The following is a 72,089-nucleotide window of genomic DNA, read 5'->3' as shown; positions in this document are numbered from 1 at the left end:
CATATGCATTCATATCATTGAACATTAGAACATTAGAACAATCTAGACGAGAACAGGCCATTCAGCCCAACAAAGCTCGCCAGTCCTCTCCACTTATTTCCTCCAAGAAAACATCAAGTCGAGTTTTGAAAGTCCCTAACGTCTTACTGTCTACCACACTACTTGGTAGCTTATTCCAAGTGTCTATCGTTCTTTGTGTAAAGAAAAGCTTCCTTATGTTTGTGTGAAATTTACCCTTAACAAGATTCCAACTGTGTCCCCGTGTTCTTGATGAGCTCATTTTAAAATACCAGTCTCGATCCACTGTACTAATTCCCTTCATAATTTTAAACACTTCAATCATGTCACCTCTTAATCTTCTTTTGCTTAAACTGTAAAGGCTCAGCTCTTTTAATCTTTCCTCATAATTCAACCCCTGTAGTCCTGGAATCAGCCTAGTCGCTCTTCTCTGGACCTTTTCTAGTGCTGCTATGTCCTTTTTGTAGCCTGGAGACCAAAACTGCACACAGTACTCAAGATGAGGCCTCACCAGTGTGTTATAAAGATGAGCAGAACCTCCTGTGACTTGTACTCCACACATCAAGGCGCTATATAACCTAACATTCTGATAGCCTTCTTAATGTCTTCTGAACACTGTCTGAAGTTGATAGCTTAGAGTCCACTATGACTCCTAAATCCTTCTCATAAGGTGGACTCTCGATTTTCCGACCGCCCATTGTGTATTCAAACCTAATATTTTTACTTCCTATGTGTAATACTTTACATTTACTGACATTAAATTTCATTTGGCACAAATCTGCCCAAGCCTGTCTGCTATCCAAGTCCTTCTGTGATGATATAACGGATTCCAAATTATCTGCTAATCCACCTATCTTGGTATCATCTGCAAACTTAACCAGCTTGTTACTTATATTCCTATCTAAATCATTTATATATATTAAAAATAGCAGCGCCCTAGCACTGACCCCTGCTGGTCACCACTCTTAACATCGGCCAGTTCTGATGAGGTTCCTCGCACCATCACCCTCTGCTTCCTGTGTCTGAGCCAATTCTGCACCCATCTAAAAACATCACCCTGAACTCCCACTTCTTTTAACTTGATGCCCAACCTCTCATGTGGCACCTTATCAAATGCTTTCTGAAAGTCCAGATAAATAATATCATAAGCTCCACTTTGATCAGATCCTTTTGTTGCCTCCTCATAGAATTCCAACATGTTAGTAAAACACGACCTCCCTCTTCTGACCCCATGCTGACTGTTCCTCATAACTCCTGTCCTTGCCATGTGTTGCTCAATCTTATCCTTAATAATTCCTTCCATTAATTTTCCTGTGATGCTTGTTAAGCTTACTGGCCTATAGTTGCTTGGATCTGCCCTGTCACCCTTTTATATAATGGGATGATATTTGCCATTTTCCAGTCCTTTGGAATCTCTCCAGTGCACAGTGACTTCCTAAAAATATGTGTCAAGGGTTTATATCTGTACTCACTAGCCTCCTTAAGAACACGAGGATAAATATTATCTGGGCCTGGTGATTTGTTTGATTTCATCTTATTTAATCTGAGCAGCTCTTCTCTCTTTACAATTTCCAATCCCTCAGTACCTCCTTAGTAGTCCCTGTTACTGCTCTGAGGTTATCCACTGGCTCACTTGTGAACACCTCAGAATGATGTAAGTTTAGGACATCTGCTATTTCATTGTCTGTATCTTTTAATTCCCCTTTACTATTTCTGATGAACTTGACCTCCTCCTTAACTGTTCTTTTACTACTAAAATACTGAAAGAATCTCTTGGGGTCTTCTTTCTCCTTATCTGCTCTATTCCTCTCCAACTGTCTTTTAGCCTCTCTGATATCCTTCTTAATGTTTGCCCTCATGTTCTCATACGTGCTACGATTCTCTTTGGGTAACAGAAAAATCTGATGAAAAACACGCAAAGAAATACTTGAGTTGAAAATCATCAACATCTAATAATGATAATAATACGGGGGTCAAAAGTAGGTTTAGGGTTATGAATATGCGAGGCCAGCAGTTATCACTTATAATAATCACTTATGAGATTGGAGCTAAGTGCACTGTGCTATTGTGATATTAGTTTGAGTTAATAAAGCTATTGTAATAATCATAACCTGCCTGTCTTTTTCCATACGAACAACAGTAAACCTGCTTTTGCCCACCCTTGTATTGGCTCAGATTTCACTTTATTCCTACTACTTACCCATTTCAATTCAAAGAATACTCCTTCCTGTATAATTATGACCATGAAGCAAGAGCCAAGTCACTCGGAAATGCAGGAATATTTAACTTGTGGATGATTGTGAATGGCGTTGTTAAAGAGTAAGGAGCTCCAGTGACCGCTGTAATACTCATAAAGGGCACCCGAAGGCAAACCCCGTATGTTATAAAGAGCGCTAAAGAAATGCATGGTAACTTATAGCGAGACTGTTGTATAGATCAGGGGTCATCATCTCCAGTCCTGGAGGACCACCGTGGCTGCAGGTTTTCATTCTAACCCTTTTCTTAATGAGTGACCTGTTTTAGCTGCTAATTCATTTCTATTGAATTCATTTGAATTGATTTGCTCTTGAAGACTCAGACCCCATTATTGTTTCTTTTTCCTTAATTAGCAGCCAAACAATAATGAGATACAAAATGAGCCAAAACAGCTGGTGGCCATCACACAATACCTGAAAGTAAAGAAAGATGAAGGGTCTCAGGAATGTTGATCTGCTCAGGTCCCCAAAACATTTTAACAGAGCTGCTCTTAGAAAAGAGAACATCAACAATATCGGAAATGTCTGCTAAGGCACCATGAGAGCAGCAACAAGCCACAAAATTAAAGAACGGGTTTGATTAACAACAAGAACTGGCACCTCATTGAGCAACGGGTTGGAGTGAAATTGGTTGGAGGTTGAGGCCCTGACTCTGTTGGTCTTCTGTCGGCTCCCTCACTGCATATTTCATTTCTGTTTGGGTGCCATTTAAGGAAAGAAATGAAGCAGTTAAGAGGAACGATGAAGAAATTCAGGGGAACAAATCTTAAAAAAGCACTTCAATTAAAATTAATTAGCAGGAAGTTAATTAGCAGCACAAGCAGGGCACTCAATTAAAAAAAAACAGGTTAGAATGAAAACCTGGAGCCACGGTGGTCTGCCCCAAGATGGCGGTGCTTCCGTTTAAAATGGTTTCTGGGAGGAAGAGGCGGATACAGATGGGTTAACCCTGGAAGTGATGTCATAGATGGCGACACATCAATCATCCTTTCTGCAGAGGGGAAAGAAGGAAGAGATACCATTATTGCTTAGTGCCCTCAGGTGGCCCGGGGTAATACTGTCATCATCTAAGCATGCAAGTTGTTCCCCAAGTGCACACGTGTGACACATCATAATATTATTATTGTTATTACTGTTATTACTGTATCCAGCAGAGAGCGCTCTTTCTCCCTGGAATGTGTTTCTTGATGCAGATTCGACTACAACCCAAATACTGGGCAGAAAACAATTACAAAATAGAGAAATATAGTACAAAAGAGATATATGTGTTTGACTTGCTTTAAAAAGTAACATTCATTCCCAGAAATATAATGCATAACCCTGTACACATACATATTTAGGCCGGAGAGAAGCATTGGGACATCACAGCCAAGTGGGAGAATGCTGACAAATCAGATGTCCCAGCCAGCAGCGAGAATGTCGGTGGCGCCTCTGACATCGTGCTGGATCTTCGTCATTATAAACACTCACATAATTACATATTCATAGAATTCCTGTCAGAACTGGCTGGTTATTAATACTTTCATAAACCCTGGGTTTTGTAACCAAATTGGTTAAGCAGACATCTGCACTTCCCAAAACACCCTGCTTATGTCCTTCACGTGTTTTTCTGCCTGTGTCCCTAGCCTGACTTCCAGCTGTCAATTGTCAGTCTCCCCCTCTCAGCTAAATTGCGTAGATTAGTAAAATAAAGTCAGAGAGGCGAGATTGCGTTGGTGTGGACATGTGCAGAGGAGAGATGCTGAGTATATCGGGAGAAGGGTGCTAAGGATAGAGCCGCCAGGGAAGAGGAAGAGAGGAAGGCCTAAGAGAAGGTGGTGAGAGAGGACATGCAGGTGATGAGTGTGACAGAGCAAGATGACGAGGACAGAAAGAGATGGAAGGAGATGATCCACTGTGGCGACCCCTAACAGGAGCAGCTGAAGGAAGAAGAAGAAGAAGTGAAATAAATTTCACAGATAAAAATTGGCACGAATAATCTTCTTATTACAATTACTCGACTAACGCCTTTTATCCAAACTGACTTCTAACATTTCAGACACAATTTCTTTTCTTTTTCCGATTAGAGCACAGGTAGGTGATGTGACATGCTCAGGGTCACAGTGTCAACAGCAGGATCTGAATCCACAACCTCAGGGCCTGAAGTCCAAAGCCTTAACTGCTTCATTAATAATAATATTAGCCCTTGAAATATCGTATACAGAATAGTACTGCGTTAATTCCCAAGGACTTCTGGTACACGTGACTAACCAGCGGCACTTTAACTGACACCCATTGTCTTACGAGATATCCCGAACGAAAATGATCAACCGACAGAGGACTGAATTCAAAGACACCTCGAAATCAAAGTAAAAAAGAAATGATGCGGCAGGCGAATCCATTTAGCCGGAATATCATTGCAGCAACTCCAAATCCTACTCAGTAGTTGTATGGCGAACCCTAACCTATGCCTGACAACGTCCTAATGAGAAGACAGATGGTGTCCTGGAGGGTTTACTCCCAGATCTGGACCAGGACATCACTGAGCTCCTGGACAGTCTGAGGCATCGGATGGAGCGAAACATGATGTCCTACCCAGTGGTGGTCTATTGGATTGAGGTCAGGTGAGCAGACTGCGCTTGGGGGGGAGCAGTCAATGGTATCAGTTGCTTTACCCTCTCGCCACATGATGCCAGGCATTGTCGTGCACCAGGAGGAACCAGCCTGACAATGATTCCAAGGATTTCATCCCAATACCTAATGGCAGTCAAGGTGCCCTTGTCTCTCAATGGATATGCATCCCCAGACTGACCATCACTGACCCACCACCAAACCGGTCATGCTGAACGATGTTACAGGCAGCATAACGTTCTCCAAGGCTTCTCCAGACCCTTTCACATCTGTCACGTGTGCTCAGGGTGAACCTGCTCTCATCTGTGAAAAGCACAGGGTGCCAGTGGTGGATCTGTCAATTCTGGTATTCTATGGCAAATGCCAATCGAGCTCCATGGTGCCCACTAGAGGATGTTGGGCCCTCAGGCCACCCTCATGAAGTCTGTTTCTGATTGTTTGGTCAGAGACATTCACACCAGTGGCCTGTGTGCCTGCTGGAGGTCATTTTGTAGGCTCTGCCAGTGCTCATCCTCAAAGGAGCAGATACCGGTGGGTCCTGCTGATGGGTTAAGGACCTTCTAGAGCCCTGTCCAGCTCTCCTAGAGGAACTACCTGTCTCCTGGAATCTCCTTCATGCCCTTGAGACTGTGCTGGGAGACACAGCAAACCTTCTGGCAATGGCATGTGTTGATGTGCCTGCCATCCTGTAGAAGGTGGACTACCTTTGCCACCTCTGTAGAGTCCAGGTATGGCCTCATGCTACCAGTAGTGACACTGACCGTAGCCAAATGCAAAACGAGTGACAAAACAGACGAGGAGGGAAAAATGTCAGCGGCTTCCCTCCACCTATTAACCCATTCATTCCTGTTTTGGGGGTCGTCTCAGTGTTGCCCCCCATCTAGTGCACCAAAGCAGCTGAAACTGATGAACGAGCCCCTCTGCTACTGAACTGAGCAGATCAACAGTCCACAAGTGTCACTGACTTGATGCTCTACTCTCATTTAAAGGGGTCCTTTCATTTTTCTGAACATTACACAGTGGTACCTCGGTGTACGTCCTTAATCCGTTCCAGATCCTTGGACTTATACCAAACAGGACGTATAACAAACAAATTTTTTCCATAAGAAATAAAGGGAAAATGATTAATCCGTTCCCATGAAACAAAATCCTATTGTTATTGGCATATTAAACATTGATGGGGTTGAATAAAATAATTTAAACACTGCTTAATACTAAAATACATAAATACAAAAGCAATTAGATGAAATAAATGAAAATGTAACCTCACTTTACTTTTTAATAACGTCTTTGTTTTTCACAATCGTAGATACCGTCATTCTCGGCATACGCTACGCAGCAGCTAAGTCCCGGATGCGCATGCCACCGTCATACTTTTCAACAATCAATTCAAATTTACGCGGAAAAACACAAAATCACGTGAAAATTCACCGAGGGTTATAGTGCGGGTTGTTCACTGAATGCTAGCAACTGGCTTAGTGACGCTCATGGGCAGTCGTGGCTTTGTCTCGAGAGAGAGGTAATCAAGGGTAGCGCACACGCGGTGTTCAGCACGCGAGTCGTATTCCAAACAAAGCTCGTACACCAAGCAAAATATTTCACGTCCATACAGGACGTATACCAGTTTGGACTTATTCCAAAGCGGCCGTATACCGAGGTACCACTGTATATAAAATCCAATGTGTGTCCGTCTGCCTACTTTGCACGAGAGAACTACTTAACGGATTTAGATCTTTTTTTTTCTATAATTTGCTTGAACATTCCAGTTGATTTTGTGACTTCTCTCATCACACTAAGAATCAGAGTTTGCTTGCAGGATTGAGATATTTGCGCTAATCTGAGGCAGAGGCTGCGGGCCGAGGGGAGGGGGAAGCGTGATGTCAGGAGTGGGGAGCTGGGCAGTGCCCTCCTCACTGTCCTGTTTCACTTCTACGCGGGCAGAGCCACAGGGGGTGAAGAGTAATGAATAGTTGAAATGGCTTCAGTCACGCCACAAAAGGCACCCTCACTCAACACATTGGCCCGTCCTGCCACAGCAGATTTTGTGCATTTTGCCTTCCATGTGCCTGGCTAGTCGTCTGAACTCGATTTAAAACTTAAAGGAAAGGCAAAGTCTCGACGTTTTGCCAGAAAGCGCTGCTTTTGGTGTTCCAGTCCATTGGGTTTGGGTCCAGTGTAGAGTCCACACTTTCTCTTCATTTGAGCCCAGTCTCATGAAGCTGTAGCTCTAACCACTGCCTGGCTGGTCCATCCCTTGTGAAACGTCATAAGTAAAATAACAATTGCTGCAGGTTTTAGTTCCTCCTCTTACTTACAGAAGGTTTCTGCTTTTGAAGAGCTCAATTACCGTCCTAGCTTTGTTTCTCTGACTGTGTGTGAATTAAATGAGGAACATCATCTGCAGTGAACACGACCAGAAGCCACTTCCTTATTTGGTCAGGTTGGTTTTTGAAAAGTAAGCAAGTAGGCACATCACAGTCCAGCTGGTTTCAGCTTTTTTTGCCAAAACCCAAACAGAGGGTGAGATGTCGCCAGCCCTTCTTTAGTTTAATTTCATGACAGAAATGAAACCTGCTGATGGCTGCATAGATGTTATGTCACGTCTGTAAAGTCACCCTGAAAATGAATGTCCACTCATTTTTTTATTAAGTAGAGGAGTGGCTTGTGGTGCTGATCACCAAACACTGAGCCATTCCAGGAACACTGAGCCCAGAAGAAAGTGGTTCCATCACAAGACCTATTCACACACACTAAGCCCATTAAGAACTGTTAATTCACCTAACATTAGAAAATTCAACCAGATTTGACGAGAAGAGGCCATCCAGCTCAACAAAGTCCATCACTCCTACCTTTCTCCATAACAGCATTAATTCAAGTTTTGAAGGTCCCTAAAGTCCTGCTGTCCACCACACTACTTGGTCACTTATTCCATGTGCCAGTGATTCTCTGTGTGAAGAAGAAAAACTTCATAATGTTTGTGTGAAGTTCACACCTATTTGGTTTTCATTTGATTTTCTACAGCCTCAGAGAAGCATGGAATAAATTCAAAAGGACCTTTATTCATAACAATAACAGCTCCAACCTGTGAGTCGGGGTGGAATTATAATTGTTACAGGAGCCCTGAAGATGCCCCCTATTCACATGTGTATGACTATAAATAACTAAATATACATTGTGAATGCTAGGGGTGCTGTTGCCCCGTGAAACCCACCAGACAGACGTCCAGGACACACTTGTAAAAGCACCAAGAAGAATTTTTAATGTTTTCTTCAAATAAAGTGCACAGAGCACCACACAGTCCACAATTCTCCAATCACAATACAATAATCAATAATCATAATAATCCTCCACTCCCAGCAGCTTTGTCACCCAACCTCCCAACTCCGGCTCCCTTTGCTGGGTTTTCACCAGTACTTTAAATAGTCCATGACCCGGAAGTGTTCCTTCTCTTCTTCTGGGTCAAATGCCACATCATCTTTCCTCAAGTAGCCGGGAAGTACTGCGGGCTTCCTTCCTCGTGACTCCAAAGTTCGTCTGGGTTGTCGTAACAGTAGGCGTCCCCAGGTTCTTTTTGAGCTCCCCCTGGCAGCACCCACAGCACCCAACAGGGCTGGGGAAACAAACTCCATGTCCCAGGATGCCCTGAGGGAATCCGGGGAACTGTTGCCGTCCAGGGGTGCTGCCACCTAGCGTCCCGGAGGATGCAGTGCACTGAAAAGGCTGCCTTCCTCCATTCTTTTCTTTTAGGGACATCCTGGCCGGACTGAACTGCCGGCCGTCCCTCACAACATATATAGTGGTGATCCCTTTGGGATGGGTTCCGATTCCTTGCCTGTTTGGGAGGCCATGGCACTGAGTGCTGTCACACACGTGTGCTTGGGAGGCAGCTAGAAGGACCATAAGAAGGTAATTCCATGCCAGGCTAGGGAGTGGTGAGGTGCAGTTAACCTTTCTCTTTTATCTCTGCGGACCAGTGTGAAATAAGGTGCTATATAGGCGCCCGACCCAGCACAGATTCACACTGAGGCACGTGCAAAAAGACACAGACTTTTATTTTTCTTCACCTATGGGGTACGTCTTCCCCGTGAACCCCACAGGCATAACACAGTCCCAAGCACAGTAACAACAACCACAAATACACTCCCGTTTGGCACCACCACTCCTCCTTTGGCAACCTGATCCCCTTCCTTCCGATTCTGGCCCTGAGTGGTGGTTGCCGGCACTTTTTATAGTCCACCCGGAAGTGCTCCAGGTACTTGATCACCTGCTTCTGATTGCACCTGTAGGTGGGGCTGTAGAGTTGTCCAGGTCGGCTCAGGGACCAATGCAGCACCCCCTGGCAGCCACCCCAGATCCCAACAGGGCTGTAGAGAACTCCATCTCCCATGAAGCCCTGCGGACCATCTTCAGCTAGGGAGGCTGCCACCAAGCGTCCCGGGGGAGGTATTCAGCAGTCCATGATTGCTCCCCCGGAACATATGTAGAAGGGGCGTCCCAGCCGCCCGCCACACCAGACATGGGAAATATTTATTCATTTTCACAGTGGGCACAAAGAATGGCAAGATGTGCTCTACCCTTACCAGAAGACTGATAATGCGTGCCAGCAGCCATACCACAAGCACTTCAGAAGAAGTCATCCACCGGTGTTCAGGCCTGGTCTACACTCACCTAAAGGATTATTAGGAACACCTGTTCAATTTCTCATTAATGTAATTATCTAATCAACCAATCACACGGTAGTTGCTTCAATGCATTTAGGGCTGTGGTCCTGGTCAAGACAATCTCCTGAACTCCAAACTGAATGTCAGAATGGCAAAGAAAGGTGATTGAAGCAATTTGGAGCGTGGCATGGTTGTTGGTGCCAGACGGGCCGGTCTGAGTATTTCACAATCTGCTCAGTTACTGGGATTTTCACGCACAACCATTTCTAGGCTTTACAAAGAATGGTGTGAAAAGGGAAAAACATCCAGTATGCGGCAGTCCTGTGGGCGAAAATGCCTTGTTGATGCTAGAGGTCAGAGGAGAATGGGCCGACTGATTCAAGCTGATAGAAGAGCAACTTTGACTGAAATAACCACTCGTTACAATCAAGGTATGCAGCAAAGCATTTGTGAAGCCACAACACGCACAACCTTGAGGCGGATGGGCTACAACAGCAGAAGACCCCACCGGGTACCACTCATCTCCACTACAAATAGGAAAAAGAGGCTACAATTTGCATGAGCTCACCTAAAATTGGACAGTTGAAGACCGGAAAAATGTTGCCTGGTCTGATGAGTCTCGATTTCTGTTGAGACATTCAAATGGTGGAGTCAGAATTTGGCGTAAACAGAATGAGAACATGGATCCATCATGCCTTGTTACCACTGTGCAGGCTGGTGGTGGTGGTGGTGTGATGGTGTGGGGGATGTTTTCTTGGCACACTTTAGGCCCCTTAGTGCCAATTGGGCATCGTTTAAATGCCACGGGCTACCTGAGCATTGTTTCTGACCATGTCCATCCCTTCATGACCACCATGTACCCATCCTCTGATGGCTACTTCCAGCAGGATAATGCACCATGTCACAAAGCTCGAATCATTTCAAATTGGTTTCTTGAACATGACAATGAGTTCACTGTACTAAAATGGCCCCCACAGTCACCAGATCTCAACCCAATAGAGCATCTTTGGGATGTGGTGGAACGGGAGCTTCGTGCCCTGGATGTGCATCCCACAAATCTCCATCAACTGCAAGATGCTATCCTATCAATATGGGCCAACATTTCTAAAGAATGCTTTCAGCACCTTGTTGAATCAATGCCACGTAGAATTAAGGCAGTTCTGAAGGCGAAAGAGGGTCAAACACCGTATTAGTATGGTGGTCCTAATAATTCTTAAGGTGAGTGTATACTTGGATGGGAGACCAACCAGGAAAAGCTTGGGTTGGTGCGGGTGAGGCCAGCTGGGGGCACTTACACTGTGGTGTGAATGTGGATCCCAATGCCCCAGTGCAGTGACGGGGACACTGTGCTGTAAAAATGGTGTTGTCCTTTGGATGAGACATAAAACCAAGGACCTGACTCTGTGTGTGAAGATCCCTGAGCATCCCTCAAAAAGAGTTGGGTGTGTGCTGATGTTCAGGCTAAGTTGCCCACCACAGCCGGGTCATTGTGGACCTATAATAATTCCCCTGTCTCTAATTAGCTATCTCTTTCACCACTTCACCACCTAACAGCTCATGTGTGGTGACATACTGGTGTAAAAATGGCTGCCCGTTGTATCATTCAGGTGGATGCAGCACATTAGTGGTGGTTGAAGTGGCTCCCCACTCACTGCGTAAAGCACTTTGAGTACCTTGAAAAGTGCTATATAAATGTAAAAAAATTATTATTAAGTTGCAGGTGGGTATATTGGCATCCTGGCAGGGATGGACCAAAGACTCTTACCCGGCCAGGAAGCCAGTAGGATGGAAGGAGAGAGTGAGAGAAATTAGTAAGGAGGTTGCTACGTGGCCACCTCCCTGGTTGACGCTACCTGTATGGACACCCACAAGCAATGCTGGGGACTGGAGTCCATAGGGTAGCTATGGTGGTTTCATTGGGGGCCGTCAGGACGTATTGCTATGATATGCAATCCCTACTTTGTGGAACTTCCATTTGACCTGGAAGTGCTGCTAATGGGCTATGCTCTGGCACTGGAAATACTCCCAGGTCTAAGATAACAGAAGCTGTTCAACCTCATCCAGGTGAGTTGGAGTCGGGTGGAAGAAGACAAAGGTCACCTGGGAGTGTTGTGGAGGACAAGCAGGCAGAAAGTCCAGAATTTAGACTTTATTGCAGAGCACATAAAGCCATCTCAGTTCATGAAATGAGCCCGGTGGGTTGGGTGCGGTTCATTTCTATTTAAGTTCTAATCACCAAACATCCCCACTTCGTACATATTTCTAGTCATCCACTTTACATGTTACTTCATAATAATGACCTTGTGCTGTACCTGTTTTCATAGCAATTACCTTACCTTGTAAACTCCTTTCCCCTAATAATAATCAATCTTTTCATAACAATCATTAGGACTCAAAGTCCTTACTTGCCGCCTGGCCCAGAGATGACCATCATCTGATCATGTTTTACATTCCTCACAATCTCACATTCCTAATATTCTTATATATAAATGTCTACACGTGGAAGTGTGTCTGTCTGTCTGTCTGGCCCGGAAGTGAGAGGTGGAGATGGGGTCAGGGCTCCACCTCTGAGGATACACAAGTGAGGCCAGCATTGTTGGCAAAACTAAACCTCTGAAGAAAGAGTCGCTCGCTTAGCTATTAATATAGAAGCGAGGCGGGTGCATCGGTAAAACAAAACCTCTGAAGAAAGAGTCGCTTGCTTAGCTTCTAATACAGAAGTGAGACGAGTACATTGACAAAACAATACCTCAGAAGAAAGACAAAGTCGCTTAGCCATTAATACAGAAGTGAGGCGAGTACATCGATAAAACAGAACCTCCGAAGAAAGAGTCGCTCGCTTATCCGCTAATATAGAAGTGAGGCGAGTACATCGATAAAACAGAACCTCTGAAGAAAGAGTCACTCGCTTAACTGCTAATACAGAAGTGAGACGAGTACATCGGTAAAATTAAACCTCCGAAGAAAGAGTCGCTCGCTTATCCGCTAATATAGAAGCGAGGCGGGTGCATCGGTAAAACGGAACCTCCGAAGAAAGACAAAGTCGCTTAGCCATTAATACTGAAGTGAGGCGAGTACATCGATAAAACAGAACCTCCGAAGAAAGAGTCGCTCGCTTATCCGCTAATATAGAAGCGAGGCGGGTGCATCGGTAAAACGGAACCTCCGAAGAAAGACAAAGTCGCTTAGCTATTAATACAGAAGTGAGGCGAGTACATCGGTAAAACTAAATCTCAGAAGAAAGAGTCGCTTGCTTAGCTGCTAATAGCTGTAATAAAACTAAATCTCAGAAGAAAGAGTCGCTTGCTTAGCTGCTAATATAGAAGCGAGGCGAGTACATCTTTGAAACGGTATCCCTTTTACATTTCCTCCCGCCGGTAATACATAAGTGAGGCCAGCACATCGGTAAAACGAAACCTCCGAAGAAAGAGTCGCTCGCTTAGCCGCTAATACAGAAGTGAGGTAAGTAAATCGGTTAAACAGTACTTTTTCTCTCGCCACTAATACATAAGTGAGGCCAGCATGTCGGCAAAACAAATCCTCCTGGGAGAGAGATGCCCAGAGGAGTTCCTTTCAATTACCTGACATCTCTACATTTCATTTTTTTTTCTGACGATTTCAGTAGTTTCTAGGACCCGGTGCTTTACACAGCTAGTGATCCAATAAAAATTGGAAGCCTTTTAATTGATCAGTCCTCATCATTAAGTTGGAAGCAGGGTGACCCACATATTAGAAACAATTAGTAATTGATTGTTGCACCAGCATCCAGTAAGACAGTTGTGCTGGTAAGCGCAGCACGCAGCCTCACTGATTAGGGCTAAGCTGCTGGAGCTGAATGCAGATGGCGGCTTTGACAATCAACTCTTAAACTCCTGTATAGCTCAATCTTAGCTAACATAATGCAGCTTGCTTTAAACCTGATTATCTAGAATATTCATAAACTTTCAAATATAATATATGTTTAAAATGTTAATCCACTAGTGTGCAGGTTTACTTGGTTTTCTTCAAGTTTAAGGGCCTTGAAGGTTTGCAGAAACTAGGCCCAGCAGAGCCGCCATGTCCCCAAAACAAAAAGCTTGCTTACTCTGTTCCCTCCAAAAACACAGAGAACATAGAGAATTTATAGAGAACAAGGCAAGTGAAAAGCAAGCTGGCCACGTTAAAAACAAAAGCAGTGGCCTGTAAAATAATAGTGCCTGTCTATGCCACTTAAAAAGATGTCAAGCAACTCCATTTAACAGTCAAAAGTTCTAAAACCAATAGCAAGGCATATTGATCCTTGATCTAAAGATCAACAGGACGAGTGGAGGAAAAGAAAAAGAGTGATTGGAAGTGTGATCGTGTTTATTAAGAAGCCTTTGTGAAGGTAATTCATATTAATAAATCTTGCATTTGTGCCCGGGACTTGAGAACAGTAGGGGGTGTTGCAGCAGCCCAGACCCCAGACACAACTTCACAGACACAAGTCCCATTGCTGAAGAACCTTCAATTACTGTAAAAGAGTGCTGACGTGGACCGGGGATTGAGATGTTTCCCTCTCAGTAAGCACAGGTTAGACAAAAGCATAGAGGAAGAGGAGCTCCCTTCACTTCAACTTTGGTTCCACTAACACATTTCTTTGTTGTAAATCAATCGACAGCTCCAGCTGGTCAAAGCTGCAAAGGTGAAGCGTGTGACGAAGGTGTGGTGAGGAGGACAATTCAATAAAAAGGGAGTGATGATGCAAACGACACAAAAAAACAGTGTGGATGAATACAAGAATAACAAGGAAGAGATGAACGCAGCAAGTGATAACACCTCGGTGGTCCTTCACATAAGTTAGCCCCCTTGTTCAGGCTTAACACTCAGGAAAGCAAATCTCCACTGTTATCTGTGCAGGTTCTGACATCAGAGAGCTCTTGTCAGCTTTAAGCGAACTCTTTGGACTTTGCATACATTGTGCATTGAGCCAAATTCAAATGCCTTGCTCCGTCACTGACCCCATGCCTTGTAAGCTTGCAAAAACCTCAGACATAATGATGTGACATTACAGCCATCCATACCCCAAACTTTTTTTAAATCTTGTTTTTGGATTTTGGATGATGTGACCATTAGGGAGCATCTCAGACCACCAAACCCCAGACACAACTGCAGTATTAAAGTATTCCAGTATTAAATACCTGGGTGTCTACATCAGTGAGGACCTCCCTTGGACTCTTAACACAACACAACTGGTCAAGACGGCTCAAAAGTGACTGTACTTTCTGAGGAGGCTGAGGAAGTTTGGTATGTCGACTAAAATCATCGGCAACTTTTACAGCTGCATTGTTGAGAGCATCTTGACCAGCTGCATCACTGTGTGGTACGACAACACTAATGCCATGGACCGCAAATGCCTGCAGAGAGTGGCAAAGACTGCTAAAGATCACCAGGATCCCACAACTGCAACTGCAGAGTCCGTAGGAGAACTGTCTCGATCCTCAGGGACCCCCAACACGAACTGTTCACACTTCTACCCTCAGGCAGGAGGTACAGACGTATGAAATGCAGGACTTCCAGGCTAAAGAACTCTTTCTTTCCCAAGGCCTTTAGACTCCTAAATAACTGACTGGAGTTTATAACCACGGGCCACCTCATTCTATCGACGTCACACAGCTGTTTTTGACTTGTCCATCACACACCTACCTGCACATTACACTTTATACTTCTATTCTGTTTTTATGCTGCCTCTGTTACTTATTATCTATTTGCTACTTATTATTTACATTTATCTTTATACGTTGGTTTGTTAATTTCATTGTAGAGGGAAACGTGTTTCCTTTCTGTGCACATGAAAATAAACTTGAAACTAATAGAAGTAAGACTCAGTAATAGTCGCAGTTTATTTATATAGCGCCCTTCACAGACAAAAGGTCTCAGAGCGCAATACAATACAAATACAACAGTTAAAACAAAACACAAACAAACCAATAAAAATAATAAAAGAAACATACAAAGACTACTCAGCACTGATTAAAAGCCTATTTAAAAAGAAATGTTTTCAGTTGTTTTTTAAAGGAATCAACAGACTCGGCTGCACGCGGACTATAAGGCAGGCTACTCCATAGTCTTAGTGCCACAGACTGAAAGGCACAATCCCCCCGAGTTTTTAGCCAAGTCTGAGAGACAACTAAAAGGCCCCGTTGCCCACATCTAATTGTCTGACAAGCTGTATACCGTCGGGGCAGGCTGGTTAGGTACTCAAGAGTTCGTCCTTGCAAAGCTCTGAAAGTAATTACCAAAAATGTTTAAAAACACTGGGAGCCAGTGGAGTGTGTGCAGAATGGGAGTGATTGTAATCAGAACACACAATGCAGTGATAACAATGAAGTTATAACAGACAATAACTTTGTATAATGTTAACGTTTACCACCCTGGGTGGAATTGAAGAGTCGCATAGTGTGGGGTCTCCTCAGTCTGTCAGTGGAGCTGGACGGTGACAGCAGTCTGTCTCTGAAGCTGCTCCTCTGTCTGGAGATGATCCTGTTCAGTGGATGCAGTGGATTCTCCATGATTGACAGGAGTCTGCTCAGCGCCCGTCGCTCTGCCACGGATGTCAAACTGTCCAACTTCATTCCTACAATAGAGCCTGCCTTCCTCACCAGTTTGTCCAGGCGTGAGGCGTCCTTCTTCTTTATGCTGCCTCCCCAGCACACCACCTCATAGAAGAGGGCGCTCACCACAACTGTCTGATAGAACATCTGCAGCATCTTATTGCAGATGTTGAAGGACACCAGCCTTCTAATGAAGTATAGTCGGCTCTTTCCTCTCTTACACAGATCATCAGTATTGGCAGTCCAGTCCAATTTGTCATCCAGCTGCACTCCCAGGTATTTATAGGTCTGTACCCTCTGCACAGTCACCTCTGATGATCACAGAGTCCATGAGGGGCCTGGGCCTCCTAAAATCCACCACCAGCTCCTTGGTTTTGCTGGTGTTCAGTTGTAGGTGGTTTGAGTTGCACCATTTAATAAAGTCCTTGATTAGCTTCCTGTACTCCTCCTCCTGCCCACTCCTGATGCAGCCCACCATAGTAGTGTCGTCAGCGAACTTTTGCACGTGGCAGGACTCCGAGTTGTATTGGAAGTCTGATGTATGTTGGCTGAACAGGACCAGAGAAAGTCCAGTCCCCTGTGGCGCTCCTGTGCTGCTGACCACAATGTCAGACCTGCAGTTCACAAGACGCACATACTGAGATCTAAAGGGCCAATCGCCTTTTTATATTACATCTATTGTGATAGACCAGCCTGGCCACAGACAGACAGACTCTGAATGTCCTGAATACACATGCTTTTATTACTTTCAATGTGACAAACAGCATCACAATGCCTAAACTGGCCAACTCAGTCCCTTTTCTCACTCTCTCTCTTTTATCCTTTCTCTCTTCCTCTTCAGCCACCTTCTCCTCCTCCTCAGGCTCCTGTTTTCTCCCTCCCGACTCTGGCTTCGATTGGAATGTGGTGGCCTCCTTTATACAGCACCTGGAAGTGCTCCAGATGTTTCTTGATTAACATCTGGCAGCACTTCCGGGTGTGGCAGAAGTGCTGCATACGGGTTAAGCTCCTCTTCTGGCAGCACTTCCTCTTGTGGAGGAAGTGCTGTCAACCACCGTTCCGGAGCTGTCCAGGTGCCCCCTGGCAGTGGCCATGTCCTCCCACAGGGTTGAACATCTCGGCTCTGTGCCCCCCCTGCAACCCAGGAAGGCTGCCCTCTCCTGTTCTGGGGAAAATACTGCCCCTCTCCAGATCTTTCTCTTCTACCGGCGTCCTGGTGTAGCACTGTCCTCAGACATCTGTCACACTATATATACTGCTCAAAAGAATTAAAGGAACACTTTTTAATCAGAGTATAGCATAAAGTCAATGAAACTTATGGGATGTTAATCTGGTCAGTTAAGTAGCAGAGGGGGTTGTTAATCACTTTCAGCTGCTGTGGTGTTAATGAAATTAACAACAGATGCACTAGAGGGGCAACAATGAGATGACCCCCAAAACAGGAATGGTTTAACAGGTGGAGGCCACTGACATTTTCCCTCCTCATCTTTTCTGACTGTTTCTTCACTAGTTTTGCATTTGGCTACAGTCAGTGTCACTACTGGTGTCACATGAGGCGATACCTGGACCCTACAGAGGTTGCACAGGTAGTCCAACTTCTCCAGGATGGCACATCAATACGTGTCATTGCCAGAAGGTTTGCTGTGTCTCCCTGCACAGTCTCAAGGGCATGGAGGAGATTCTAGGAGACAAGCAGTTACTCTAGGAGAGCTGGAGAGGGCCATAGAAGGTCCATAACCCATCAGCAGGACCAGTATCTGCTCCTTTGGGCAAGGAGGAACAGGATGAGCACTGCCAGAGCCCTACAAAATGACCTCCAGCAGGCCACTGGTGTGAATGTCTCTGACCAAACAACCAGAAAGACTTCATGAGGGTGACCCAAGGGCCCCATGTCCTCTAATGGGCCCTGAGCTCACTGCCCAGCAGCATGCAGCTCGATTGGCATTCGCCATAGAATACCAGAATTGGCAGATGCACCACTGGTGCCCTGTGCTTTTTACAGATGAGAGCAGGTTCACCCTGAGCACGTGACAGAAGTGAAAGGGTCTGGAGAAGCCATGGAGAACATTATGCTGCCTGTAACATCATTCAGCATGAGCAGTTTGGTGGTGGGTTAATGATTGTCTGGGGAGGCATATCCATGGAGGGTCACACAGACCGCTACAGGCTTGACAAAGGCACCTTGGCTGCCATTAGGTATCAGGATGAAATCCTTGGACCCATTGTCAGACCCTATGCTGGTACAGTGGCTCCTGGTGCACGACAATTCCTGGCCTCACGTGGTGAGAGTATGCAGGCAGTTCCTGGAGGATGAAGGAATTGATACCATTGACTGGCCACCACACTTTCCTGACCTAAATCCAATAGAACACCTCTGGGACCTTATGTTTTGGTCCATCCAATGCCACCAGGTTGCACCTCAGACTGTCCAGGAGCTCAGTGATGCCCTGGTCCAGATCTGGGAGGAGATCCCCCACAACACCATCTGTCATCTCATTAGAAGCATGCACCGATGTTGTCAGGCATGTATACAAGAACACAGGGGCCATACAAAGTGCTGCGTACAATTTGGAGTTGCTGCAATTCAATTTGGGCAAAATGGACTAGCCTGCCACATAATGTCTTCACTCTGATTTTTGGGGTGTCTTTGAATTCAGGGCTCTGTAGGTTGATCACTTTCATTTCCATCAAACGATGTGGCATCCTTTCGTTCCTAACACATTACCCAGTCTATATCAGTATAGATATCCAGGAGGATTTCTTTTTCCCATTGAGATCTGATGTGTTTTCAAAGTGTTCCTTTCATTTTTTTGAGCAGTTTATTTTCAGGTTATGTAACACGCCGCAATTGCAAAAGCACTCATTCCAACAAGGGAGCTAACGCCCCCTGCTGGATACAGTGATATGATAATTCCGGCTAGCAGGAGTTAGGAGTCTGGCAGCTGCATTTTGAACTAACTGAAGACGTGAGAGAGAAGATTTGCTCAAACTCATATAAAGTGAAATACAGTAATCAAGTCGTGAGGAAATAAAAGAATACACAATCTTCTCCAATTCTGACTTTGAAACAGCATTTCTTAGTTTAGAAAGATTTCTTAAATGAAAGAAATATGACTGATTTTACATATGAATCAAGCATCAGGGACTGGTCAAAAATAACCCCAAGGTTACATAAACTCGATTTAGTAACAGGAAGATCATTTTATACTAATCTCAGAATAAAGAAAGGAGGAGAAACAACTAGTACCTCAGTCTTCCTGAATTCAACTGCAGGTAAGTAACTACTGAGCCAGCCGTTAACTTGAGACAGACAATCAACCAAAGTGAGCAAAGTATTAATATGTTTAGGTTTAAATGAAAAATAAAGCTGTATATCATGAGATATCCTTAAAAGATTTAACAATCTTTGATAAGGGAAGAATATATAAAGAGAAAAGTCCAGGTCCAAGAACTGAGCCCTGTGGCACTCCACGTGTCAAAGGAGCAGAGTTGGATGAAAAGCCAGCCACACCGACAGAGAAACTCCTATTCGACAAATAATACTTACTGATCTGTGATTACCTGACTCACTTTGTCTTCCTTCTTGAAGACCGGAATCACATTTGCAACTTTCCAGTCCTCAGATACTTCTCCTTTATTAGGTCACGGCCCAATATACCTAATTTTGGGTCAAATAAAGTATAATCTAGGTATTATATGAATAAAATTATTATTATTATTATTAATAATAATAATAATAATAATGTAATGGTCTATAGAGGGCAGCATGGTAGTGCAGTGGTAGCGCTGCTGCCTCGCAGTTAGGAGACTCAGGTTCACTTCCCTGCGTGGAGTTTGCATGTTCTGCCCGTGTCTGCGTGGGTTTCCTCCCACAGTCCAAAGACATGCAGGTTGGGTGCATTGGGGATCCTAAATTGTCCCTAGAGTGGGTCTGTGTGTGTGTGTGTGTGTGCCCTGCGGTGGACTGGCACCCTGCCCAGGGTTTGCACCTGCCTTGCGCCGTGTTGGCTGGGATTAGCTCCAGGAGACCCCTGTGACCCTGTAGTTAGGATATAGCGGGTTGGAGGATGGATGGATAGAAGGGATGGTGAGGAAGCCTTTAATTTATGATTTTACAACTGGCTTGGGTTTTTCTACTTAGAAATCATTTTTACCATTAAATAATATGTAACAATGATTATAAAATTTTGCAATATGACAAAAATATAAAATGATCAAATATTACAAAAAAAATGGTCATTAAAGTTATTTTATATTTATGAATATCAAGTCTCTTATTACATGTTTTCAAAACTGTATTTGCTGTATTTTCATATTACTTCATATTATTCTTTACATCACTTTCTCGCAGGACGTGTAACGCTAATGGCATTGTGGGGCGGCTGAACACACACTAAGGAGATGCCGTCGGATCATCTGCTGTCTTTCTGCTGCTGGCGAGCTGCCTGTTCTGCTTGTCGCATGTCGTTGTTTTAAGAGCTGGGAGCACATGATGCGTGTCTGCCAAAAGCAATCCAACAGCTGCTAGGTTAGATGTCCATGGACTTGTTTTAAATGACGGCTCACTGACTTGTACTTGTCCTTTATTTCCGGCCCCAGGCGTGGTTAAATCTCCTTCTCGCAGGAAAGGATGGATGGTTTATAGATGGTGTCTTTCATTTCCTTCAATACAACTGGTTAAATCCCATCAGGTCCAGGAGTTTCATTACTCTTCAATGTATCGACAGCATGAAGCACATCTGATTTTAAAATCGGGGAACTCGGAGTGGGTTTTTACTTCTTCATGGTGCATTCCATTTGTATATCTGGGTGAAATATTTGTTTAGTTCATTTGCTATTTCCTTCTCTCTAGACCTCAACACTCAAACAGTGGTCAATCATAGATCAAGGCCAAGGGCATAGCACCATTTCTGAAGCTTAGAGTGTTTCTAGTGGCCTCAGTGTGAACTGGAATACTTTGGGAATCCACCAGGGCTCTACTTAGTGTAGAGGGCCTTGTTCAGGGAGTTGAGTTTCAGTTTTACATATCTGTACAAATATAAGGCAGTAGAGTGGTGGCTGTAGGGCTAGAGATCTGCACGGGTAACCAGAAAGTTGCCAGTTCAAATCCTGTAAAGTGACTCTTACTTTGTTGGGCCCTTAACCTGCAATTGCTCCGTCCTGGTTATAATGCTAATCTGCATCCAGCCCTGCATTGTGGGTCCTCCAACCTGCACGGACAACTTGGGGGTTGGTGGCAGAATTGGCACTCCAGCCACCATAAAAAATAAAACTTCCCACTGTTCCATTCCATCTGAACTAGTGGGGTGCTGAGGTGTCACCTGTTGCATGGCTGCACTCGAGTCCTAATCTGGGATCCTGAGTTGGTTTGTCATGTGGTGTGTGCGGCAATGTGCTGTATCAGCGCCTGCTCCTTACCTCTCTCCTTTATACTAATATAAAAAAACAAGCTTGTCAAAGCCCTAAATTTGTTATGAAAATATAAATGAATTATTTTGTACTTATTGTTTCATAGATAATACATTGTGATCTTTCTTGCATTTGTGATTTCTACTTTTTAAATACTTGAAATGATTATTACAACTGTATAATTAATACCCGTTTTGATATTGTTGTATTAAGTAAACCTGAATTTCCATCTATTTATTGTAACCGGGCCGCCCATAATGTACTTTTCTTTAATGCGTTTACATTATAAGGTTGCCTACTGAGAGTAGTTTGTCCCCACAGGGGTGCCATCGAAAGGGGGCGTGGTCTATTTGTCCCAGGATGCGCGCGTAACGGAGTTTTGTAGATGTGAACGAACAGGAAATTAACTTCGAGTACTCTCCATACCAGTGTGTTCTTTATTAACGAATACGTCTAATTCAGCACACGGAAGGTCGGTTATGCCATCTTAAAAAAACAAACACTAAGGCTTTTTGGCTAAACAATCCATAGAGTACACGTACCAGTCAGCACCAGGGCCGAACTGTTCACGTGAATAGTGTATGTGCTTACACCAGAGGGCGCGTGTCCGGCCAACACTTATTTTGTGCGTCACAGGGCGTGTCTTCTGACGTATTTTTTGTGCGCGCACACAGCCGCTACTGTTGATCTAAAGCGCTTTTGATTACAACCTGCACATCCCAAAGTTCGTCTTCCCTTCCTGATTATGTCTTCTGTGGAGGATGAGACGATTGGGACCGCATTCCAGGCAGACCGATCGGGACTTGGTGAGGATGACGTCGACGAGCAGTTCGGCGATGAAGTGGGACAGTGCGGTTATGTGTTTTACAGGTACTGTCGCTTTGCGGCTTATTATTTTAATTTCATATTTATCATGAATGATGTTATTTTGTAATACTTCTTTACAGAGTAGAAGATATATTCATAATGTGGACGGACGCGTACTCACAGCTACGGGCCGGTGATCGATGACTTGTGTCCATCAGTGCTGAGCACACAGTGTGGTCTGTCAGAACCGAGAGCGGTTCAGACCAAAAGGCACAGGTGTTAATCCTTGTCAGAATATTAGGAAATATCAAAATGTGGGAGCAGAAGTCGCCCGCCTGATCATCGCTCTGAATGAGTAGCCCGGGCTGGACAGACTGTGGAGGAGAATAGAAACGCAGTGCGGAGCGGGGAGATGTTCAGGTTAATTGCTAACACCATTCATTCATTCATTTTCCTGGCTCGGACTCCACCAGTGCAAGATCATTTTAAAACCACGAGAGCAAGTTGGTTTATTACTTGCATGCCTGCAGACCAGATGATTTAATATTCTAAATATAGTTCATAATACTTCAGGCTAGTATTGAAACTATATTCTGTATTCGTTTATGCGGTATCTTTTCTAATTGGGTTTGGTTAAATAAAAATTGCTGTCTTTGTGGGTAACTGAATTCCCTCGTTTAATCAATTAAAAACGTAAAAGTAAAGGGTTCCGTGTTCAAATCCTTTGTTCATTTTTGCGGTTCCTTTGAAGACTGAGCGTGACAGTCAGGTATGCTGTTGGTGTAATGGCTGAGGTGCCTTCTCAAGAAGATTGGGAAGTCATACCTGTGGTGTGTTCTTGTTACTTTTGATCACTTCTGTTTATTTGAATGTTATGCCGAGTCTTCACGTAGATCAGTGCTTCCCAAACTCGGTCCTGGGGACCCCCTGTGGCTGCAGGTTTGAGTTCCAACCAGCTTCTGTTTTTTAATTGGACTCTGGGGCCAATTAACTGAACTCTTATTTCCAAGTGCTGTACTTAGAGATCACTATAGCAATTAGAAAACTAAGTTTGGTAAAAAAAAAAAGTACCAAGCAGTTATATAAGAATAATATTTGTTTTCTTTGTAACAATATTTTCATCTTGATTTTATTCTACTTTTCCAGGTGCTCTTAATTGTTTAATCCTCAATCACAGTCCTGGAGGGCCGCAGTGGCTGCAGGTTTTTGTTCTAACCCTGTTGCTTAATTGCCAGTAATTTAATTTCATAGCTTGTTACTGCTTTAACTCTGTCATGTCAAGTCATTCTCATATCCTAAATTTTCTTCCCCTTTCTAAGGATATCAACTAAATGATTTGAAGGCTAAAATGGACGAGCAATTCCTTCCAAGTATTTAATTTAACCCAATATTGCATGATCAATACACACAGGTGTAAATGGTAACAAGCTAAATGGAGAAATGCTGGTCTCTTGTGTCATTTGCATGTTATTGCTAATTAGAAGCAATTAAAAACCAAGAATGCAGCTGTTTAAAACCAAAATACGCAATAAGGGTTCAGATTCTTAATGAGTGAGACAACTGAAGTGAAGCAGAAGTGTTACTTGAGCAATAAGTGCTTCTTATTAAGTGACTGGGTTGGAACAAAAACCTGCAGCCACTGCGGCCCTCCAGGCCTGGGATTGAGGACTCCGCTTTAATCCATTATGTACTAATTAGTGGGTCTGATCCTAAAGTAGTTGCAGCCTTTGATTATTAGGTATAGTTTGCCTGCGTATCTGCTCTCCTCGTTTATTTGTCATTAATAAGATACAACACAATTTAACAATCCAGCTACACATTTCTTTCACTATCTTCAAATCAGGAACTTTGTTAAACAGAACCTTCCAGATTTTCCTCATCTTGCACCCTCATCCACGCTGGAAAAAATATTGTTCAATTTTAAGAAATTAGACTCCATCTCTACAATATATAAAATCATTTTACAATCCCTCCCTTTCAAAGATCCAAGAGGACACTGGGAAAATGACCTCTCAATTAATATATCAGAAAAGGAGTGGAAAGTAGCAATGCAGAGAATTCACTCGAGCTCCATATGCGCAAAGCATACAATTATACAACTCAAAATGATATATCGAGCACATCTGTCTCGACTAAAACTCTCCAAAATGTTTCCAGGGCTGTGATGATCCAACCTGCGAACGTTGCAACCAAGTCCCAGCCTCACTGGGTCACATGTTCTGGGCCGCGTACACCAAATTAACATCATTCTGGACAAACATTTTTAATTACCTCTCAGACAGCCTTGGACTCACAATCCCTCCTAACCCATTAACAGCTGTGTTTGGGGGTCTTCCAGAGGGGCTTAAAGTGGAGAAGGACAAACAAATTGTGATTGCATTCACTACACTGTTGGCACGCAGACTTATTCTGATAAACTGGAAGAACCCAAACTCTCCTCTTTTAAGTCAGTGGGAAACCAATGGTGTTATATTATTTGAAATTGGAAAAAATCAAATACTCAGTTAGAGGATCCGTACAGACTTTTTTCAAAACATGGCAGGATCTCATCAGTAATATTTTAAAATAAGCTCATAAAGCACAGAGAATTTATGAATTTAGGTATTTTTACAAGCCTTAAATTTTACACCGTTTGGCTTGCTCTCTCTCTCAGGGGTGGGGATGGATCTGTTCTTAACATCATTTTTTTTATTTGTAAAAACTTGATTGCTATGTATTGATTGTAATAAAATTAATAAAAAAAAATAATAAAAAAAATACAACACAGAGAAATAGAATGAAATCAACAAAAGAGAGCTAAGCATTTAAATCTATAGAGCAGTGGTTCCCTACCTATTTTTGGCCATGCCCCACCTAGGCCTCTCTGAAATCGTGACGTGCCCCACTATAACATATACCTTATTCTTATTGTTACCTGTTCAAAAAGTGAACTCCTACTCACGTGGAAGAAGCCCATAATAACATTAATTTGGTCTAAACAAGCTTCCAAAGAACATGGAAACAAAAGGGGGAAAGGATCGTTGAAGTACTGACAAAGAAATCGCTAAGATATTGTTAAAAAAATATATACAAGGGTGGGCCATTTATATGGATACACCTTAATAAAATGGGGATGGTTGGTGATATTAACTTCCTGTTTGTGGCACATTAGTATATGTGAGGGGGGAAACTTTAAGATGGGTGGTGACCATGGTGGCCATTTTGAAGTCAATCAATCAATCAATCAACATTTATTTATATAGCACATATTCATACAAAAAAATGTAGCTCAAAGTGCTTTACAAAATGAATAGAAAAATAGAAGACACAATAAAAGATAAACATAAGTCAACATTAATTAACATAGAATTAAGAAGTAAGGTCCGATGGCCAGGGTGGACAGAAAAAACAAAAAAAAACTCCAAAGGCTGGAGAAAAAAATAAAATCTGTAGGGGTTCCAGACCACGAGACCACCCAGTCCCCTCTGGGCAATCTACCTAACATAAGTCAAACAGTCCTCTTTGGATTTAGGGTTCTCATGGAAGGACTTGATGATGATGGTCACGTAGACTTCTGGCTTTCAGTCCATCAATGCTGGGGCATCATGAAGCTTTGAGTAGGTGGTGGTGGCGCAGGCAAAAGAAACAGAAGAGAGAGTTGGGGTCAGTATGGAGTTTAGAGCCACTGTGAATAATTATTATGAAGAATTGAACATACAGAGTATCAGGATTAAGTTAAAGTGAAGTTAGGAGAAGGCCATGTTACAGTAATGTGTTTTCAGCCGTGTTTTAAACTGCTCTACTGTATCAGCCTGGTGAATTCCTATTGGCAGGCTATTCCAGATTATTGGTGCATAACAGCAGAAGGCCGTCCGCCTCACCACTTCTTTTAAGTTTAGCTTTTGGAATTCTAAGGAGACACTCATTTGAAGATCTAAGGTTACGATTTGGAATATAACGCATCAGGCATTCCGATATATAAGATGGAGCAGATTATTTAAGGCTTTATAAACCATAAGCAGTATTTTAAAGTCAATCCTGAATGACACAGGTAACCAGTGTAGTGACATCAAAACTGGAGAAATGTGTTCGGATTTTCTTTTCCCAGTTAGGATTCTAGCAGCTCCATTCTGCACTCGTTGCAAGTGATTTATGTCTTTTTTGGGTGGTCCTGAGAGGAGTGCGTCACAGTAATCTAGTCGACTGAAAACAAAAGCGTGAATTAATTTCTCAGCATCTTTCAATGATATAAGAGGTCTAACTTTACTTATGTTTCTTAAGTGAAAAAATGCTGTCCTAGTGGTCTGATGAATATGCGATTTAAAATTCAGATTACAGTCAACGGTTACCCCTAAATTTTTTACTTCCGTCTTAACTTTTAATCCTAGTGCATCAAGTTTATTTCTGATAACCTCACTGAATCCATTATTGCCAATTACTAAAATTTCAGTTTTCTCTTTATTTAGTTTGAGAAAATTACTATTCATCCATTCAGAAATACCAGTAAGACATTGTGTTAGTGTATCGAGAGAGTCGGAGTCATCAGGTGCCATTGATAAGTACAGCTGTGTGTCATCAGCATAGCTGTGGTAGCTCACGTTGTAACTTGAGATAATCTGACCTAACGGAGGCATGTAGATTGAGAAGATCAGCGGACCCAGGATAGAGCCTTGTGGAACACCATATCGGATATCATGTGTCTTTTGGATCCAACTTTTGTTTTTTCAATAGGAAGAGGGTCATGTGACACATCAAACTTATTGGGAATTTCAAAATGGCCGACTTCCAAATGGCCACCATGGTCACCACCCATCTTGAAAAGTTTCCCCCCTCACATATACTAATGTGCCACAAACAGGAAGTTAATATCACCAACCATCCCCATTTTATTAAGGTGTATCCATATAAATGGCCCACCCTGTATAATATAATAAGTAATATTATATGTTTTCAAAACTGTATTTTCATAAGAGACGTAATATTCATAAATATAAAATAACTTTAATGACTGTTTTTACTGTAATATTTTGATAATTTTATATTTTTGTTGTATTGCAAAATTTTATAATCATTGTTTTATATTATTTTAATGGTAAAAAAGATTTCTAAGTAGAAAAACCCAAGCCGGTTGTAAAATCATAAATTAAAGGGTTCCTTACCATCCCTTCTATCTATCTATCTATCTATCTATCTATCTATCTATCTATCTATCTCTATCTATCTATCTATCTATCTATCATCCGATCCACTATATCCTAGCTACAGGGTCATGGGGGTCTGCTGGAGCCAATCCCAGCCAACACAGGGCGCAAGGCAGGAAACAAACCCTGGGCAGGCGCCAGCTCACTGCAGGGCACACACTAGGGACAATTTAGAATTGCCAATGTACTTAACTTGCATGTCTTTGGACTGTGGGAGGAAACCCACACAGATAAATATATAAATGTCTCTGTAAAAATAGAAATTACAGTATTTGTACATTTTTTCAATAATTTTTAACAGTGATTTTTTTTTTTTTTCATTTTATAAATTGTTTAACGTACCTAAATACTCAAATTGCCCCCCAGTAGAGCTTACGCCCCACGTTGGGAATCACCGATCGACAGTAAAAGCAGAAATATTTCTAAATGTTTTATCAATGTAAAAATAATGCTGTTGTGCTTTTCTGAATGTAGAATAAGAGAAATGACCAGCTAATGAAATGAGCTCGGTGTGATCAGCTGTTGTCACCGATTAGGAATCTGGTTGGAACAAAAACCTGCAGCCACCATGGGGACCGAGTTTGGGGAGCACGGACATAGAGAGCTACCTTTTAAAATGATTTTTGTTTGGTGCACAGTCCTGTACGTTAAGCAAACTGTAAAACCAAGCAGTTTTGATGATGACCTTAAAATCAATAATAGAAAGGCAAAAAACTGAATTATGGTAGCTGTGAGCTCAAGGCGGAACCGACATTATGGGCTGCCACCGGGCTTATATGGCACTTGTGTCAGTCAGTGTTAAATGTGGCCATAGCAAGTGATGCTACAGTTCAGGAGTCGGCCTTTAGTTTATATTGAGCGCAATTAGAAACTGTTCACATGGCATAACATTAAGCTCTGAACGGGGACTTTGTTAACTAATTTGAAATCTTGGCCATTTTACATTATTTTTTTTTTAGTTCATGAAAGAATCATTTACCACATTTTTGTAATTTAAATGAATTTGTAACAGTGGGTCATATTCGTTTTGCAGATGCGCTCACATCACTTATGGATTAGCGGCAGGAGGAAAAGTAAAAGGGATCCCGGTTTGCTGATGCTAGTGGCTAAGCGTCTTTGTCTTTCTTCGGAGGTTACGTTTTGCCGACGTACTCGCCTCGCTTGTGTTATTAGTGGCTAAGCGAGTTGTCTGTTTTCTCGGAGCTGGAGCCCTTACCCCGACGTTTATATACAAGATAAGATAACAGAAGTAATGGGTGGCGCAGTGGGAGCGCTGCTGCATCGCAGTAAGGAGACTCGGGTTCGCTTATCAGGTCCTCCCAGCATGGAGTTTGCATGTTCTCCCCGTGTCTGCGTGGGTTTCCTCCCACAGTCCAAAGACATGTAGGTTGGGTGCATTGGGGAGTGTGTGTGTGTGCCCTGTGGTGGGCTGTCGCCCTGCCTGGGATTTTGTTCTTCCCTTGCGCCCTGTGTTGGCTGGGATTGGCTCCAGTAGACCCTATAGTTGGGATATAGCGGGTTGGATACTGACTGACTGACTAACACAAGTAATAGAATGTAATTGTATGCAATCTGTGCTTTGTAACAGCGCTCTACAATGTCATGTAGTTAATAATGGAGTCCAGATAGGCTCGTGGTGACTCAATAGCTTTACAGACGGGAGAGTCCAACTCAAATGATGTCAAAATGGCCTCAATTGTTGTGCTGCTGTTTTGTTTTGGAGGGTCTGTGACTAACTGGAGTTCAAATTTCTTAACCAACATTTTTGGAAGACGTGCTAGTTGAACCATTAACATACTCCCTTGGGCCCTTAACTTGAAAGTTTGCTCCAATGTCTGACCCTGCGACGTGATCCCCAAAGGAGAAGAGAGAGGTTGGGAGGATGCGCTGATCGCACGTCGCCACACCATACCACACGATGAACCGCCTGGACTGGGACCTGCTAAGGTCATACGACAAGACAGGTTCCCCTTATTGTGACGGTGCAGGTGAGTGCGCGATCAGCCAAGCCCCGCCATTAACCCCAAAGCAGCGCTGTTATGTACGCGCCTGCTCTGAGCCTGCACGCTCTTGGGACTTGAATTATTTATTTAAAATCTGCACCACTTATCACAGGGATTATCAAAGTATATCCGATCTGAAATAAAAAAGATCCGAAATCTCTTTTGCAGTGTCAAAGCAAAATTGTTGGTTGCATGGGACCATAATGGGAGAGCAGGTCTGGAGCTTTGCAAATAAATTCTAATGTCTGCGAAAGTGGAATCATTATGATGTTCACATGATGCAGCTGTGTAGAAACGTGAGTTATTTATCACTCTTTCATGAAAGGCACTATATAAGCCTGTTAGGTTCTTTTCGTAACTGGTGTTCAAGAAATGCCCCCTAAAGAATACCTTGGCGCACGGGTGGGCAGATTCAGTCTTGGAGGGCCGCAGTGGCTGCAGGCTTGAACATCTTGCTGGGCTTAAAGGGGCCGCTTTTAACTGGTTGAGGTCAGATCTAACTGGTCGACACTTCTCAGTGACTTTAAATTCCTCTTTTTCGTCTGCTGCTCCTCTTAAATGTGGTGTTCCTCAGGGATCCATTTTGGGTCCTGTTTAATTCTCTATATACCTTCACCCTATTGGAGCTCTTTTTAGGAAATTTCACATTTCTTTTCACTGCTATGCTGATGATACTTAGGTTTATATTCCCGTCTGCAACTCTGCAATGAAGCAACTGCACGACTGTCTTTCTGAACTAAGATCCTGGATGGCTGATAACTTTCTCGATCTGAATCAAAATACTGCGGTGGGCTGACGCCCTGCCCGGGATTTGTTTCCTGCCTTGTGCCCTGTGTTGGCTGGGATTGGCTCCAGCAGACCGCCGTGACCCTGTAATTAGAATATGGTGGGCTGGATAATGGATGGATGAATCAAAATAAAATGGAGGTGCTTATAGCGGGTCCTTCAGCTAAAGCCCAAATTGGTCTTGGACTTCTCGGCTCTTTCTCTGTCCTTTGCAAACCTCAAGTCCACAATCTTGGTGTTATCTTTGACAGTAACCTCTCTTTTGAGAAACAAGTTAATTCTGTAGTCAAGAGTTGCTTTTTCCAGCTTCGTCTCTTAGGTAAGATCGAGCCTTTTCTATCTTCTAGGGATCTTGAGAAAGCTACTCGTGTTTTTATCTTCTCTCGCCTCGATTTACTGCAGCTCGCTGTATTGTGGGATTAGCAAATCTCTGACACGCAGGTCACAGTTGGTCCAGAATGCTGCCGCTCGCTTTCTGGTTGGCTACAGGATGATATGAAAGCTTGGAGACAATTGCATTGTATTGCTCTTGAACCAGAAGGTATCCATGTAAAAATAAAACTGAAAATGCAAATGGAGTCGTGTTCAGGGTCGGTTTTTATTTTAATATAATAAACATTGTACTTCTTTTGCCCTTCAGTTAATTATAACAGTGGTCTACAAAAAAATATTTTTTCTGTCCCCCCCGGCCATTGGACCTTACTCTAATTCTATGTTAATTAATGTTGACTTATTTTCTTTTCTTACTGTGTCTTTATTTTTCTATTCTTTCTTATGTAAAGCACTTTGAGCTACTGTTTGTATGAAAATGTGCTATAGAAATAAATGTTGTTGTTGTTTGCTACTGAGAACTTCAGAGCAGCTCTTTATTAAGTTCTTTTTACACTTATTTCATATATGAAGTTGGAATTAAGCTAGCACGTCAGGTTTTTGAAATACACATCATTGCCGTTTTGACACTTTTGAATATCAATATAATATATCAACACGATATCTGGAGTTTGTCCCACCGAAATTGTTTTGATGCGTTTATTCTGAAAACAAACCAGAAGATGATACCAGAGACACGTTAAAGCAGATTTGTGTCAGTTTACCTCAATATAAAAGTGAGGTCGTCGTGCTCAGAAATGTTTGAGGCCCTCGCTTTTGCGCTTGTACTGCACACCCGTCTCTCTTTGGTTTGCAAGAACCAACAGTAGTCGCCCGTCATGCTTGGAGTGAATTTTCCCCGATGTCTGTTTTCTATCACCTTTTTATCTTGATGAAATCTTTCGCTGTACTCATCGCTGACATCGCCCAGATTCAGTGGAAAAAAAAAGTTGAGATGAGAATTTCAGTGCCATTCTGGCTCCCATAAGCTGATACGCTTTCAGCAGGTTCTCCACAAGCTCAGAAGAATTCTCTGCTCTGTGACTGCCAAGAAAATTCTGGCCAACCCGCACGAATGAGGGCGCTGATTCAGTGGGCTTCAGTTTCCGTTTGAACTCCTCGTCAAGCATCAATTCACGGATTTCAGGGACAACAAAAAACAACACCTTCCTTAGTTTTGGCTTCACTTTTCTCGAGACCAAACTTATTTCTTAAATGCATTGATGTTTCTGTCCATCGCCTTGACAAAATTTTCAAAGTACTGGTGAATCTAACACACGTAACATTGAATTTCAGGACATTTTGTTCAACAGTAAAACCTCTACCTACTGCACTGTCGTGTCTGAGTGTGTCATATAAGACCTGGTAATCGGTAACAAATATTTTTTCTGATAATTAAAAATTAATAACGACAAGGTAAACCACTCCCAGCTGTTAGTAACATGTGGCAAATTCATTTATCTCAATGGCATCCCTAGTGGAATTACTGGTATTTATCAAAATGGTTATCCGCCTTTACTGTCCAGTCACCCTAGTTGTCAGAACTAAAAAATGGGACGTACTGCTGGACAGAAACGGCAAGTGAAATCAGTACAGGTGACAGACTCCCAGTAGTGAAATGCTTGTTGGCCAGTGTATAATTTGTTGTTTTCTTTTTGTTGCCAGAGCTTCCTGTTTTCATTTTCTTTAACATTTTTGTGCCTGGCAGAGACAGAAAAGAATGGGCTGACGTGGAACCCGTGCCACAGGATGACGGTCCAAATCCAATCGTGAAAATTGCTTACTCTGACAAATGTAAGGCCATTCTGAAGTAGATATTAAGTGTTTGGTTTAATAAATGTTGTTTGTTGCTTTTAATCTGTTTTTCTCATAGAGGTGTATTCCTGTGCAAAATTCATTTAACTGAGAGATTTGAGAAACTTTAAATCATAAATAGATTGCCGCTCAAACGTGACCATCTTCATATTTATCTTTGTATATTTGAATGTAATACCAAAATTAAAAATGTAAAAACCTTAAACAATAGCAGGGAAGTAGGAAAGACTAAACGTTTTTAGGTATAACGTAAAACTCCCTAATCATGGCACCATAGAGTGGTGAAGTGTGGCATGTCGATTGCAACTTGCAAATAAAAAGTTCACCGTACTGTGTACATCTGATAATAAGAACCCCAAAATTCTATTTTTATGCTGTTAAGTTTTTTCATTCTCTGATTTTGCACAAATTGAACTTTTTAATATAACGATGTAACGTGAAAGTTCATGGCGGTGAAGAAAAAGAAAAATCGGGCATGCTCTCCCCTGGACTTTCTTGTATACTCCGATATGGGGATGGATATTTGATGAGTAAACCACAAGAAAATGATTAATTTTTATGATTATGTTGCATTAGAGAACCATCAACAACCAATCAAATCAATAATGTATTGAACAATTTTTATAAAAGTAAAGTTGAATAAATCGGACTCTGCAGGTGCATGAAAAAAAGGCAAAGTACCACTTCAGGTTAGCAGAAATAATATTTGTATGCAAAATTTGGTTGACCTAAGTGAAAGCGTACTCAAGTTATCGTGTTTACACACACATTAATAATAATAATAATTTCAAAAATGGTATTTTCGGACTCAGGGACGTGTAAAATGTCGAGATTCATCAAAATCTTGAAATCAAATTTTTGGACGATTACAATACTTTCCCTATGAGAAAGTAAATCAGACTCGGGGAGGATTAAAAGTTTGAGATTCATCAAAATCTTGAGGTCGAATTTTTGGACGATTACAATACCTTCCCTAAACTTCGTATACGAGAAAGTAAAAAACATAACGGAACTAACTGTGCTACCCGTCTAAGATGGGTGGAAATCTAAGTAAGCATCGTAGACCAGTGTTAGTGTTTGTAGTGCACCATCTATTGGAATAATATATTTAGTAATGTTTGCAGTAATAAAATGCATTTTATTTATCTTTCCAACAGATGGTGCACCGCAAACATTTGTAGTAATAAATGCTAACTAGTATATCACAAACATGTCTAGTAATGCGTTTTATTACTACAAATGTTTGCGATGCGGCATCTGTTGGAATGACGGAGACATAGCAACCGAATAGACACACAGCTCCTTATCCTTTTATTAAGGTGGATGATGGGAATAAAAAAAGAAAATCACGTCCCCTTGTTTTGCGAAATATGTAAACAAATCTAAATATCTGCTGTATCAGGTTACATTTTAAGCCCACTTTTGGGGGCTCCTCTCTCTCGATCTCTCTGTCTCTTTTTTACTGTGTCACGTGCGGCTCATTATTGTATCACCAGTGATGTATTTGATCTAATAGGCTTATTGCCAAAGAAGGTTTGACATTTTTTGAAAGTGTCCTGTTCAGTATTTAGATTCTGCTGACATTGTGCCTTTAATTAAAATGCAATCTAGTACGCTTTTGTTTTTTCTTTTTGCACTGTTTAGTGTTGATTTTGTAATTTTTCAGTTTTTATGGAATCCACACTTTTGGGTAAATTGATCGCCTGTGTTGGTTTCTTCCTTTTTATCTTCGCAGTTATGGATGTTTATGATTACTTCCGTGCCATGCTACAGCGGGATGAGAGAAGTGAGAGAGCTTTTTCCTTAACGGCAGATGCCATTGAACTCAATGCTGCAAACTACACTGTATGGTGAGTCCTGTGCTTGAGCCACTGGCGCAGTCGCATGAGGCTTTGATGATAGTAAGCACTGCCTGTCCTACTCCTTGAATGTGACAGCAACCATGGGAGCATTAAAACTTTAATTTGAGGATGCCATATGCAGACGTACAATCCAAAAGTAAAATGTAAGCAGCATACCCCCAGAGCCTTGCACATCATGCTTTTGTGTGCCATTGCCTAATTTACCAGGGTGCTTTGCTGTTTGACAGCCTCCATATGGCTGCCCTTTGTCAGATACCAACAACCATCCATTTGCTTGTGCACCATTGTCTTCCTGGAGTAACAATCATACAGTTGTGAGACTCCATGCCATGTAACAACCACAGGGGATTTTAACCCTTATTATTAACCACTATGTGTAGCCTTATTCTGGATCAATGCATTGTCACACTCTTCAGATATTATTTTTCCGAGTTTATTCTATTCAGTGTGTCACTTTTAAATTGTCTGCTTTTCAATCTTTCCAACAGGCATTTTCGTCGGGTTTTGCTGCAATCATTACAGAAAGATCTGCTTGAAGAAATGAAGTACATAACGGCAATTATCGAGGATCAGCCAAAGAACTATCAAGTCTGGTAATGCCAACAATTTGACATTAGAATGAAGTTACTGTAAATGACATAACTCTTAAGTTTGCTTGATTCTCCTGAGTTTCCGTGATTGTACCACGTTTATATACGATGCTGAGCAGAGATGAGCAAACTATACGCTGTCTGCCAAAAGCTTTAGAACACCTCAATGTTTCCAGTATTTCTTCACATTTAATCAGTTGAAATACAATGAATGACCTAAAATGGAGAAAAGGTAAGCAGTAAACTGCCAAAGGTCTAAATTTAAAGTTAAGTCCCCTGGACTTTCTCGTATACTTAGATATGGGGATGGATATTTGAGGAGTACACCTCAAGACAATAATTATATTTTTATATTATGTACATTAAAGAACCATCAACAACAAATCAAATTAATAATGTATTGAACAATTATTATAAAAGTAAAGTTGAATAAATTGGACTGTGCAGCTGCATGAATAAACGGTACAAAGTACCACTTCCGGTTTGCAGAAATAGCCCAAAAGTTGGTAGAAATCTATGTTTTGTACCTAATACAGTGGAACCTCGGGTCATGACCGTAATTCGTTCCAAAACTCTGGTTGTAACCCAATTTGGTTGTGACCCGAAGTAATTTCCCACATAGGATTGTATATAAATACAATTAATCCGTTCCGGACCGTACGAGCTGTATGTAAATATATTTTTTAAAGATTTTTAAGCACAAAAATAGTTAATTATACCATAGAATGCACACAATTTTAGGATTATTACTTGTATACTGTTAGTAATTCAGAATCATTTCTTGTTTTTCTCAGGCATCACAGAAGAATGATTGTGGAGTGGCTGAAGGACCCGTCACTTGAGCTGGAGTTTATTGCCAGTATCCTCAGCCAAGATGCTAAGAACTATCATGCCTGGCAACACAGACAGTGGGTTATTCAGGTAAAGAACATTTAACCGCGTGGCAGTGTCTATAATAGGGCTGCACCAGTTTTCTTACACAATATGAGTTCTGCTTGGGCTTACTGTTGCCTGTTTCCATTTCCATATTTTAAGGGTTCTTGTCCTATTCAGCAGCTCAAGTACCGTATATACTCCCGTTTAAGTTCTCCTGCGGATAAGTCGGGACTTGATTTTACTGTACAATTTCTGGTATTTTATAGTGTCAGTCTTATAAGTCAAATGCAGAAAAGTCACGCTATTGGTCCAAGGGATTAACCTGAGAGAGTAACCACGGATCACGTTGCCTTTTTTCCCTATGTACTGTGCCTAATAGTAATACCTGAACTATTCCAAAGCGACATTTGCACTGTTTTTTGTATCTCACACCCTCATACACCTTTATTGTAAGAGCATCCCTTATCTACGATGGAGCGTTCGATCTGAAGAAAATACGAAGCTGGTTTTAAATTAAACGTCGTTGAAATTACGAAAGAAATTGGTAACTCCACTGCTGCAACAAAATTTGATGCGTCTGAGAAACTGATGTGTAGCAGATAGATAATAAGTAACAGAGGCAGCATAAAGTATAAAAACAGAATAGAAATATAAAGTGTAATGTGCAGGTAGGTGTGTGATGGACAAGTCAAAACCAGTTGTCTGAGGTCGATAGAATAAAGTGGCCCGTGGTTATAAACTCCACTCAGTTATTTAGGAGTCTAATGGCCTTGGGGAAGAAAGAGTTCTTTAGCCTGGAAGTCCTGCATTTCATACGTCTGTACCTCCTGCCTGAGGGTAGAAGTGTGAACAGTTTGTGTTGGGGGTCCCTGAGGATCGAGACAGTTCTCCTGCAGTTGCAGTTGTGAGGTCCTGGTGATCTTCTCAGCAGTCTTTACCACTCTCTGCAGGCGTTTGCGGTCCATGGCAGTAGTGTTGCTGTACCACACGGTGATGCAGCTGGTCAAGATGCTGTCAACAATGCAGCTGTAAAAGTTGCCGGTGATCTTGGTCGACATACCAAACATCCTCAGCCTCTTTAGAAAGTACAGCCGCTGTTGAGCCCTCCTGACCAGCTGTGTGGTAGATGTAAAGAGGATGTAAAAAAAATGTAAGTGTTGCATTTTTGAACGGGCGTATAAGTCGGGGTCTGATTTTATGATCGATTTTTAGGGTTTCAAGACCGAGTTATAAGTGAGTATATACGGTATTTTCTTGGTGTAACATTTAGAGTACCATGCTGTGTTACCACCTACATGGCTGCTATAATAGCACTGGCGTCTGTATTCTGGCGGTTAGACTCGCTTTGTCACTCTTCTTCTCTCCTTTTTTTCTTGTATCTGATAGTCTTTTACCTTCAATGTGCAGTGTGTACCTCATTATCAAAAGGGGAAATGATTACAAATATGTTACAGACATGTTATCATTTGTATAAACTGTAGTGGAGCTTTGAGGGGTCCCTCTACAGAAGTTATTTAATGGGAAGGTATTTTGTCTCTTTGTTGTGCTTTAATCATTTTCACGGCAGGCAGGCAGGCAGGCAGTGTGGCAGTAGACTGTAAACCACAAGGCCGTCTGCTCATCCTCTGCCACTCGCACTGAGCACATGTACCTTTATCTGTTCTAGCAAATTCAGAGTGATTTACAAATGAGATCAACATAATCAAGTCAACATCAGTCAGGGGTTTGTTATGAAACAAGGATCTCAAAACTAGGATAACAAAAATGAACCAAAACAACTGGAAAAATGCTCTCTATTCCTTATAAATAAGCAATCATGAAACCAATTAATGTGAAAGACCAGTTACCCTTAACCTTCACTACAAAAGGAACTGAACATAAAGTAGGAATGAATTCAAAAAACAGGAAAGCCTTCAAACGCTTTAGAAAGACATTGAGGGAGTGAGTGGTTCAGATAAGCCTGTGAGAAGGTACACGTGAACAGTCAGCATTGACGTGGAGATGGTGTCATCAGATACTGTTCGTTAGCAGATCTCTGTGGGTAGGAAGAAGCATGGGGCCTAGTGAGAGCGTCAAAATAAGGTCTTTGGGGAACAACATGCACCTATGTCGACTGGTTTAAAATGAGATGTGCCATTACTTTTTGGAGCATCAGCTGTGTCTTGTCAGTGTCTGCCAGTTGTAGTAGTCAAGGTGCGCCGTCACCAGTTCCTGGGCAAAAAGCATATTCTGCCAGATGTGTCTGTTTTGATGTTATATAGAGTGAATCTGCACAAAGTTGCCACAATATGATCATTGAAAATTAGCTGGTCATCACCCCAGGGTTATGTGTTGACTTGGTGCTAGTGTTAATGAGATGAAATTTACAGAGATGTTCTGTTGAATCAAAAATCTAGGTTGGAATAATAAGGAGCTCAGTCTGTGACAGTTCTGTTCATTCAGGCTGAGATGTTACTGAGACACTGAGAGATTCAAGCCAAGACTGCATCACCCTCAGGAGGGAACAACAAGTGCAGCTGAGTAATCCCACCCCAGAGGTTATATGAGAAGCCAGAAGGACCTGGTCATTAACCTAGCAAGGATGTGTACAAGAAGAAGAGGACAGAGGACCTAGCACCACACCTCTGGGCACCCCCATGTTTGCCTGATGTGACTTTGGCTCCTCTCCCCTTCATCTACCCAATCTAGCCAAGTGATGGGATTTGGACCACCTGAGAGGTTAAAGAGGGTGGCATTGAGGATCTGATGGCAGAGGACAAGTGAAGGATGATGAAAGCAGATAACACTAGGGATGTCGTAAGAACTGATATGTTAGTTCTAAGTTGAAACCAAAGTTCCTAAAGCATAACAATACAATATAATTTATTTTTGTGTAGCCCAAAATCACACAAGGAGTGCCGCAATGGGCTTTAACAGGACCCCTCAGTATTGACTCTCTAGGAAGACCATGAAAACCTTCCAAAAAAAAACCCTTGTAGGGAAAAAAAGGAAGAAACCTCAGGAGAGGCAGTTCAAAGAGAGACCCCTTTCTAGGTAGGTTGGGCGTGCAGTGAAAAAAAAAAAGGGGGTCAATACAACACAATACACTGAACACAAGTAATCCTCAATACAATACAATAGTGCAATAGAAATATTACAAGTACAGAGCAGATCTCAACAGTAGACGATATCTCATAATGAGATATGGATTTATTCAGAGTCCTGGAGACCTCGGCCATCAAGCTGCCTCTCCCTATTGGCCATTCCACAGCTGAGTCAGTGGTGGGCCGGCCAATCTGATGAATGGACCCCTCTACCTGACAATATGATGAAAGAAACCCTCTACCTGACAATTCCTGCGATCCTCCATCAGAGTTGACTTTACCTTAGGCAGGTAGAACAACTTGGCAGGTGTGCAGTGGCACCAAGTGCCACATTTGAGTACTGAGAAGAGAAACAGAATAGGTGAGGTTAGTAACAAATTATGACTATCATACTCCTTATGTTTTAGTGCTGATGACTTACACCAGAGATGCAGTCTGCACAGTTAATCAGCAGCTCTAGTCAGGGTGTGCTAAACTGAAGTGGTGAGATTTGAGAGCTGAGACCAAAGGGGCATCTCTTATAGTAGCAGGCAGACCACTCCACAGTTTAGGGGGTCCTGTAACTTAAAGCTCAACCTCCCACTGTTATTTTATTACAGTACCAGCTTTTTTGCAGTATTGTTAAATACCGAGAAATTTGGTGCAATGTTCATGCATTGCTGCAAGTAAACAAAGTACTGTAGAAGGCTCAATAATACACGAGAGAAAAAACTGTAAAAACTGCATATGCAGATGACTCACGTGGTGATTTATACAGACTTACACGTGTCGAAAAGAAACATGGCAGAAGTCCTGTTTGGAAACACTTTCAGCTCGAAGCAGGCAATTAGAGGAATAACACTCGTTATTAAAATAAAGAAAGGCAAAAGACACACACACAGGCTCTCCTTACTGCTAGTTTTAAGCCTGTTATGAAATTAGTTCAGAAGATTTTTTTTTGGTCTCTCTTAGAGTGAAATAATGTTACTGATCAGATGAGGTGTAATCATTTAAATTGTAGCATCACACATTTATTTGTAAGAAGATTAATCACTTTTTAATAGAGTTCTACACAGTCCCAATAAATGAATGGAGGCTTTGCATTCATTCTCTGATTTTTAATGAGCACCGCCATCTATTTTCTAACTGGCGTATGCAGTACGCGGTTGCAGTTTACACATATAGAAATGTGAGTTGGACTGGCAGTGCTAACAAACGTCGTAGTAAGAAAAAATCAAGGCAGGACACAAACAAAGCAGATACATGGTCTGTCTAAACTGGCAATGATGTGAGCAGGTCCGTTTGTTAAAACCAAAAGAGAAATAATTTAGTATTTCAAAGCTGTGAAGCACAAGGCACATCTCCCTATTAGTAAGACATGTAAAAGGTGGGATGCCAACTGGGCCATCCTGCTTATGTAAAGGCTGGGATGCCAACTGGGCCATCCTGCTAAATTAAATCGTCCAGAAAACCGAACAGAAACAGACACTCCGTTGAGCAACAGAAAACAGGCTTCTTATATTAGAACAATTTAGATGAGAAGAGGCCATTCAGCCCAATACTATCCACTTAATTCTCCTAAAATAACACAAAGTCGGGTTTTAGAGTTCCCTAAAATATTACTGTCTACCACACTATTTGGTCACATATTCTATATATCTGTGGAAAAAAAATCTTAAAATTTGTACAAAATGTACCATTGACAGGTTTCTGTGTCCCCGTGTTGTTGATGAACTCATTTTAAAATCACAGACTCAATCCACTGGACTGATTCCCTTCATAATTTTAAACAGTTCAGTCGGGTCTCCTTTGCCATCTGGGCTCTGTGGAAAAAGTGGCTCGTCCGAGTGGGTCAGTCATGGGGAGGTCCGACATGTGGTGGCTACTCCCTGAAGTGAGACGCCCTCCTCTGGGCACATCTCGGCTTTGTATAATCCCCGTCTGAATGGGTGGGGCCTCTGGGATGCTGTGGGCGGAGTTCATTTGCCCTCATGGGTTGGTTTCTCAGCACAGTTAAAATAAAAAGAGACGATACAGTTGGTGACTGTGCCCTCTCTCGTCCCAAGGTGGTATTGCATACAGTAGTAGAGTCCTGAAGGTGATTCTCGGACACCCATGTGTGACATCTTATATGATTTACCTTTTTTTTTTTTTTTGACCATATTCAGTTATTTCTTATCCTAATTTCAATTCAGCCTCAAGTTTACTGTGTAATTACTTTAAAAAGCATATCTACTTATTGTTTAATTGAATCTTTCAGAGCACAGGGCTTTGGTTATGACACTTCTTAGTTCCAAAGCTCACTTAAGATTCTGCCACAGAAGAGGAACTTCTCTTGCCAGCCCACCAACTCTTCCTTGATCTCTAAACTGTTTATATTGGGGGGTCTCCCATTCTGAACCTGGAGCACTGCTGTGGCAGCCTGTTCTCATTTTAACCCTTTTCTATATTAGTGACCACTTTTTGCTGCTAATTAACTTCTTTTGCCTTTATTTTAATTGACTTGCTATTTAAGACTCTGACCCCTCAAAATGTTTTATTTGTCCCTTAATTAACCGCCAAATGAGTTACAAAATGAGCCAACACATGAACGGCTAACCCGTATCCATCATACGACCTGACAATACAGAAAGGTGAAGGTCTCTGTGATGTTGATCTGTTCAGGTCCACCACACATTTTGTCAGTGCTCTTATAAAAAAGAAAATGAAAAGTTTTGGAAATGTCTGCTATGACAGAATGAGAGCAGCAACAAGCAATGGATATACTGTAAGTAACGGGTTTAGTTAGCAGCAAGAATCGACTTGTAATTAAGAAACTGGTTGGAGGTGGAGGCTCCAACTTAGCTGGTCATCTGTTGGCTCACGGTGTGTCTCAATTCTGTTTTGGGGAAAGTGTTCAGGAAAAAATGAAGCGATTCTGAAGACTGAGTCTTAAGAAACAAGTCCATAAAATGACAAACAAAGAAGTCGATTAGCAGCCACAACGGGCCACTGATTAAGAAAAGGGTTAGAATGTAAACCTGCAGCCACACTAGTGCTCCAGACCCTGAGTTGGAGACCCCTGTTCTCTATGAACTGGTCATGTGTTAAATTTAGTTTGTCAGGTCTCGAATGTCACCAGGTTCATTTCTGACCTGAATTGGGACTTAAACTGAGCTTTTGCTGGTGGGAAGAGGAACACAACACAACATTCTCAAAGCAAGGGAAGGAATGGAGCCTTTTCTGGCAGAATCCAGCACAAGGTGGGAAACCAATTGCAAGATCCACTCCCATAGGTCCAGTTTAGAATTATTAAATAATTTAGGCCGCTGAGATGTCTGAAGAAGGCCACTCACCACTGCACTACTATGTATTAAGTACCAATACATGTCAATGAATTACTTTTTATTATAATTCTTTTTCCTTTTTTCCCTTCTTATGTGCTCAGTCTGATGTTTGTCAAGCAAACGGTAAAGGTAACAAGAAACTAATGAGCACCATGTTAGGCAGAGTGATGGCTCTGTGGCCAAGGATTGATGCTGGTATCTGGAAGGTTACCGGTTCAAATCTCGTTACTGCCATCTGGGCCCTTGAGCAAGGCCCTTAACATGACAATTGCTCCAGGGCACTCTGTCCTCCAAAAGGCCACACAAAAAGACCATCTCCCATCAAGGATGTACAAAGTAAGTCATAGATCAAGTAGATCATGTGTTCCTGACCCAAGTTAAATGTCTCTATTATAAAAGGAAATCCTGGGATGAGACTTTCTCGGAGATAATTTCTACTACAGCGAGACGTGACTTTTTGCCAAGAGATTTTGACAAGTCCTGCCCTCTTCTCAAACATTTACAATCACGCCCATGGTCCAATCACTTCTCATTGGTGTGAATGCTATTGTCAGACACAATTCCTGTGTTCTCTGCTCCAAGCGGGGTCGGAAATAAAAGACAAAGAGTAGAAGACAAAGTAGAAGGTCATAAAGAGGCTCAAAAATGTTGGCGCGATACACATGGAGAGCAGGTTAGAGATTATGAAAGTACTAAAATTCGAAAGTCTCCAAAAACTGATAGTAAAGATCGCATTAGTGCTAACAAATGGAAATTACTCGGTGAAACAGCAGAACAGCGAAAAGAGATGGAATATATGGACAGAGGTGACATTACAGAAGTATGTAGATATTGTTTGGCTTTAAACTTTAAGTCCGAGACTTGTAGATCGTCTAAGTTGTGTTGCCATCAGGGAAAAAGTAGTGTCATCTCTCAATGAAGAGTCGTATCTGAGAGAATTAACAGATTTGTTGTTTGGTGAAAGTGAAATCCCCATACGCGAGCGGCAGACACACAAAGTGGCTTATAATTAAGATAAAAGATCATATAACATGCTATAGCTTTGTCATATCTGCTTAATCCAATTCAGGGTTGCACAGATCTGGAAGGTTAAAAATGTAATTGAGGGGCAAGGCAGGACCAAACCTGGGGTGAGGCACCAGTGCATTGCACGCACGCACACACACACACTCACTCGGGGGGCCATTTTAGTGTCACCTGTTAAACGTAACCTGCACATTTTTGTAGATGTGGCACAATGACTGTGCACCAGAATTTGAACCAAAGATGCTGGCTCTGTGAGTCCGCAGTGCTAACCACCACACCGCCCTGCTACCAAAAAGAAAAGCAAACACATTTACTGCCATGTCGGTATCAGTCCTGACTTGTGTCCTGAGAATTGAAGTTGGGGTTAAAAGAAAAAAAAATCTTCAAGCTTTTTATTTGATATCCTTTTACTTACTATTTTTTATTTCTTTTAATTTAAGCAAAACTCTTCATTATAATAGCATGTTGCCGTCCAGTATGAAGACTTGGGGGACGTCTTGTAGCTTTTCTTTTGTCTGTTTGTGCTGTCAGGTAGAGACAGAGGGAGTCTGATGAGCTGATCATCTTTTGTGTGAGCCTAATGCCTCCTGTGTGCCATATTGTGCCATATTGTGCCCATGAGCTGATGAATGTTTAAAGTGACGTCGTTGAGTTGTGCGGGGAGCTTCATAACTCTTGTGCTCTTTCTTTCTAACTTTTTTTTTTCTTGCGTTGTTCTATGCATTATATGTTTCTTTGAGACCCTGTACCATTCTCCACAGTGACATTAAGTGCTGGACGCCGACCACCCAGTCTCTCCTGCACTGAATCTGTTCTGCAGGGAGTGGGCTGCATCTGGCATGTCTCGCTTTCCAAAAACTCAATTTTTTGCACTTGGCTCCGATTATAAGAATGACTACAGTGTGAGCTTCCCCAAACCGAACCACCCAGGGCGTAGCATGGGATCAAAGTAAATGATTATTTGCAAAAGCAGGTGTTTGCATTTCCTTTGAGAGGATGTTGGCTGCGTGCATCAATGACAGCTGGCCGCCACATCTGTGTGGCTTGTCTTTACTCGCTGGGAACTTCTTCCCTTTGGGTTTCATCAGAAGTGAAGCCTTCTGTTTAGACTGCTAAGCACTCCATGCCATTTTATATTCACAGAATGCGGATAGCTTTGTGAACTTGGAAAGCCTGTGAAGCCAGCATAAGAGCCATTGGTCTCAGTAGGCTTATTGAAGTTATCAAGATTTCTTTCCTTTTTCTAACCTTCACCATTTAGCATTTGGTTGCAGATTCTCACAACCTTTTGATTAGCACAGGGCTCATGTAAATCTGTAAGAACTGACAATCTCCACGACTTTCTCACCGACGGCCGCTTTGATTACAAGTACAGTGGTACCTCGGTATACATCCGCTTTGGAATAAGTCCACCTTGGTATACGTCCTGTTTGGGCGCGGAAAAATTTGCCTGGTATACGAGGTTTGTTTGGAATACGACTCGCGTGCGAGAACACCGTGTGTGCGCTACCCTTGTTTACCTCACTCGAGACAAAGCCACGACTGCCCACGAGCGTCAGTACTCCAGTTGCTAGCATTCGGTGAACAACCCGCACTAATAACTCTCTGTGAATTTTCACGTGATTTTGTGTTTATTCGCGTAAATTTCAATTGATTGTTAGAAAGTATGAAGGTGGCATGCGTATCCGGGACTTGGCTGCGGCATACCGTATGCCGAGAATGACGGTATCTACGATTGTGAAAAACAAAGACGTTATTAAAAAGTTAAGTGAGGTTCAATTTTCATTTATTTCATCTAATTGCTTTTGTATTTATGTATTTTATTATAAAGCAGTGTTTAAATTATTTTATACAAACCCATCAATGTATAATATGCCAATAACAATAGGATTTTTTTTTTGTTATGGTAACGGATTAATAATTTTCCCTTTATTTCTTATGGGAAAAATTTGTTTGGTATACGTCCAAGGATCTGGAACGGATTAAGGACATATACCGAGGTACCACTATATTTATCTCTTTTGTTTTCCATATAAAACACCCCTACATTGTTTCAGAAACATGTCATTCTGAAAGCTAAGGTGTGGGGGGAAAAAAAGCCACCAAAACTCAAAGTGACTACCCCAAGATGACGACATTTCCAGTTAAGTACAGGCAAGGTAGGAAGAGGCGGGTCCAGATGGATGGACACCGGAAATGACATCAGAGGTTGTAGGGCTGTCAGTCATCCTGTCTGTAGAGGGAGGAAAAAAAGAGCCGTTAGTATACAGCGCCACCCTGTGGAATGGAGAGGAATTACCAGCACCAGAGCCTTTAAGCCAGGGATTCCCAGCTCCGCTCCTGGAGAGCCGAGTGGCTGCAGGTTTTCATTCTCACAGTTTTCTTAATTAGTAACCTGTTTTTGCTGCTAATTAACTTCTTTTGAATTAATTTTAATTGACTTGCTCTTGAAGACTCAGTTTATTTCCTTAATTAGTTGCTAAACAATAATGAGATACAAATTGAGCCAAAACATGACCAGCAAACTGTGACCATCATACAATATCTGAAAATAAAGAAAGATGAAGTGTCTTGGGAACGTTGATCTGCTCAGGTCCACAAAACATCTGACCAGAGCTCTTAGAAAAGAGAAAATCAACAATTTCAGAAATGTCTGCCGTTGCACAATGAGAGCAGCAACAAGCCACAAAATTAAAGAACGAGTTTAATTAACGATGAGACTTTGCACCTGATTGAGCAACGGGTTGGAGTGAAATTAGAGTGAAGTTTGAGGCCCTGACTTAGTTGGTCTTCTATTGGCTCACTCACTGCACGTTACATTTTATTTGGGTGCCATTTAAGGAAAGGAATGAAGCAATTCAGAGGAATAATGAAGAAATTCAGGGGAACAAATCTTAAAAGTACAAGTCAATTAAAATGAATTCAAAAGAAGTTCGTTAGCAGCAAAAATGGGTCTCAATTCTGTTTTGGGGGACGTTTAAGGAAAAAAAATGAAGCAATTCTGAAAACGGAGTCTGAAGAAACAAGTCCATAAAATGACAAAGAAGTTGATTAGCAGCCAAAACGGGCCACTAATTAAGAAAAGGGTTAGAATGAAAACCTGCAGTCACTGTGGCCCTCCAGGACCGGAGTTGGGGACCCCTGCTTTAAGCTGTCCCCAAGTTGCCCATGTGTGACAGGTGACAAACTTATTTATTTTTTCTCAGGTGCCTAGGACGTGTTTAGTTCTCCCCAATCCTTGGTAGATGTAAACCAAAGGCCCTTGATTGCTGCCATGTTATATGTTGCTTCCTGGCTACCATTTTAATTGCTGTTTGTTACAGGTTTTATAATTAATTATTGTAATAATGTTCTGTTTATATAGAAAAATTGGACTAGCTGTAAATTAATCCATTATCACAAATGTGACCGAGATAAAAGCTTACTTTTATGATTGTACGTGCTCTCATTTTGGCCCATTTTTATTTTTTATAGGAATACAAGCTGTGGGATAATGAATTGGAATACGTGAATCAGTTGTTGGAAGAAGATGTCCGGAATAATTCAGCATGGAACCAGAGGCATTTTGTCATCTCTAACACGACAGGATACAGTGACCCAGCAGTCCTGGAGCGAGAAGTTCAGTCAGTATTTTAATGTTTTATTCAGAGTCGGGGCTGAATAGGATTCCTTATGGTCAGCTGGCACTGTTTGGAGGACTTTTTCTGCCTTTGAAACCATTGGAAGATAAATTAGAAAAAAATGTATTGAATACTAAACAAGTTTAACTCTCTGCGTCTGCCACAAATCGACGCGTCTTTCAGTTCCATGATGCACCTGCTTGCTCTCCACTGTACAGCTTCAGTTGCTGCTTTGATTTTCTAGCAGTGTGGCTGTGCAAACAGAGTAAAACGATTTTTGCTTTCATTCATATGGTTGCAGATATTGAATTATGAATACCGTTAAAGTCACAGGGACGGCTCCTGCTTGGCGTCTCCATGCAGGGACAGACCACGTTGCTTTCAAGTACAGGACTGACATGAATATACTGCAGGTGTTACCTGTCCTTGTAATCCAGTGTCATAAATAGTTTATGCTAAGTGACGGTTAGCCATGGACACATGAAGTGTATAGGGTGGTCCAGATCTAATTATGCAATTTTCATTACGCTATAACTTACGTTTATTACATAGAAAATCACCTGAAAAATCCTGGACCATCGAGAAGTGTGCAAAGTCTTCACGCCGAACTGGAATCGTCCCCGCATAAATCAAAGTCATCCAGACAGTCTGGATCTGCGTAATTAGATCTGGACCACCCTGTAGAGACGGTCTGATGAGAGCAGGTGTTCAATACGTTTCTGAATTGCTGTTTTCTCTCTTTCTGCTGTCTTTTCTGCAGGTATAGTCTAAAGTTGGTGAAGAAGGCACCTCACAATGAAAGTGTTTGGAACTACTTAAAGGGGTAAGGAGTCCACTTTAAATCTAATCTGTAAAGAGGCACATGTGTTTGTCTACACCTTTGAAGCATTGTCCGCCAAATTTTTTTCCCCATTTGTATCAAAGATGTTTTATTTCCAATTTTTTCCCCCATGGTTGCACCTGTACTTAATTAGGATTGTGCCCCTAGGAGCCATTTTTGGTACTTGGCATTGGTATGTTAAGTTGTCCTCACGGTGGGTTTAGTTTGTGAAATTTCAGTTTGGGTCCAAAAGTGTTTTCCCCTCACTGGTGAATTTACATTCTCCATTTACACTTTCTGCACACCTTATTTTGGTGTAAATTCAATTTTTATAATTTTCAGTGGATACATTTTTACCCATCAATCTACACTGAATAACCCAAAATGACAAAGTAAATACCTGATTTTAGAAAGGTTAGCACATTTTATTAAAAAATAAAAACTCAAATCTCTTATTTGTATATTTGTATAATTCAGTACTTTGTAGAAGCCCCTTTGGCAGCAATTCCAGCTTGGATTCTTCTTGGGTCGTCTCTACAAGCTTTGCACACATAAAGCCCAGGTATGGTCACTAAGTACATTTCCTCAAGGGGAATAAATTTAAGAACGAAACACACTATAGCAGCGCTTCCCGATTCATTTTACCCTCGCATCCCCTGTGACGGACGAGGCCGATTTCGCACCCCCTTGGTTTAAGAAGTATGAAAAAATATGAGGTTAACGCAGAAAAATGAATAATGGATACTTTATTCGCCATCAATAATAGTTTTTGGTAAAGCCACACTCAGTGTAATCCTCTTTCCATTTTCTCATTTTTTTGCGACTAGCCATGATTAAATGAACAGTAAAAAAGTGAGAGCGAAGCGACGGTGACTTATTGAGGCAGGCAGGCGAGAGCACAATAGCACGCGGGCTCAATGTGGTGGGCATCAAGTCGATCTAAAATGTGCGCTCAGATTCGAAAAAAAATATATATATAAACTGCTCAAAAAAATTAAAGGAACACTTTGAAAACACATCAGATCTCAATGGGAAAAAGAAATCCTCCTGGATATCTATACTGATATAGACTGGGTAATGTGTTAGGAGCGAAAGGATGCCACATCGTTTGATGGAAATAAAAATGATCAACCTACAGAGCCCTGAATTCAAAGACGCCCCAAAAATCAGAGTGAAACAATGATGTGGCAGGCTAGTCCATTTTGCCAAAATTTAATTGCAGCAACTCAAAATTATACGCAGCACTTTGTATGGCCCCTGTGTTCTTGTATACATGCCTGACAACATCGGTGCATGCTTCTAATGAGATGACAGATGGTGTTGTGGGGGATCTCCTCCCAGATCTGGACCAGGGCATCACTGAGCTCCTGGACAGTCTGAGGTGCAACCTGGTGGCATTGGATGGACCAAAACATAATGTCCCAGAGGTGTTCTATTGGATTTAGGTCAGGAAAGTGTGGTGGCCAGTCAATGGTATCAATTCCTTCATCCTCCAGGAACTGCCTGCATACTCTCACCACATGAGGCCAGGAATTGTCGTGCACCAGGAGCCACTGTACCAGCATAGGGTCTGACAATGGGTCCAAGGATTTCATCCTGATACCTAATGGCAGCCAAGGTGCCTTTGTCAAGCCTGTAGCGGTCTGTGTGACCCTCCATGGATATGCCTCCCCAGACAATCATTAACCCACCACCAAACTGCTCATGCTGAATGATGTTACAGGCAGCATAATGTTCTCCATGGCTTCTCCAGACCCTTTCACTTCTGTCACGTGCTCAGGGTGAACCTGCTCTCATCTGTAAAAGCACAGGGCACCAGTGGTGCATCTGCCAATTCTGGTATTCTATGGCGAATGCCAATCGAGCTGCATGCTGCTGGGCAGTGAGCTCAGGGCCCATTAGAGGACATGGGGCCCTTGGGTCACCCTCATGAAGTCTTTCTGGTTGTTTGGTCAGAGACATTCACACCAGTGGCCTGCTGGAGGTCATTTTGTAGGGCTCTGGCAGTGCTCATCCTGTTCCTCCTTGCCCAAAGGAGCAGATACTGGTCCTGCTGATGGGTTATGGACCTTCTATGGCCCTCTCCAGCTCTCCTAGAGTAACTGCTTGTCTCCTAGAATCTCCTCCATGCCCTTGAGACTGTGCAGGGAGACACAGCAAACCTTCTGGCAATGACACGTATTGATGTGCCATCCTGGAGAAGTTGGACTACCTGTGCAACCTCTGTAGGGTCCAGGTATCGCCTCATGCTACCAGTAGTGACACTGACTGTAGCCAAATGCAAAACTAGTGAAGAAACAGTCAGAAAAGATGAGGAGGGAAAAATGTCAGTGGCCTCCACCTGTTAAACCATTCCTGTTTTGGGGGTCATCTCATTGTTGCCCCTCTAGTGCATCTGTTGTTAATTTCATTAACACCACAGCAGCTGAAACTGATTAACAACCCCTCTGCTACTTAACTGACCAGATTAATATCCCATAAGTTTCATTGACTTTATGCTATACTCTGATTAAAAGTGTTCCTTTAATTCTTTTGAGCAGTGTATATATATATATATATATATATATATATATATATATATATATATATATATATATATATATATATATATATATTTTCAAGTTCTCTTTGGATACAAGTAGGTTCTATTTAGTCAACAGTATAAGAAACATCACCTGGATGCACTGGGACACATCATCAGTGATGTACCCTGAGGTCATCGAGCGTTTCGGGTCTCGCAACATCATTTGAATTTAGTCTTTAAATTTCTATGGTGAAGAAAATTTATTCAATGATGACTAAATTTAACTTGCATTCCTACCAAAGATATTTCTGTCTGCTAAATAAAACTTACTTATATTTAAAATTTAAATAGAACTTGAACAAATACGATAGTTCATAATACCCACGCAGCACTAAGTGCACGTAAGATTACGAGTCATCCATTTTAACAAGCAGCATATTGCACTGATACGAAATAGCCTGCCCATTTAATTATTTAGGAATGGATAAATAAATTAAGATTTTGTACAAATAATGTTTTTCATTTTTCTTCCTCGATGGATTCTAGCACCCCCAGCAACAGTTGCTCATACCCCCAATCGGAAATCGCTGCGCTATAGCATGTGGCTTGTGCAGAGTTTGACGAAAAAAGGTTAAAGGGTGTGACTTTGCATATGAAACAAACACACATTCAGCTTTATATTATTTATTAGAACGTTAATAAATCTAGACGAAATGAATCTCTCGCTCAGCATTTCAGAAATGGGGTGGAAGGCAGCCACGCACAGAATCCACTTCAGCTCCAATATGTGCAAAACATTCAATTATTCAACTTAAAATCTTTATTGAGATATAAAAAACTAATTCTTACTTCGAGGATCTGTGCAAAACTCTTTTAAAACCTGGCAGGACCTAATCAATGACATTTTAGAATAGGCACTCATTTCTCTCTCTTTACTACTCTTAACAGTTTTGCTTTGGCTGTTGGCCGTTCTCTCTTTCTCATGGGTGGGATTTGATTTGAATTTAGTTTTATTAAGTTTGACTTGATTGTACGGAATGTTATATGCTTTTAATAAATTCAATGAAAGATCCAAAACAGAAAGAAAAGAACAATCTAGATGAGAACAGGCCATTCGGCCCAACAAAGCTCATGAGATGAACTTATTGTAAAGTCACCGCTTCGATCCACTGGACTGATTCCCTTCATCATTTTGCACACTTCAGTCAGGTCTCCTCTTCATCTTCAACATTTAAAGGCTCAGCTTTTTTAATCTTTCTTCATAATTCATCCCCTGTAGCCCTGGACTCGGCAGAGTTGCTCTTCTCTGGACTTTCTCTTGTGCTGTTATGTCTTTATGGAGACTAAAACTGCACACAGGACTCCAGATGAGGCCTCACCAGTGTGTTATAAAGTTTGAGCAGAACCTCCTTGGATTTGTGCTTCACATGTTAATGGCGCTATACTGTATATTCTGACATTCTGTTAGCCTTCATGATGGCTTCTCAACACTGTCTGGTAGTTGATAGTAATGAGTCCACTACAACTCCTAAATCCATCTCATGAGGTGTACTTTCAATTTCTGCTCATTTTAAAATCACTGTCTCGATCCACTGGACTAATTCCCTTGATAATTTTAAACGCTTCAGTCAGATCTCCTCTTCATCTCCTCTGTAAAGACTCCGCTCTGTTAATCTTCCTTCAAAACCTTTTCTAGTCCTTTTTGTAGCCTGTAGACCAAAACTGCACACAGGACTCCAGATGAGGCCTCACTAGTGTGTTATAAAGCTTCAGCAGAACCTCCTTGGCCTTGGACTCCACACATCAGGGTGCTATATAACTTGATAAGTCCACTCCGACTCCTAAATCCTTCTCGTGAGCTATACTTTCAATTTTCAGTCCTCACATTGTGTATTCAAACCTAACATTTAGACTTCCTACGTGTAATACTTTAATTTATATAATAATCTCACCCCAAGTCGGAGTAACTAGTGGGTATTTCAAGAGTTCTGCACAAACAGAATCCTTTTAAAGGGCAGTCATTACCACTTTCAGAACGGCTGCACAAGTTAGCGGCTCATGCTGTGCTACTTCACTTAGTGTATAATCTGCCGCCTGAACCTGAATTGCACCTTCCACTATCCATAGATAGACGTGTACGTTCAGTGAACTGGCATTGCTGACTTGGCCTGCGTGTGTGTGTGTGTGTGTGTGTGTGTGTGGCATTTGCCATGCGATGGCCTACCCTGCCTTGTGCCTAATGCTTACTGGGATAGACTCCAGCTGTCTCACGACTCTGCACTGGATCAGCGGATTAGGAAGATGGATTTTGTGTGTTTTGAAAAACTGTCAAAAAGTGTGAACATTGAGACAGAAGCAGGTTTTATTTTTTTTAAATATACAGTGGAACCTTGGTTTGTGAGCATAATTCGTTTCGGAAACGTGCTTGTAATCCAAAGCACTCGTATATCAAAGCGAATTCCATCCATCCATTATCCAACCCGCTATATCCTAATCACAGGGTCATGGGGGCTCTGCTGGAGCCATTCCCAGCCAACACAGGGCGCAGGGCAGGAAACAAACCCTGGACAGGGCACCAGCCCACCGCAGGGCACACATACACCAAGCACTAGGGACAATTTAGAATCGCCAATGTACTTAACCTGCATGTCTTTGGACTGTGGGAGGAAACCCACGCAGACACGGGGAGAACATGCAAACTCCACGCAGGCAGGACCTGGGAAGTGAACCTGAGTCTCCTTACTGCGAGGCAGCAGCGCTACCCACTGCACCACTGTGCCGCCCATCAAAGTGAATCTCCCCTTAAGAAATGATTGAAACTCCGATAATTCGTTTCACAACCCACAAATACTTATATTAAAATGATTAATACGGTGGCTGCCGGCCCGGACACAGACAGGCGGACACATTTAAATCACCCACAACTCGTTTATTATACATATTTACAAGTTAAAGTGCACCTCAAAACCCCCAAAGTCCTGGCCACAACAAAATGCCTTCACTTCTCTTCAGGCCGCCTCCTTGCCTTGTCCTCTGCACTCCCGACTGCAGCCATTGAATGAAGGGAGGCGCCCCCTTTTATCAGCACCCGGATGTGCTCCAGGTGTGCTCCGGCACTCCCCAGTGTGGCAGAAGTGCCGGCTGCGTACTCGGAAGCACTCCGGGTGTCCCCAGTCCTCTCCACAACACTTTGGGTGTGGGGGAAGTGCTGAGGTCCTGGGCTCCAAAGGCACAGGGGCGCCCCCTGGCGGTGACCACGGGCCTCTACAGGGTAGAGCTTGAAAGCTCTGTACCCATGTCCCCTAAAGGAACCAGGGCAGTCACCCCCACATGGTCTGGGGAAGGCGTAAGCCCTCCTCCGGTCCTCCTGGGCATCCTAGCCGGGTCGCCACCCCAGCCATCTCCAACAATTCAAAATCTTCACTCTAACTAACGGAATCCCTGCTATCTGTTGGCTCACTGGAATCTTTTTCTTTTTTTGTGACTTATAACATGGAAACCTATCCAGTGACAGTTGCTTTTGCCTGAAGAGTCACTACGCTTGGACATAAAATAAAAATAAAAAAAAGCTTTATGCACTGTAAGGTTTCTAAACTCTTTTTTGGGATTCCCCTCCAACGGGACAACATGCGGAAGAGCGTCCCAAAGCAAGCAACCGCAGGCTCACAGCACTGTAGGAGTTCGCCGTAAAAGAGAATCAGAAAAGATTGCGGTCAAGCTCTAAGTGCCTGCCGTCGATGGGTGAAGCAAGGAACATTATACATGCAGGGCACAGGATTACGTGGCCACTCTCCTGACCCTGCCTGACTGCTGTGTCTGTGTATAGGAGAGCGGCAGATCCCGCTACAATAAATAACGTGCTGTTCCTGTTTCACGCTGAATAAGGCTGGTTTTGCTAAAGTACTCAGACTCGGCCTTGTGTTGTAGGGTGCATGACAGGGACTCGGACGTCACAGCACACACACGTGGTCATCATGCTATAGTAAAGAGTATACGCTCGTATGGATGTTGACTTTATGACTGAGACCGAGCAGGGGAGAAGATTACCCACAATCCCCACATGACACTCGGCGGACAAAATGTATACGGACTACTCGTATTGCAAGTCCTCGCTCATTTATCAAGTTGAAATTTATTACAAATTTTAGCTCGTCTTGCAAAACACTTGCAATCCAAGGTTTCGCTGTAACTCTTAATTGATTTTTATGTAACTAACATATTATTTAATATATTTAATTTGCTTTTGAACGATTCTAGCATTCTTCAGGATAATGGACTTTCTTCGTATCCAAGTCTTCTAGAACAGATTCTCGAGTTACAGGAAACTCATAGCTCACCATACCTGATAGCCTTCCTTGTGGACCTCTATGAAGATATGCTGGAGAGCGGATGTGATAATCAGGAGAAGATCCTAAGCAGAGCACTTGAGGTGAGCGGTTAACCCAGAAAGTCGTCTCCTGCTGTGTGTTTCTTCTGGTTAGCAGAAAGTCGATGTCCACCAACTGTAACAAAGATGTAAGATTTATAATATTAACATCATGTCACAAAGATCACGTAGTCACTTAGATTAAATGAGCAGTAATGGTGGGGAAGGAGGTCAGGTAACAATTTAGTGTAAGGACAGCAAAAACGCGTCTGTTACTCATTAACACTTCGGTAACAAGACGTTAACTAAGATTCTCTTCATCTTAATTACACTTGTAAAGCATCAGCAGCATAGATTAAGAGCCTTTGATACGCGGGTCAAGTTACGTTTGATTATGAAGGATTCCCAGGTCTAATTACTGAAGTATGCACTTTTAATAGAAATCCGTCCCTCTTGAGCCACTTCTTGTCATTTCAAAGTGACGTTATTTAACAAGTCCACGTTCCACAGATGGGTATCCACTTTACTGATGTGTTAGAAGTGTTACCACCTTCAGAAGAAGCCTTTTGCTTAGTCCTGGTTACATATCTGGAAAGGGAAGGGCGATTGCCTGGATTGTGGCAACTACAGGGGGATATCACTGCTCTCGGTGCTGGGTGAGATCCTTGCTGGGGTCGTCCTTAATAGGATCTGTGACCACTTGCTCACCTACCAGTGACCGGAGCGATCTGGTTTTACGCCTAAGAAGTCTACCATCGACCACATTCTGGCACTGAGGGGTCTCATGGCTTGCAAATGCCAATATCGGCAGAGTTTCTTTGCAGCCTTTGTCAATTTTCATAAAGCGTTTGACTCGATTGATTGAGCTGCCCTGTAGGACCTCCTGAGACTTCCCAGTCTGGCCTGTACACTGGTACTGGGAGTGCTGTGCAGAGTGGAGACCCTTTGCGTTTATTTCCAAGTCGATTCTTGGTTTCTGTCAGGTTGGGCGTTGGGCAGGGTCATGGGTTCCAGCGGCTGGGGGGCATGTGTTGGTGAAGAGAGATTCACTGACCTCGACACTTTCGGTTGAGGCGGATGTCAAATCTGAGGTAGATGGCGGTAATCGGCTGTAAATGTCCACAAAAACCCGCTGTTATGTTAGAGTTTGACTCTCTTTGCTAGACTGTGTTACACGGGTGCTGCTGTTTCAGACTTTAATCATTATAATAATTATTAGCCTTCAAAGAGTTAATGGAATCTTAGAAAGTGAGAGGATGCCTGAGGAGTGGAGAAGAAGTGCACTGGTGGGCCGATATTTAAGAATAAGGGGGATGCGCAGGACTGCAGTAACCACAGGGGGCTAAAATTAATGAGCTGCAGCATGAAGTTATGGGAAAGAGTAGTGGAAGGTCAGTTAAGAAGTGAGGTGATGATTAGTGAGCAGCAGGATGGTTTCATGCCAAGAAAGCGCACCACAGATGAGATGTTTGCTCTGAGGATGATGATGGAGAAGTAGAGAGAAGGTCAGAAGGAGTCGCACTGTCTTTGTGGACCTGGAGAAAGCAGATGACAAGGTGACTGAGAGGAGTTGTTGTGTTGTATGAGGAAGTTGGGAGTGGCAGAGAAGTACATAAGAGTGGCACAGGATATGAACGAGGGGAGTGTGACCGTGGTGAGGTCTGCTGTAGGAGTGACGGAGGTGGGATTACATCAGGGATCGGCTCTGAGAACTTTCTTATTTGTAATGGTGATGGGCAGGCTGACAGACGAGATTAGACAGGAGTCCCAGTGGACTGTGATGTTTGCTGATGACATTGTGATCTGCAGGTTGAGGAGACCCAGAAGAGGTGGAGATATGAGAGGAGAGGAATGAAGGTCAGTAGGACCACCAAGACAGAATATGTGTGTGTGAATGAGAGGGAGGTCAGTGGAATGGTGAGGATGAGGGAGTAAAGTTAGCGAAGGTGGAGGAGTTTAAATACTTGGGAGTAATGGGGAGTGTGGAAGAGAAGTGAAAAAGAGAATGCAGGCAGGGTGGAGAAGAGTGTCAGGAGTGATTTGTGACAGACGGATATCAGCAAGAGTGACAGGGAAGGTCTACAGGACGGTAGTGAGACCAGCTGTGTTATATGGGCTGGAGACGGTGGCACAGGAGACAGAGCTGGAGGTGGCAGAGTTAAAGGTGCTAAGATTTGCATTGGGTGTGATGAGGATGGACAGGATTAGAAACGAGGACATCAGAGGGTCAGCTCAAGTTAGGAGACAAAGTCAGAGAGGGGAGATTGCGTCAGTTTGGACATGTGAGGAGGAGAGATGAGGGGTTTAATGGCAGAAGGGTGCTAAGGATAGAGCTGCCAGGGAAGAGGAGAAGAGGAAGGCCTAAGCGAAGGTTTATGGATGTGCTGAGAGAGGACATGCAGGTGATGGTGTGGCAGAGCAAGATGACGAGGACAGGAAGAGATGGAGGGGGATGATCCACTGTGGTGACCCCTAATGGGGAGCAGCCAAAAGAAGAAGACTGTCTGTCATACCCTGAGTGTCTTCCTTATGAACACAATTCCTTCTTTTCTACAGCTATGTGAACTTTTGACAAAAGAAAAGGACACCATAAGGAAGGAGTACTGGAAGTACATTGGGACGTCCCTTAAGAACAAGTATGGCAGCACAGAAGAGTCCACAGTACCAGCCGGGGAGCAGCAATCATGAGAGAAAGAAAGAAAGAGAAGTTTTTTCTTTTTTACAGCTAACGAGCAACCCCGTCATTTCAGTTTAATGATGTGTAACTACACTGAAATGAAGTATTTAACAAACTGGATTAATATTTTTTATATATATTTTTTCTCTCCTAGAGAAGGCATTGAATGGATGTGTAAGGTCACTTGGGCATCTCAGTATATTTAAAATAGATTTATGAATTCTGTTTAACTGTGTCACAGGGTAACAGCACTAATTTAATCATTAGGTTTGGGTTTAAATGAAATGAACTGCCAAAATAATAAATATGTGATAAAGAGTTTATTAAAAAAAAAAAAACATTTACAGCTTTCAGTTTTTGTCATAATGGTATCATCTATCAAATTTCATACAATTAAACAAAAATACAATTTTATAAAAAAAATAAAATAAAATGAATGAGTTGAATCCCATATATACTCGCGTACAAGTCGGGTCTTGAAACCCGAAAAATTGATCATAAAATCAGACCCCGACTTGTACGACACTTACGTTTTTTTTTCTTTACGTCTTCTTGCCTTGTCTTGTTTCTCAGACACATCGAATTTTGCTGCAGCAGCGCAGTCCCCAATTTCTGTCACCACTTCAACGACGTTTAATTGAAAACCAGCTTCATATTTTCTTCTGATCGAACGCTCCATCGTAGATAAGGGATGCTGTTATGATAAAAGGTGTAGGAGGGTGCGAGATACAAAACCGTGTAACCGGCGCTTCGGAATAGTTCAGGTATAACCGTGTGGTCACGTAGGCACAATAGAGAGAGACCGAGACCGAGAGCGGTTAGGAGCGCACACTGACACAGCGCATTGCTGCTCCCACATAGAAAAAAAGGCCGTGTGCTCCGAGGTTCCTCTCTCAGGTGGGCGTTAGCATGTCATAATCTCTTGGACCAATAGCGGGAGTTTTCTGCAATCGACTTATACGACCAACGTTATAAAATATGGAAAATTTGTACGGTTAAATCAAGTCCCAACTTGTCGGCAGGAGAACTTAAACGCTAGTATATACGGTATTTAAATAAGCAAAAAGAGAACAAACAACATCTGAACAAATCCAAGCCCAAGAAGAGGAGCAAAAAAAGCCACAAAACCAGAAAAAGGGAGGAATCAACAGAGCCCACCTACGTGCTGACCTTTTCTTTGTTTGTTTCCTCTGCTTTTGACTGCCAACACCCAACCAGTCTCTAGTGGGTGCCATCTAGGGGCTCGGAGGGGCAGACGGCTTTGAGCCACCAGTCACCAAACTAATACCAAATTTATGATGTAGTGTGTAGGAGACCCCCAAAGCAAGTCTAAAACCCTCCTGAAAAGGGGAAGGATTACACACAACAATGAAATAAAAGCAAAATTCATAGAAGATACGGTCTCACCTCCAGCGGACAGGCAGCCAGACCACAACTACTACCAGTAGGCTTTGGCCTACACATTCTGGCAAGCGCCCACTTCTATGCGGTGGTGTGCTGGGGAGGCAGCATAAAGAAGAGGGACGCCTCACGCCTGGACAAACTGGTGAGGATGGCAGGCTCTATTGTAGGCATGGAGCTGGGCAGTTAGACATCCGTGGCAGAGCGACGGGCGCTGAGCAGACTGCTGCCAATCATGGAGAATCCACTGCATCCACTGAACAGGATCATCACCAGACAGAGGAGTAGCTTCAGAAACAGACTGCTGTCACCATCCTGCTCCACTGACACACTGAGGAGACCCCACACTATGCGACTCGGGGTAAACGTTAACATTATACATTAAAGTTATTGTCTGTTATACCTGCACTGTTACCACTTTTTAATTTAATATTGTTTTTTATCAGTATTCTGCTGCTGGAGTGTGTGAATTTCCCCTTAGATAGATACTTTATTAATCCCATCTATCTATCTAAATAGTTCAAAATATAACTCAAATATTGAAAAATATAGAAATAAAGCCACTTAAAAGAAAGGATTACCACAAACCCCTGGCTTGAATAAATGACTGCAAGCAGAGTTTCTTTACAAATAAAGAATTTACCATATATACTTGCATATAAGTTGGGTCTTGAAACCTGAAACTTCGATCATACATTTTTTGCAGCAGTGCAGTTACCAATTTCTTTTGCCACTTCAACAACTTTTAATTTAAAACCAGCTTCATATTTTCTTCTGATCGAACGCTCCATCGTAAATAATGGATGCTCTTACGATAAAAGTGTATGAGGGTGTGAGATACAAAAAACACAAATTGGCACAAATGTCGCTTCTGAATAGTTTGGGCATTACTGTGTGGTCACGTAGGCACAATACATAGAAAGTAAAGGCTGTGTGCTCCGTGGTTACTCTCCCAGGTGGGCGTTAGCATATCGTAATCCCTTGGACCAATAGCGTGGGTTTTCCACATTCAACTTATATGACCGACATTATAAAATACCAGAAATTATACGGTAAAATCAAGTCCTGACTTATCTGTGGGAGAACTTATCCGTGAGTATATATGGTAATTAAATGTATATGGACATGTACAGCGCATCCAGAAAGTATTCACAGCGCATCATCACTTTCTCCACATTTTCTTATGTTAGTCTTATTCCAAAATGGATTAAATTCATTTTTTTCGTCTGAATTTTACACACAACACCCCATAATGACAACGTGAAAAAGTTTACTTGAGGTTTTTGCAAATTTATTAAAAATAAAAAAGCTGAGAAATCCCATGTCCATAAGTATTCACAGCCTTTGCCATGAAGCTCCAAATTGAGCTCAGGTCCATCCTGTGTCCCCTGATCATCCTTGAGATGTTTAATTGGAGTCCACCTGTGGTCAATTCAGTTGACTGGACATGATTTGAAAGGCACACACCTGTCTGTAGAAGGTCCCACCATTGACAGTTCATGTCAGAGCACAAACCAAGCATAAAGTCAAAGGAATTGTCTGTAGACCTCCGAGACAGGATTGTCTCGAGGCACAAATCTGGGGAAGGTTACAGAAAAATTTCTGCTGCTTTGAAGGTCCCAATGAGCACAGTGGCCTCCATCATCCGTAAGTGGAGGAAGATCAAAACCACCAGGACTCTTCCTAGAGCTGGCCGGCCATCTAAACTGAGCGATCGGGGGAGAAGGACTTTAGTCAGGGAGGTGACCAAGAACCCAATGGTCACTCTGTCACAGCTCCAGAGGTCCTCTGTGGAGAGAGAAGAACCTTCCAGAAGGACAACCATCTCTGCAGCAATCCACCAATCAGGCCTGTATGGTAGAGTGGCCAGACGGAAGCCACTCCTTAGTAAAAGGCACATGGCAGCCCACCTGGAGTTTGTCAAAAGGCACCTGAAGGACTCTCAGACCATGAGAAACAAAATTCGCTGGTCTGATGAGACAAAGATTGAACTCTTTGGTGTGAATGCCAGGCGTCACGTTTGGAGTAAACCAGGCACCGCTCATCACCAGGCCAATACCATCCCTACAGTGAAGCATGGTGGTGGAACTGGGAGACTAGTCAGGATAAAGGGAAAGATGACTGCAGCAATGTACAGAGACATCCTGGATGAAAACCTGCTCCAGAGCGCTCTTGACCTCAGACTGGGGCGACGGTTCATCTTTCAGCAGGACAACGACCCTCAGCACACAGCCAAGATATCAAAGGAGTGGCGTCAGGACAACTCTGTGAATGTCCTTGAGTGGCCCAGACTTGAATCTGATTGAACATCTCTGGAGAGATCTTAAAATGGCTGTGCACCGACGCTTCTCATCCAACCTGATGGAGCTTGAGAGGTGCTGCAAAGAGGAATGGGCGAAACTGGCCAAGGATAGGTGTGCCAAGCTTGTGGCATCATCTTCAAAAAGACTTGAGGCTGGAATTGCTGCCAAAGGGGCATCGACAAAGTATTGAGCAAAGGCTGTGAATATTTGTGATTTCTCAGTTTCTTTATTTTTAATAAATTTGCAATAATCTCAAGTAAACTTTTTTAACGTTGTCATTATGGGGTGTTGTGTGTAGAATTCTGAGTAAAAAAAATGAATTTAATCCACTTTGGAATAAGACTAACATAAGAAAATGTGGAGAAAGTGATGATGCGCTGGGAATACTTTCTGGATGCACTGTATGCACCATGCCTCTATGAACTAACATGTCTGCCCCACACTGGATTTTCATTTTAAGCTTTGCCATTGCACCGTGTATTCTACAATACGAGATCCTTTTGTAGTAATAAACAATTCATTTTATAAATCAATCACATAACTCGATCTGTGCGGCCCACCTGAGCCAGCTTGAAGTCGATGTAATCCACGTAGACCTCAGTGTTAACCTTTGCAATGTGCCATACAATACATATGGCTCTTGTCAACGGACAAATGAGCAGAGGAGTCCCTTAGGGAATGACAAAGTCCATAAAAAAGGGGGAACTAAAACAGACAGGTGGCACATGAACTGCCTGGGTAGCCCACTCACCGTCTCAGTCTTTAGTGCTCTATCAAGGACGCCCGATGTGCAGGAGGTCAGCTTCCCAACCGCTGCCATTCTTTCCCTGGTGTTGGTATTTGTAAGACTTGACAGGAAGAGGCGGTTTCCAGGAATATTGTGGGCAGACCTCAGTCTGAGGTACAGAATGGACCCCAGGTCTTCCTAAACTCCAGGTTTAGTCGCGGACATGTTTGTTTTTCGTCAACCTATGAATGTATAGTAAAATCAAGAGCCAACTGTGTGCCAAGTGATCTACCACCGTCGCTTTAGCGTTGCGTGTTTTGCGCCAGTATGTTAAATGACACATCCCTTCCTTTCTATGGCATGAAAATATATTTAAAAAAAAAACTCCTCACCTCACAACCTGTCAAACAAACAGCTGAGACGACTGCCAAAGAGAATCAAAAATCAGAAAGAGGGTGACGGGAGGGGAATGACAGCGCAGCTTGCGAGTGGATGGGACCGCGGAGTTGAAAATATCAAAATGAAAATAACGGGTGAGGCAGAAAGAATGTGATGATGTGGAGATACGAAGAGGGAGTTAATAGGGTGGGGTACGTGTGTGTGTGTGTGTGTGTGTGTGTGTGTGTGTGTGTGTGTGTGTGTGTGTAGTGCTATGCCAGTGCTGTATACTGAAAGGCAGTTTGATTGGCCGTCGTCTGTTGGCTGTCACGACGTACATTGAATCTAATCCTGTAACAGAAGGGCAAAGAATACTTTGCGTGATGTTTAACATGCTTCAGCGGGTAAGAATTTCTTTTCTGTGGTTTCATGAATTTCATTCGGCTGATAGCGAGAGGGCCATGTTTGGACCACTGAGAACTGAACAAACATCTTAAAATATCAAAAGGTTGGGACAACCTGTAGACGTTCAGCACAATACTCGAGGCAGGCATTAAAGATCTCGCTATTCATCAAGATTTAACCTACAACTAGTGCATGCATTTTTTTTTGAGTAATTTAGGCACTTTTAGTAATTTTACTGAGTTGTTAAAATAAAATGGATATTTTGAAGTGCTTGCAAACTAATTTTTGAGAGATATATAGTGATTAGTATAGTGAAACTTACAGAAACTTATAGAACTTCTTTTGTGATCGATTACTTATTTAACAACCGTATGCAGATACAACTGTGTTTATGATTTATATAAAAAAAAAAGTTATATAATGAAATAACCTAGCGCTCTTTGCGCCCACTCCTAAAACGGACTTAAGAGTACAATGACAATTCTGTTTCGATTGCCTTGTGCTTCTACGAACTTTTATTAACCTCATATGCTTACATCCATCCCTCTTTGTTCGTATTATGTTCAGAGTTTCTACCCTTTACATCCATCTTTCTTTCTCGTTACCTTTCTTTGTTGGATGTTCCAGTTCTGTTATGGACGGCAGACGACGTAACGCTCAGACGGACACTGCAGGCTTTACTGCGTCCACTTGCCTTCGTTCATCGGAAATCCCCGCCCTCTTGTGGACGACATTACACACACTATTTTATTTATATATATATATATATACACAGAGAGAGAGAGAGAGAGATTAATCATGGAACTTGTTTGAAAAATGTTATTAAAAATATTTAAGATCAGGAATATAAACGGCACTGATCATTATTGTTATTTTATGACTAATTTATATCTTACCTAGCGCCATAATTCAGGTGAAAAAGTTAAGTGACCATTCTAGTTTCAAAAATTATTTTTATTATTCTATTTCAGTCAGCTTTACTAAAGCTTACATTAATCATTTACAATGGCAGTGATATACTGTACCTTAGGAATCCCTGTTTTGAATCATTGTTTTTATTACCAACTAGCAAAATACCCGCACTTCGCAGCGGAGAAGTAGTGTGTTAAAGAAGGTATGAAAAAGAAAAGGAAACATTTTAATAATAACGTAACATGATTGTCAATGTAATTGTTTTGTGTATTTGGCGGCAGCGTCACGAAGTTGTTTTCGGCAGCTGCATCAGAAAATGTGCCACAACGTCTGACACGCCTCGTTTTTACTGTTTTCTCACAGCTTGGATTGCTGCTGTCATATATATACACACACACACATATATATATATATACACATACATACATACATACATACATACACACACACACACATTATATTATATGTGTTATATATATATATATATATATATATATATATATATATATATATATATATATATATATATATATATAAACTGCTCAAAAAAATGAAAGGAACACTTTGAAAACACATCAGATCTCAATGGGAAAAAGAAATCCTCCTGGATATCTATACTGATATGGACTGGGTAATGTGTTAGGAACGAAAGGATGCCACATCGTTTGATGGAAATGAAAATGATCAACCTACAGAGCCCTGAATTCAAAGACCCCCAAAATCAGAGTGAAAAATTATGTGGCAGGCTAGTCCATTTTGCCCAAATTGTCGCAGCACTTTGTATGGCCCCTGTGTTCTTGTATACATGCCTGACAACATCGGTGCATGCTTCTAATGAGATGACAGATGGTGTTGTGGGGATCTCCTCCCAGATCTGGACCAGGGCATCACTGAGCTCCTGGACAGTCTGAGGTGCAACCTGGTGGCATTGGATGGACCAAAACATAATGTCCCAGAGGTGTTCTATTGGATTTAGGTCAGGAAAGTGTGGTGGCCAGTCAATGGTATCAATTCCTTCATCCTCCAGGAACTGCCTGCATACTCTCACCATATGAGGCCAGGAATTGTCGTGCACCAGGAGCCACTGTACCAGCATAGGGTCTGACAATGGGTCCAAGGATTTCATCCTGATACCTAATGGCAGCCAAGGTGCCTTTGTCAAGCCTGTAGCGGTCTGTGTGACCCTCCATGGATATGCCTCCCCAGACAATCATTAACCCACCACCAAACTGCTCATGCTGAATGATGTTACAGGCAGCATAATGTTCTCCATGGCTTCTCCAGACCCTTTCACTTCTGTCACGTGCTCAGGGTGAACCTGCTCTCATCTGTAAAAGCACAGGGCACCAGTGGTGCATCTGCCAATTCTGGTATTCTATGGCGAATGCCAATCGAGCTGCATGCTGCTGGGCAGTGAGCTCAGGGCCCATTAGAGGACATGGGGCCCTTGGGTCACCCTCATGAAGTCTTTCTGGTTGTTTGGTCAGAGACATTCACACCAGTGGCCTGCTGGAGGTCATTTTGTAGGGCTCTGGCAGTGCTCATCCTGTTCCTCCTTGCCCAAAGGAGCAGATACTGGTCCTGCTGATGGGTTATGGACCTTCTATGGCCCTCTCCAGCTCTCCTAGAGTAACTGCTTGTCTCCTAGAATCTCCTCCATGCCCTTGAGACTGTGCAGGGAGACAGCAAACCTTCTGGCAATGACACGTATTGATGTGCCATCCTGGAGAAGTTGGACTACCTGTGCAACCTCTGTAGGGTCCAGGTATCGCCTCATGCTACCAGTAGTGACACTGACTGTAGCCAAATGCAAAACTAGTGAAGAAACAGTCAGAAAAGATGAGGAGGGAAAAATGTCAGTGGCCTCCACCTGTTAAACCATTCATTCCTGTTTTGGGGGTCATCTCATTGTTGCCCCTCTAGTGCATCTGTTGTTAATTTCATTAACACCACAGCAGCTGAAACTGATTAACAACCCCTCTGCTACTTAACTGACCAGATTAATATCCCAGAAGTTTCATTGACTTTATGCTATACTCTGATTTAAAAGTTTTCCTTTAATTCTTTTGAGCAGTATATATATATATATATATATCAAAATACCCGCGCCTCGCAGCGGAAAAGTAGTGTGTTAAAGAAGTAATGAAAAAGAAAAGGAAACATTTTAATAATAACGTAACATGATTGACATTGTCATGAGTGTTGCTGTCATATATATGCCTGCCTAAATAAGTCACCCTCACTTCGCTCTTACTTTTTTACCATTCATTTAATCATAGCTAGTGGCGGAAAAATTCTAAAATGGAAGGAGGATTACACCGAGTATGGCTTTACCAAAACAATTATTGATGGCGAATCGATTATTCATAAAGCTTGAATTGGTGATGTTTTTCTGTGTTAACCTCATATTTTTTCAGACTTCTTCTCAAACTAAGGTGGTGCGAGGGTAAAATGAATCGGGAATGCGCTGATCAAAGTAATCGGTGTACCAGGAAATCATGCATTGACAAAAGCTCCCCTTTGCTTGTAATGCAAAGTGTGATTAAATGTGTGATTTTTAACGCGTTATGGAGCACATACAGCGAAGCTTCTCAGCTGTGCTTGTGCTAAGAAAAGGAAAGATTTTCAAAATAACGTAACACGATTGTCAATGTGACCTTTTGTAAGTAGTGCCTGGAGGATTCAGTGTGGAGAAACTCGAGAGATAGCGTGTGTATTAACTTGTGGATTTTTCTGTGAGTATTTGGTGGCAGCGTGATGAAGTTGCTTCGAAAGACGGCGTTAGCTTGGGTCCCACCGATTTCCTTATTTGGGCCCTCAGCTTATTTCTAGTTTAAGAACACTTGTACTAATGCCGTCAATGGGTTGCTATTCCAGCTCGAGCCAGTAGATGGTGCTGCTGCTGTACATTTAAGTGCCGTGTGTTTAATCGGCTGTTAACGGGAACATTTCAGAAATCACAGAATGGCAAAAGAAAAGAACTTCACGTGGGGTTAGAAAACGAAAACCTGTAGGCCAGTCTAAAAGGCCAGAGAGGAGAGAAAGACTGGGAAAAAAAATCTGAAAGCTATTATAAATATGAAGCAATAACCGTTGCTGTAGTTTTGAAATGTGAAAGAGTGGCAGGCGGAGAAGCCAAGTTGGTCATTCCGCGCTGAAATAATTCTTTACATGTATTTAGTGATTATCTCACTACTTAAAGTGCTCAATGAAACAAAACTTCAAGTCGCAGCATTTCAGGGGTGGCTTAGCTCTGTTCATGCTGCTCAGAAGCACCGGCATGGGAGGCGGACATGGAGAATGAACTGTCAGCCTTGGGGTGGTCCTCCTTTCTAGAGAAAATCCTCAGGCCTTCGCCTCAACAAAGCAGGTACGTCTTGATTCACACACAGTAGGAATGTCAAATTTAGTTTTACTGGGGGTCAAAAAATGACACTTTATACAGAAAACCCAACGCAGCCTGGAATGTGCCAACAAACAACTGCCACGCTTTCTTCATAGCAGTAGAGTTTTGTACCGTGTTAGCCACAGATTGATACATGAGAAAGTAAGGTGAAATGCCACCTTCTATTGGCTAACTAAATAGATTACAAATGCAAGCTTTCGAGGCAGCTAAGGCCCCTTCATCAGGCACATCTTCATAAATAAACAGAAGTGTCTCTCTGCTCATCACAATCAAATCTTCTTGTAACTGCCTTCCCTCTTTATCGTCTTTTCTATTCTTGGACACTGTCGCGGATTAGGAAAACTACCGGAGGCCACAGGACCGGACTGGCAATAAGTGAAGAAATGACGTCGGACCATAAAGTCAGGGGAGAGCGCGGCGAGAATGTGCAGCTGAAGTGAAGAACATCGGCGCACGCCGGCAGCCACGCGTGTCACAATTGGACGGCCCCGCACGACGTCACACAAATCAGATGACGTCAGCATGGCGGGACGTTCACGTGCGTTGAGCGGCTAAGTTACTTCATCTGTGGGTCCGCGCTTACATTTTTGTTTATTACTTTTGTAACCGCCAGTAATGCTCAAAATTAACAGCGGCGATAGAATACATTTCCGTGTGTCAGTAGATGACATTAAATCCGTGCTTTATCACAGCGCTTGACAAAGGAGTTCAAAACTGACCATAAAGAGGCTTGTGGTGGCTTTCATACACAATAGACTGCAATTCAAATGACGTGGAGTGTGTGTGTGTAGTGGGGGGTCTCACACAAAATGGTGTTCACATTTTTAAAGTATACCCAATAGAGTCGTATCTAATAAGTAGCAACTGATAAATATCGATTAATACAAAATGATCATGTTAGCATAAAATTAATATCGCTATTACACCATGAAAGAAAAAAAAGCAACTGAAATAAGTTCACCATCTAGCTATTAATATATTACATATGTATTCATATATATATATATATATATATATATATATATATATATATATATATATATATATATATATATATATATATATATATATATATATAGTTAATACACAGACATTCGTTAAAATTAAATAAGTAGGAACTTGGGAAGGAGATGATTTATTGTATAACGGGACTACAAATGGCACACAATCAGAAAGGAGATCAGCGGCCTGCCACTATAGTTTATGTACATCTGGGACTGAAGGGTCAGCAGCATAAGCCACTGAAGCCCCCTCGCCTCCCGACAGGCACCGTCTGTCCATTTTTAAACCCACGGGGTGTTTCCATTAGTAAGGGCAGCTGCGCCTTTCCCATGTAGTTAATGAATTCAGCCACCATTTAGCTGCAGCTTGATAATGTCGGCTCTATACAATAATTATCTGCAGGTAAATACAACGTTGTGTCAGTTGAGTCAATTCGGTCTTCGAAATGCTTACATTATTGCTTTGCCTTTCCGTTTATTTTCAGAGAAGCGACATTGTTGTCCTCTCTTAGTCACAGTATGTAAAGCACCAGGAGAGGGCGCTGCTGTGTGAGCTGTTTGCGCCTGCGCCCGCTCGCTCTGCCCGGCGGCTGACTCACTTGCATTGGGCATCCGAGTGGCTGTCAGACGACTAAAATAGGAAATAAAATAAAATCTACAAGTTCAAACAGATATTTAGAAGAAGTCATGTTATGGCCTGAGTAGTACCAATCAGAAAACATCACCGCACCAATGCAATATGATTTAAAAACGAACAGCATCAAGATCGGGTGTGAATTTCCCCTTGGGATTAATAAAGTACATATCTGTCTTTCTATGAATTTGCAAACGGATTTAAGGTGGGCCGGATTTACGAGTTTTCTCGTAGGCTCTGGTAATTCTAGTGTTAGAGGGGAAGACAGGAAGTGAGGTCAAAGGGGTCCGAGCCGGAGCTGGCAAGGTCTTCTTCCATAGGCTCGGTCCCGGAAGTGATGTCAAGAGGGCCACTTGGGATCTCCCGGGAATTGTCTACAGGAAAGGGAGAAAAAAAATCCGTGCACTCTGCTACATCCCGGTCTGATTCGGAACTGCCCTTACTCAGGCCCTTTAGCTGCCTCCCACGCACACACGTGTGATAATGTACAGTATAGATGTATACACATATAGTGCAGAGTGCCTGCCCTGTTGATAAAACAACTTTGTGCCCGGCCGCATTAATTTAATGGATGGACTAGCAGAAGTCAGAGGCTGGGAACAGTCCCAACACCCACATAACAGGTGGCAGTCGTTCTCTGGTAGCATCCCAGTTTGAACACCCATAGAGATGCTTGGTAGTTGGACACCAGGAGTACAGCCCTGTCGGTGTCCCTGCGTGTCAATAGAGGGCGCTGCCAGCAGGAGTACCACCCTGATTTCCATGTGACCCAGAAGTGCTTCCAAGATGCTGTGACAATAGAAGAATTCCCGGGTCCATCTTGAAAAGGAGCCTGCTGCCTCACATTGAGGAGTCAGAGCTGGGACGCAGCGGGCAACACATCAGCTGGAGGATAGAAGGAAGGGTTGGTTTTGTATTTTGCTTTGTTCATTGATCTTGTACCGGTGATCGTTAAAAGGTGTCTTGGGTGAATAAATATCTTTTGTCTATATTACTAAACGAAGGTTGTACAGTATATATGCACGGATGCCAGACGCACCGAAAGCGCATGCGCACTGCGCTTCAGCTCCCCAGCGTCAAACCCAGCGGCTTCCCAGAGTCAGTAGGTGGCGCCCAAACGACACAACACGATCTGTAAACTAAACTTCAGGTCACAATACCACCGCCCCTCGAACGCGACCGCCCACACCACCGCATATCCCACCTTCGTTTAGTAATGTGGTCCTCCAAGCCCGGATCCGCCGCCATGGTCACTTCAGCAAGCGAATCCGCCGCCGTCAGCAAACGACTTCTAGCTAACAACACAGCCATAGAAAAACAAACACGAGACCGCATGGATATAAACAATGAACGCAGGCGCCTACAACGCGCTTCTGAAACACCAGAACCAGATAAGCCACCGCTCCAAAAAGAAACCGCTTCAGTACAAATATGTTTATTGAATGAAATGAAAACTTTCCCAGGACGCACCTACCCTCCATGATTTTTCTTCCCTCCAAATATCGGAGGGAACAGAAAGTGATTGCCATTCTTGGATTTGCGATTCTTTTGGGAACTGAAGGTTTGCTGGTTTATTATACCCCAGTGACGATCACTCTGCCAAAAAACTCGACTTTCATTTCAACGGCAAATACTACACTCAGAAAGATTAAGGCATGCCAATGGGATCGCCGTTATCAGGACTCCTAGCAGAACTGGTAATGCAGCGATTTGAAAACACACCCAAAATGTGGATACGCTATGTGGACGACACATTCGTCATACTAAAAAATGGTCAGCCGAATGAATTCTACAACCACATCAACTCAATATTCCCGGCAATCCAATTCACAATGGAGAAAGAAATTAACCGACATATCAGCTTCCTGGACGTCTACATTGAAAGAAATAATGACGCCACCCTGACCACTAGTGTTTACCGTAAAGAATGCTACGCAGACAAGATATTACACTTCGCCATGCAGCAGCCACCCGGTATCTCATAAACGGAGCTGTGTTAAAACTCTATTCAGAAGAGTCCACACACCCATTGTAATACGAAGGAAACAAAAATGAAAGAGGGACGTTATCTCTTCTGTCTTTTCACTTCAAACGGACACTCAAAAAACATTCATTAATCGAAGCCTACACAGAAGACGCCAAAAAACGCAGCAAACAATTGACTCGAATTAGAACCCCCGCCCCAGCTGGCACTCACTCCCTTATCACCACAAGGTGTCTGAAGGTGCAGCGCGCATCCTGGCCAAGTCAGGTGTCAGAATAGCACACAGACCTACGAACACTCTGCGCTCGGTCCTCTTTAATGCTAAAAAACAAGAAATCGGCAACAGAAACACGAAACGCAGTTTATAGTATTCAATGCAGTTCGTGCTCAGCGGTATACATTGGACAAACTTCAAAAAGAATCGCAACACGTATACAGGAACACCGCAACGCCGTCAGAAGAAAGGACTCGCTATCATTGATCTATACGCATACTAAATCAACAGGACGTACATTTAATTGGGGCGACGTACAAGTAAAATTTAAAGCCAATAATAAAAGTGCCAGAGAGCTGGCTGAATCCTGGTTATCAAATGAGAACGCCATCAAGAGACACTTGGACATAAACCCAGCATATGCAAACTTAAGAAGAACATGTTCATAATAAACAAGACAAGACTTTACACCCAATAACCGACCATCCCCGTAAGTTATTGCTATACTGTATATTTTGCCTTTCATTCTTGTAAGTCTAAGCATTATCCTCTGATGAAGACCCCTGGTAGGGGTTGAAAGCTCAGGAATAAAAACTACTTTATGATACCTGATTCATTTTCTCCCTTTGTGGATCTCCAGCTGTAAATATGCAAACCGTATCACAGACCTTCTCTTCCATATATACAGTATATATAAAAAAATCAATCAGCATTGATGTGTCACTTGACACAAAATTCAAGCTGGAATGAAGCAGGATCATTTTATGACACACTTGTGTAGCAACTCATCACAAACATGTTGAAGACCTACTAGTTTAATTAAGAAACACACATTCTGGGGGGCTGGCAATGGCCCAGTAGGTGAAAAGACACACCTGGGACAGTTTGGGGATCACATGTCCCATCTGTCTATTAATGGCGCTTTTCCACTGCATAGTACGGCACAGCGCGGTTCAGTACAGCTCACCTTGGTTCGGCTCAGTTCGGCTCGGTTTGCGTTTCGACTGCAGTTTAGTACCGCTTTAGAGTGGGCGCGATTATTCACGTGTCGTTAGAGTTGCGCCGCCTCTACTGCCGTGACACCGTGGAACTTTTACAACAACACGCAGACAACGACAACACTTTAGCTCGACGACGCGCAAGGGTAAGCATCTAAAAAAAAGCACATCACTAGCTAACTTTTATCACTGTTGCAAAGCATAAAATGAACTTAACTGCCAGTGTAACATTAAAATGCTGATTCTGTATATTACAGATCTTCCACATTTTGCAAAAAAGTCGCCGCAACAGACCATCTGTTTGGACATTTAACCGTGCTTCAGAGTGGTGGGATGTGATTGTTCCCGGTTTTACAAACGCTCAGTGGCTGGAGAACTTTAATGTCTGAAGAAACATTCATCCACTTATACAACAAACTGCGTCCAGCGATGGAGAGACGGGACACAAACTTCCGCGTGTGTGTACCTTTAAAGAAAAGAATAGCCAGTGAC

The 72,089-nt window shown here is 42.5% G+C and overlaps 1 protein-coding gene across 1 annotated transcript; it reads left to right on the top strand.

Moving 5' to 3' along the window:
- The first annotated feature begins 21,901 nt into the window (after positions 1–21,901).
- Positions 21,902–57,354, top strand: fnta (farnesyltransferase, CAAX box, alpha). The gene is made up of 9 exons (XM_039758145.1): positions 21,902–22,395; positions 32,379–32,464; positions 34,221–34,335; positions 34,836–34,940; positions 35,732–35,858; positions 46,702–46,850; positions 47,608–47,670; positions 54,449–54,620; positions 57,114–57,354. Exons 1-9 carry the CDS (start codon positions 22,271–22,273, stop codon positions 57,243–57,245), a joined length of 1,074 nt encoding a protein of 357 aa, XP_039614079.1. The 5' UTR covers positions 21,902–22,270; the 3' UTR covers positions 57,246–57,354.
- Positions 57,355–72,089: the final 14,735 nt, after the last annotated feature.

This window comes from Polypterus senegalus, chromosome 7, assembly GCF_016835505.1.
Source record: "Polypterus senegalus isolate Bchr_013 chromosome 7, ASM1683550v1, whole genome shotgun sequence".
Classification (NCBI taxonomy): Eukaryota; Metazoa; Chordata; class Cladistia; order Polypteriformes; family Polypteridae; genus Polypterus; species Polypterus senegalus.
Note: the sequence above shows the minus strand (reverse complement) of the source record. Positions and strands in the feature narration are given on the sequence as shown.

What these genes read in the sequence shown, in the direction of transcription:
- fnta (XM_039758145.1), top strand. Translation starts at nt 22,271, where the DNA reads ATGTCTTCTGTGGAGGATGAGACGATTGGGACCGCATTCCAGGCAGAC. An exon ending in CCAAAGAACTATCAAGTCTG is followed by an intron (nt 34,941 to 35,731) that starts GTAATGCCAACA and finishes TGTTTTTCTCAG; the next exon opens with GCATCACAGAAGAATGATTG. An exon ending in TCCTAAGCAGAGCACTTGAG is followed by an intron (nt 54,621 to 57,113) that starts GTGAGCGGTTAA and finishes TCTTTTCTACAG; the next exon opens with CTATGTGAACTTTTGACAAA.